General features: G+C 45.7%; 1 protein-coding gene across 2 annotated transcripts; it reads left to right on the forward strand.

Annotated features, from left to right (window-relative positions):
• Nucleotides 1–14,515: 14,515 nt before the first annotated feature.
• LOC116336526 (activin receptor type-2B-like) lies at nucleotides 14,516–59,881 on the forward strand. Of its 2 annotated transcripts, XR_004200705.2 has the most exons (12): nucleotides 14,516–14,874; nucleotides 44,750–44,957; nucleotides 50,479–50,585; nucleotides 51,573–51,721; nucleotides 53,537–53,680; nucleotides 53,758–53,901; nucleotides 53,978–54,126; nucleotides 54,600–54,714; nucleotides 54,800–54,938; nucleotides 55,233–55,363; nucleotides 55,970–56,449; nucleotides 56,560–59,881. XR_004200705.2 is itself a non-coding variant. In XM_031760431.2 (11 exons), the coding sequence occupies exons 1-11, from the start codon at nucleotides 14,823–14,825 to the stop codon at nucleotides 56,189–56,191; spliced, it is 1,560 nt and encodes a 519-aa protein (XP_031616291.1). In that variant the 5' UTR covers nucleotides 14,516–14,822; the 3' UTR covers nucleotides 56,192–59,881. The 2 variants fall into 2 exon arrangements, 1 of the variants encoding a protein (XP_031616291.1); XM_031760431.2 differs by having other exon boundaries at nucleotides 55,970–59,881.
• The last annotated feature ends 938 nt before the right edge of the window (nucleotides 59,882–60,819 follow it).

Here is a 60,819-nt window from a genome sequence, read left to right on the forward strand (position 1 = left end):
GCATCACTCTGAGACAGGATATTTCTAATTTTAGAGATGTTGCGCAAATGGAAGAAAGCAGTCTTACATATTTGTTTAATATGTGCATTGAAGGACATGTCCTGGTCAAAAATGACTCAAGGTTCCTCACAGTGTTACTGGAGGCCAAGGTAATGCCATCCAGAGTAAGAATCTGCTTAGATACCATATTTCTAAGATTTTCAGGGCCGAGTACAATAACCTCAGTTTTATCTGAATTAAGAAGCAGAAAGTTAGCGGCCATCCAGGTCTTTATGTCTTTAAGACATTCCTGCAGTTTAACTAATTGGTGTGTGTTATCTGGCTTCATGGATAGATAGAGCTGCGTGTCATCTGCATAGCAGTGAAAATTTATGCTATGTCTTCTAATGATGCTGCCTAAGGGAAGCATGTATAATGTAAACAGAATTGGTCCTAGCACTGAACCCTGTGGAACACCATAACTGACCTTAGTGTGTGAAGAGGACTCTCCATTTACTTGAACAAATTGGAGTCTATTAGATAGATATGATACAAACCACTGCAGTGCAGTACCTGTAATACCTACAGCATGTTCTAATCGCTCTAATAGGATATTATGGTCAACAGTATCGAACGCAGCACTGAGGTCTAGCAGGACAAGCACAGAGATGAGTCCACTGTCAGAGGCCATAAGAAGATCATTTGTAACCTTCACTAAAGCTGTTTCTGTGCTGTGATGAGCTCTGAAACCTGACTGAAACTCTTCAAATAAGCCATTCCTCTGCAGATGATCTGTTAGCTGTTTGACAACTACTCTTTCAAGGATGTTTGATATGAAAGGAAGGTTGGAGATTGGCCTATAATTAGCTAAGACTGCTGGGTCTAGAGATGCTTTTGAGTAAAGGTTTAACTACAGCCAGCTTGAAGGCCTGTGGGTACATAGCCGATTATTAGAGATAGGTTAATCATATTTAAGATTGAAGAATTAATTAATGGCAGGACTTCTTTGAGCAGTTTTGTAGGAATGGGGTCTAAAAGACACGTTGATGGTTTGGAGGAATTAATTATTGAAGTTAACTCAGAAAGATCAATTGGAGAAAAGAGTTTAACTTAACATCAATGGTACTAAAAGTAGCTGTAGATAATATTACATCTGTGGGATGATTATTGGTAATTTTTTCTCTAATGATTAAAATGTTATTTGTGAAGAAGTTCATGAAGTCATTACTAGTTAACGTTAAAGGGATTGTTGGCTCAGTAGAGCTCTGACTGTTTGTCAGCCTGGCTACAGTGCTGAAGAGAAACCTGGGGTTGTTCTTATTTTCTTCAATCAGTGACGAATAGTAAGATGTTCTGGCTTTGCGGAGGGCTTTCTTATAAAGCAGCAAACTATTTCTCCAGGCTAAATGATGATCCTCTAAATTTGTGACACGCCATTTCCTCTCCAGCTTACGAGTTATCTGCTTTAGGCTACGTGTTTGAGAATTATACCACGGAGTCAGGTACTTGGATTTGAGACCTTAGTTTTCACAGGAGCTACAGTATCCAGAGTCGCATGCGTAGTGAGGAGGTAAAATTACTAACAAGATAATCGACCTCTGTTGGAGTAGCGTTCAGATAGCTGCTCTGCTCTGTGTTGGTACAGGGCATTGAAGATGATAACAGTGGGTGGATTATATTCTTAAACTTAGTTACAGCACTTTCAGAAAGACATCTACTTTGATAAAGTCTGCTCTCCACTGCTGTGTAATCAATTATTGTAAATGTAAATGTTATCAGGAAATGATCAGACAGCAGAGGGTTTTCAGGAAACACTGTTAAATGTTCAGTTTCTATGCCATATGTTAAAACAAGATCTAGAGTGTGATTAAAGTGGTGGGTGGGTTCTTTTACATTTTGAGAGAAGCCAATTGAGTCTAATAACAGATTAAATGCCATGTTGAGGCTGTCATTTTAGCATCTACATGGATGTTAAAATCACCCACAATAATTATTTTATCTGAGCTGAGCACTAAATCAGATAAAAAGTCTGAGAAATCAGAGAGAAACTCTCTGTAAGGCCCAGGTGGACGATAGATGATAACAAGTAAGACTGGTTTCTGAGTTTTACAGCTGGGGTGGACGAGGCTCAGCATCAGGCTTTCAAATGAATTAAAAGACTGTCTTGGTCTTTCGTTAATTAATAGACTGGTGTGAAAAATTGCTGCCACACCGCCCCTCGGCCTGTGCTTCGGGATTTCTGGTAGTTAGAATGACTCGGGGTGTTGATTCATTTAAACTAACATACTCATCCGGCTGCAACCAGGTTTCTGTAAGGCAGAGTAAATCGATTTGTTGATCAATTATTAAGTCATGTACTAACAGAGACTTGGAGGAGAGAGACCTAATATTTAATAATCCACATTTCACTGTTTTACTCTTTGGTTCAGATGTGGATACTGTATTGTTCTTTCTTTGTGATTTTTATGTTTAAGTTGTTTATTGCTGGTTTTAGTTTGTTTTTTGTCTTTTTGGGAGCTGACACAGTCTCAATGGAGATGGGTTTTTGGGGGTAGCAGGAGGAGAGAAGCTGCAGAGAGGCGTGTAAGACTGCAACTCTGCTTCCTGGTCCCAACTCTGGATAGTCATATTTTGGGGGGTTTAATAAATTGGTCCATATTTCTAGAAATGAGAGCTGCTCCATCCAAAGTGGGATGGATGCCGTCTCTCCTAACAAGACCAGGTTTCCTCCAGAAGGTTTGCCAATTATCTATGAAGCTCACATCGTTTCTGGGACACCACTCAGACAGCCAGCAATTTAAGGAGAACATGCGGCTAAACAGTCAGAGCTCTACTGAGCCAACCATCCCTTTAACGTTAACTAGTAATGACTTCATGAACTTCTTCACAAATAAAATTTTTATCATTAGAGAAAAAATTACCAATAATCATCCCACAGATGTAATATTATCTACAGCTACTTTTAGTACCATCAATGTTAAGTTAGACTCTTTTTCTCCAATTGATCTTTCTGAGTTAACTTCAATAATTAATTCCTCCAAACCATCAACGTGTCTTTTAGACCCCATTCCTACAAAACTGCTCAAAGAAGTCCTGCCATTAATTAATTCTTCGATCTTAAATATGATCAACCTATCTCTAATAATCGGCTATGTACCACAGGCCTTCAAGCTGGCTGTAGTTAAACCTTTACTTAAAAAGCCATCTCTAGACCCAGCTGTCTTAGCTAATTATAGGCCAATCTCCAACCTTCCTTTCATATCAAACATCCTTGAAAGAGTAGTTGTCAAACAGCTAACAGATCATCTGCAGAGGAATGGCTTATTTGAAGCGTTTCAGTCAGGTTTCAGAGCTCATCACAGCACAGAAACAGCTTTAGTGAAGGTTACAAATGATCTTCTTATGGCCTCTGACAGTGGACTCATCTCTGTGCTTGTCCTGCTAGACCTCAGTGCAGCGTTCGATACTGTCGACCATAATATCCTATTAGAGTGATTAGAACATGCTGTAGGTATTACAGGTACTGCACTGCAGTGGTTTGTATCATATCTATCTAATAGACTCCAATTTGTACATGTAAATGGAGAGTCCTCTTCACACACTAAGGTCAATTATGGTGTTCCACAGGGTTCAGTGCTAGGACCAATTCTATTTACATTATACATGCTTCCCTTAGGCAACATCATTAGAAGACATAGCATAAATTTTCACTGCTATGCAGATGACACGCAGCTCTATCTATCCATGAAGCCAGGTAACACACACCAATTAGTTAAACTGCAGGAATGTCTTAAAGACATAAAGACCTGGATGGCCGCTAACTTTCTGCTTCTTAATTCAGATAAAACTGAGGTTATTGTACTCGGCCCTGAAAATCTTAGAAATATGGTATCTAAGCAGATTCTTACTCTGGATGGCATCACCTTGGCCTCCAGTAACACTGTGAGAAACCTTGGAGTCATTTTTGACCAGGACATGTCCTTCAACGCACATATTAAACAAATATGTAAGACTGCTTTCTTCCATTTGCGCAACATCTCTAAAGTTAGAAATATCCTGTCTCAGAGTGATGCTGAAAAACTAGTTCATGCATTTATTACTTCCAGGCTGGACTACTGTAATTCACTATTATCAGGAAGTCCTAAAAACTCCCTGAAAAGCCTTCAGCTAATCCAAAATGCTGCAGCAAGAGTACTGACAGGGACTAGAAAGAGAGAGCATATTTCTCCTGTTTTGGCTTCCCTTCATTGGCTTCCTGTTAAATCCAGAATTGAATTCAAAATCCTGCTCCTCACATACAAGGTCTTAAATAATCAGGCCCCATCTTATCTTAATGACCTTGTAGTACCATATCACCCCATTAGAGCACTTTGCTCTTGCACTGCAGGCCTACTTGTTGTTCCTAGAGTATTTAAAAGTAGAATGGGAGGCAGAGCCTTCAGTTTTCAGGCCCCTCTTCTGTGGAACCAACTTCCAGTTTGGATTCAGGAGACAGACACTATCTCTACTTTCAAGATTAGGCTTAAAACTTTCCTTTTGCTAAAGCATATAGTTAGGGCTGGACCAGGTGACCCTGAATCCTCCCTTAGTTATGCTGCAATAGACGTGAGGCTGCCGGGGATTCCCATGATGCATTGAGTTTTTCCTTCCAGTCACCTTTCTCACTCACTATGTGCTAATAGACCTCTCTGCATCGAATCATATCTGTTATTAATCTCTGTCTCTCTTCCACAGCATGTCTTTCATCCTGTTTTCCTTCTTTCACCCCAACCGGTCGCAGCAGATGGCCGCCCTCCCTGAGCCTGGTTCTGCCGGAGGTTTCTTCCTGTTAAAGGGAGTTTTTCCTTCCCACTGTCGCCAAAGTGCTTGCTCATAGGGGGTCATATGATTGTTGGGTTTTTCTCTGTATTTATAAAGCGCCTTGAGGCGACTTTTGTTGTGATTTGGCGCTATATAAATAAAATTGAATTGAATTGAATTGAAACATGTCACTCCTGGTCTGATTGGGGAGGGGACCAGAGAAAACTACAGAGTCCGACATTGTTTTGGCAAAGTTACACACCGATTCAATATTGATTTTAGTGACCTCCGATTGGCGTAACCGGGTGTCATTACTGCCGACGTGAATTATGATCTTACTGTATTTACGTTTACCCTTAGCCAGCAGTTTTAAATTTCCTTCAATGTCGCCTGCTCTGGCCCCTGGAAGACAATTGACTATGGTTGCCGGTGTCTCTAGCTTCACATGTCTGAGAACAGAATCACCAATTACCAGAATTTGACCCCGGCGGGTGTGTCGCCGAGTGGGAAAAAGCAGTTGAACACATGAACAGGTTGGTGGTGTACCTGGGGCTTCTGTTTAAGACTATGCTTCCTCCTCACCGTCACCCAGCCGCCTCTTTCCCCAGCTGCTTGGGGTCTGCGGGGAACAGCTAGCGGGGCCTCACGCTATCTTCGGCTGCACCAGCTACAGGGGCCTGGCTAGCTACGGGTGAATGAAGGGTGCGGCCGAGTCTCCAATTCAGTAATCCTGGCCTCCAGAGCTGCAAATATGCTACATTTGTTACAGGTATCATTACTGCTAAAGGAGGCCGAGGAGTAACTAAACATCTGACACAATGAGCAGGAAAGTGCAGGAGGGACAGGTGAAGTAGCCATGGTGCTAACGAGTCGGCTACGAGCTAAGCTAAGCTAGCGAAACAGTAAAGAGACAGTGAGTGAATACTTTGGCTATAAATTAGGTAGTGAGTACACAGAAAGGGTGATTCAGATGAAGCACGTTAAGATTATACTATGAAAAAGGGATGTATCAAAAGATTTAAATTAAATTGCTAAGCAGAAAAGCTACTCAGAGACACCACTGTGTTTGAGCAGGAACATAACACAATCTATTGTGTTATGGATCTTGAGCTATAGAAAGAACAGGCTTACAAAACACATATACCATGTTATTCACTATTGTCCTTTATCCATTTATATTCTTTTTATTAAGCTTTGAGTAGTGGCATTTGATTAGAACAGTTATTCAACATATTACCTGTGTGGTTTCAGTTAGGTTATTGCACACATGAAGAGTTGGCCTCTGTCCTTACAGACAGAGTGAATGCTGAGGTCGAGTCACACACGCACACACAAGCAGTAGTTAAACCCATGTGTAGGGGAGAGTTCAAATATTTAGAAAACAGTTTGCAAGGCCTTGTAGCTGTTTGATTGTGCTTGCAGGAGAGACTGTTTGTTCCAGGGGATAAGCAGAGTGGAAGATTATTGGGAAGGATCTGGCCTCGGGAAGAAGAAGATGTTCTTTCAATGTGTTAAAAGTTGTCAACATTGATTGTATTGTACCTACTTTACGCATGAGGGGGCGTTCCAATACCCTGATGTTCATAAAAACTATTGTTGTGTGGTTTTCGGAGAGAGATCGATGCTGTCTGCGTGCAGTATTCATCTCCCACACGTGTGCATTAAAATCATCGTTTTGACTTGACCCGGCCGGACCAGTGTTGTTATTTTGGTTTTCCTCTTGTATCCATCCCCAATATTTTGAACCCGTAACACTTTTTAACCATTCCAAAACCACTCCCCTAAACCCGTACCTCTTCAGTTTTTTTAATAGAATTTCATGATTAACAGTATCAAACGCCTTCTTTAGATCTAAGAAAATGACGAGCACAAACCTCTTATTATCCATACATTCCGTTATCTTTTCCATTAAATCTATCAATGCCAAAGCTGTTGATCTGTTGCCTCTGAACCCATACTGACTATCTGTCAGTAATTCATATTTTTCCACAAAACTGTCAAATCATTTTATGAAAAGTTTTTCCAGTATCTTAGAGAACTGGGAGAGTATTGACACTGGTCTATAGTTTGTAAAATGATGCCTTTCACCTGTTTTGTAAATGGGAATAACTTTATCAACTTTCATTTTTGTGGAAAAAAACCCTTTTTGAAACGACAAGTTGAATATGTATTTTAATGCTATTACTATACCATCAATAACTGTCTTTACTGTTACCATATCAATATCATTCCAGTCTGTACTGGTTTTGTTCTTTAGTCCTCTATCCATCCATCCATCTTCATCCGCTTTATCCGAGGCCGGGTCGCGGAGGCAGCAGCCTAAGCAGAGAAGCCCAGACCTCCCTCTCCCCAGCCACCTCCTCCAGCTTATCCGGGGGAATACCAAGGCGTTCCCAGGCCAGCCGAGAGATATAATCTCTCCAGCGTGTCCTGGGTCTGCCCTGGGCCTCCTCCCGGTGGGACATGCCGGAACACCTCACCCAGGAGGCGCCCAGGAGGCATCCTTGTCAGATGCCCGAACCACCTCAACTGGCTCCTTTCGATGTGGAGGAGCAGCAGCTCTACTCTGAGCCCCTCCCGGATGGCCGAACTTCTCACCCTATCTCTAAGGGAGAGGCCAGCCACCCTTCGGAGGAAGCTCATTTCTGCCGCTTGTATCCGCGATCTCGTTCTTTCGGTCACTACCCACAGCTCGTGGCCATAGGTGAGGGTAGTCCTGTTATGACATAGTTAGTCCTCTAACTATGTCATAAATCTCTTTCTCTTCCACTGCTCTTAAAAACATTGAGCTTCTATTCCTTTCAATATTTTCCCCAGTGTCCCTTTCTATTCCATCCACCTTTATTTCTTCTGCCAGTTTTGGCCCTATGTTTACGAAGAATTTATTAAAGCCATTTACTATCTCTTCCATGTTATTAATACTTCTTGTCCCTTCTATAAAGTACCCAGGGTAATCATTATTCCTTGATTCATTTGTTATTATACTGTTTAATACATTCCATATATCTCTTGTGTTATCTTTATTGTGTTCTAACCTTCCACTCAAAGCGCTTTACGTATTGGTTGGATCATAACCGTCCCCCGGTGTCTCAGTGGCCGAAGCGGCAGCGCACCTCTCTGAAATGACTTTATTGATGGGTCGAGGAGTTTGATATCCCCAGCCTGGGGGTCGCACCATGAGTAGGGGAGAATGTCATTTTACCCACACTGGCTGCTGTGTGGAGACACCACTTTAATTTTCTTGGTGGTCCTCACTCCAGTATGACCGTCTCACGGTGAGGTGGAGCCTGTGTAAATCTGACTTTGATTCTGATTTTCCTTTTTTGGATTAAACTGTTAGGATGCCTGGGTCATTGACCCAGGGCTTTTGAGTTTATTATATTATTTATCATTTCTGGGTTTCCTTGAGTTCTGCCTTTTGGTTTATGTCTCGGTGTGATCCTTAGTTGCTGTCTCCCCTGTCTGCTGTATCCCCATGTCCAGTCAGTGTCTGTCTGCCCTGGTCCCATGTCTCTGTTCCCTCTGGTGTAGTGCCTGCATGTGAGTCTGTGTCTTTTGTTCGGTCTGTGTTATGTGCTTCCTGTTTTACTTTGAAGGTCTCTGTCTTATCTCAGTGTGTTCAGTTTACGGTTCCTTGTCTCGTCAGTTCTGATTTGCCCCAGCTGTGTTTCCCTCCTGTTACTCATTCCCTGATTGCTCCCTCTATGTATTTAAGCCCTGTGTTTCAGTTTGTCATTGTCGCGATCTACCGTTTATTTTGCTGTGTGTTCCGTCTGCCTGTTTCATGTAAGTTTATTTTGTATTTTTGGGGTTTTTGTTACTTTTTGCCATCCAGCATTAAAGCTGAGTTTTTGAAATACACTTTTGCCTCCGAGCGTCTGCACATTGGGTCCTCCTTACCACCACTCCTGCCCGCACACAGCCTACACCTAACATAAACAAATACAAATTAAAGCCTTCAAGCCTGCAGCTCCCCCCCCCACCCCCCATCCTCACTGTTACAAAAGCACCAGTTTACTTAAGAATAACCTTTTTTACTATGTTTAACACATTTTCACACACAGGTCCCCATAAACAGTTATCTAAAAAGGATGCATTTGTTTTCTCTTAAAGTAAACTTTTGTCAAAGTGCAGGGTCTGTCACCCAGTGTTTTGTGTATTTTAGTTTTATTCTTGGATTATTGTATGCTCTTCGTCTCCTACAGTATCTGCTTTTGGGTCCTGTTTCCAAACATATCGGTGTACCCCGCTGTGCCAGAACAGCCTGACGCAAGATGGACCCAGTGGATGTTGCTCGTGACAAAGGTACATGTGGAGGTGCATGTCTGGCACCTCGGACATACAGACAAAGTTGTTGGGGCCCAAGCCTCTTCCTGCACGCCCAGTGCCCGCCAAGTCACCACAGGATTCACAGTTATGTTTACACCAGCACCATCCCTGCCTTGCACGTGGTCGGCTTCCTGAACTACCAAAGGATGGACTTTTGTGTTGCTGATCTCTGGGTCGGCCTCCTGAACTGTTTTATTGCCACCATGGCTTTCTGTACAGTCGGCCTCCAGAACTCTGTGTGGACTGTTCCTGAGCTCCGATGTTTTGTTATTGTTCTTCATGTTTCCTGATTAATTTTGAACGAGTGTGGTGTGTTTTTGTCATTGTCATTAGTTTCACTTCCCTGTCACGTCGTTGTTTCATTTCACTCAGCTGTTTCCCTGTGTGTTCCCACTTCCCCTGATCACCTCCTCTGTGTATTTAAGTCCCCACATAGCAAGCAGGTCTGGCCTGGATCTGGTATCAAGCCGGCACTGCTGGCTGACTTCTGGCATGATAAGACGTATGTCACCCAGATGTGGGCCAGGCCTGGCGTAGATGGCACTGTCTATGTTCCTATTTTCCTATTTTAGTTAGAAGATCCAAATGCCATGTTGCAATACTATACTGCTATGGTGGCCAACATTTCAAATGCAGGTTTGACAGGTTTGTGAGAGTACACTTTATCCAAAACCTAGTGACGGTTTACTCATGTTTACCACCGGGTGGCTGTAGCTCAGGTGGTACAGCAGGTCACCTACTGATCAGAAGGTTAGTGGTTCGATCCTTGTCTCCTCCAATCTACATGTCAGGAGTATGAATATGTATGAATGCAGTTAAGCAGCACACAGTTTAGAGAAAGTGTGTGGTTGGGTGAATGTGGCATGTTGTATAGAGCACTTGAAGCAATCTGGCAGAGTACAAAAGCGCTATAAAAGAATCAGTCCATTCACTGTCTGAACGGAGTTTTGTGGTGTTACTTTTACACTATTATGTTCCGGCACATGTTGTTATTACATGGCTTGATTAAGGTGCACATTAGGCTGACATCTGGGGCCAGAGCTGAAACTGTTCTGGGCCAGCACAGGGCCAGCAGTGTGTCTGCAACTGGCCCGTGGCTGCACACAACTTACACATGGGCCACATACAGCAAAGAATGACGGCCCTTTGGTGGCCCAGATCTGGTTAGCCAGAGGTGGCCCACACATGGTTTCCCTTTAGCCCGAACAACTGCACGTCAATTTCACAGGATATAACAGTCCGTCACTGGTCTCTCAATCTCCCTTTAGCAGGCCGTGAACTTCTCCAAGATCTTATCGGTGCTGCGTTCAATGAGCCCATTTTGAGAAGTCACGATTCGTCCCATCGTTTCAATCCCAGCGGGCAGCCTTGTGGGGGTTTGAACAGCCAATTCCACTTTCTTTCATCTTCAATAAGCCAGGACCAAGCCAGCTCCGATCATCAAGAACCCCATTATCATGATTCCGAAAAGGTAGATGTCTTCAATTTCCTCGATTGACAGTCCCGCCAGGCACACGACCCTCCAGTTATGCCACCCGTCCATCATGTATCTGGCAGGGAACGTCCCTCCAGGACACTCAGGCTCACCCGAGCCCAGATTTCTCGTTGAGAAGAGGGTGTCAGACTGTGAGACTCTTCCAGGGAGAAGTAGAAAAGTAGACGAGACTAGACATGGACACGAGGAGCCAAGCAGGAAAGATAAGGGAGAGGGAGAAATGTGCGACGGCCTTCGTGAAGAGCCAAACGAGATCTGAAACATTTCAGTGTGACAAAAGATCATGAAAGGGACAATCACGTCTATACACCACTGTTTGTACAACTGTGAGACTCTGCAGACTTTTAGGAATGGCTTCCTTAATCTTTCGGGATGACGTTCCCAAACCTCCGCCCTGTGGCCAACAGCTGGGTCTGTGACAGGACGATACATCTGAGTATATGTGAAGCCTATCAGGGCTCTGTGTGTTACAGCCAGACTTATTGGTCCAACACAAAGGCTCTGTGCCTGTTAGAAGGACTACTCCTGGTATAGGAGGACGTGCAGCGTGAGGAGGCGTACAGCGTGAGCAGGGCCTACAGCGTGAGCAGGGCCTACAGCGTGAGGAGGACGTACAGCGTGAGCAGGGCGTACAGCGTGAGGAGGCGTACAGCGTGAGGAGGCGTACAGCGTGAGCAGGGCGTGCAGCGTGAGGAGGCGTACAGCGTGAGGAGGCGTGCAGCGTGAGCAGGGCGTACAGCGTGAGCAGGGCGTACAGCGTGAGGAGGATGTGCAGCGTAAGGGGGCGTACAGCGTGAGGAGGACGTGCAGCGTGAGGAGGACGTGCAGCGTGAGGAGGTGCAGTCATGTACGTCTCTAATTTTAGTTTGCTTTGTTTCACAAGTTTACATGAAGGATTTCTGACAGTTTGATGGAAACGGAGGAGACTTCTTCCTCCTCGCTCTGTCACAAGGCCAGCCGCTGTCTTATACACTCTTACATAAAGCTGTTATATAAGCAGCTGGCGGGCGACCGAGCTATAGTATGAATGAGGAGGGAGAGAGAGAAAGAAAGAGAACATTCACTCGCCTCCTTTCTGCAGTAACCTGATTTCCTCAGAGCACCACTGACCTGCTTCCTGCTTCCTGCTCCGTGTCCACGTCTCACCTGGTTTCAGCTCTCAGTGACACAGGTGACCATGGTGACATCACAGGGCTTCCTCAGCCAGGTGTGCTCCTGCTCTCACTCACCTGGGACTAACCTGCACCCTCTGATTCATCCAGTTTAAAGCAGATGTGACACACAAGCAGCCAGAAACCTGCAGCAGTTACAGCAACTCTCCTCTGTGTGTGTGTGTGGTTTGGTTTTTGTGCAGAAATGGGACCTGAGTTCTTCCCTCCACACGCCTGATCCTGAGGTCCTCGTTTGTTGCTGGTGTTTCAGCGGTGGCGCCCTTCAGTCCGTGAAGCTCGGCTCCTTCCTGTATGATATATGTGACTTACCTGCATGAGCTTACCTGTGGGGTCCTGTGAACAGATCATCCCACAGACTCCACAGCTGTTTGTGGATCTGCTGTGGAAACTGAGACCGGCACAGCTGCTGATCTGCTGTATAGCACATGAGCACCACCTGCTGGTGACCCCTGACAGGTGCAGGTAAGACAGTAAACTTTAGGAACTGCAGTGAGATTTGTATGTTTGCAGTTTTACATGCAGGAGCAGCCACACAGCTGCTCCTCAGCCGTCAGTGCTCAGCGTTAGTCTGGGGTCGGCACAGACCTACGACCCACGAGGATGAATACCTGCAGTGGAAGTACTGCTCTTTAAATGCACTTCAGTGCGTGAAACCAGTTGAGTGTCTGTGGCTTTAACACGCTAGCTTAACGAGCTTTGATCAGCTCTAAGCCTGGTTTAAATGTGAGCACGTCAGTGTTCACAGAGCCTGCATGTGTTAGCGTGTGAGCTGATTCTGACAGCTGAGGTTTCTGTCTCACACAGAAACAGCTCGGCGGTTTAAACTTCCTGCTGACGCCTCACACACGAGTCCTTACATCCCTGGGAGCTGAAGCAGCAGGTGTCAGGAGGATCTGGGCTTTCACCACTTTGACTTCATGAAATGTGTAAAATGATGAAAACCTTCATTTTTCTATTTGTGTCTCTGCAGACAGACAGCGCCTCAGCCGCGCTCTTACTGTGAAAGTGTGAACGTCTGTGTGTGATGTGGGACTGAGCGTCCTGTTTGTTTCTGTGTGTGTGTGTGTCTGTGTGTGTGTGTGTGTGGCCCTCTCATGTTGACATGTTGATGATGATGTATGTACGGCACGGCATGCTCAGAGGTCGGAGCGTTCTCTCTCCTTCTGCCCATCAGCAGCTCGAGGCCGTCCTCACAGGTGAGCTCGCTGCAGCAGCAGGAGCTTCTAAAGGCAGGTGTGTGCGTGGAGCTCAGGGGCGTCCCGGCCGTGGAACGCTGGACCAGATCTTTACCCTCTCAGGGAGACGTGATGTCACTGTGGAGCAGACGTTGTTCGTCGGGCTCCTCTGAGAGCGCCAGGTATGAGTCCTGATATCACCTGCTCTCTGCTGGACTCCACGGCTGAACCCGAAGGTGCAGCTAAGAGGTTGTAGGTGAGTGATGACCTCCAGCTCACGCTGGTCTGAGGCCGTGATGAGTAACAGGAAGCTCCCGGTTTACCGGCTCGTCTACGCTCACTCACAACCACGAGCTCTGAGACAGTGACATCACAGAGACGAGGTCCTCTGAGAGGTCTGTGCTGGGAGACGGCTCTGTGACCTGGGGCAGAGGTCACATGACAGGAAGTCTGAGCTTAGCACGGAACTCACTGAGACGCCGCCCTGCTGTTTCAGTCCTCTCCAGAGTGGAGCGGGTGGAGGTGCTGTGATCAGGGAGCAGCGTGGAGCAGGCGGCTGCAGAGGCAGCACAGAGGTGGCGAGGATGGTGGAGCCTTCTTTGTTGTTTGCAGGCACACACTCACATCAGCCTGTTACCCATCATGCCTCTGTCCCCACTGTCAGCGTGGACTCTGTGTTTATGGAGGCCGAGCCTCCTTTGTGCTCACACATCCGGGCTCTCTCTCTCTCTCTCTCTCTCCAGGAGCCATTTTGGACTCAGTTCAACTTGGCTGCATCAAACCTGTCAATCCCGCAGCGACAAAGACTCCACTTCCGGTTAGGATCATTAAAATAAAACTCTCTCCCAATCCTGCTGCACGTTTGCTGCGTGATCGTCAGCGAAGAAGAACCTGGGCAGGTGACGTCACAGCAGGGGGTCGGAGTCTCAGCGATGGAGACGGCTCAGAGACCTCCGGGCTGAGCATCGTCTGTGTGAGTCCGGAGGACGCCATCATCACTGCAACTGCAGCTAAACAGAAAGTAAGAACACACCTGCCTGCACTCACCTGCTCTCTGCACGAAGACAGAGTGTGTGTGTGTGTGTGTGTGTGTGTGTGTGTGTGTGTGTGTGTGTTTACATATCTTTGTGACGACAGAAAATTGGCATGCTACTATACTTGTGGGGACCAACAGTTGGGCTCAGGGTTAGGCTGTTAAATAGATGTCCTCACTAAGATATGAAAACGTGTGTGTGTGTGTGTGTGTGTGTGTGTGTGTGTGTGTGTGTGTGTGTGTGTGTGTGTGTGTGTGTGTGTGTGAGTGAGAGAGAGAGAGATGAAGCTGTGGTTCGATTCCTGAGTGCTGAACTTTTTGAAGGTCACGTGACAAACCTGATGGGCCTGCAGGTAAATCGGGACCATGGTCCTGCAGTTGGAGCCTCCGGTCCTTAAACAGGTGAGTGCTGGCTCAGGTGTGAATGCCAGAGGACTCAGCGAGAGTGTGACGCTTGTACATTCAGTGGGGACGTGCACGTTCATGACCGAGCAGCTGCACAGGCTCAGAGACCGCTTTTATTTTGAAAGCGGAAGTAGGTAGGGTCTGCGGGTGGGGGTCGCTGCAGCTTCACCAGACTTCTGTAGCCCGTCCAGAGCGAAAAGGACGGAGAGAGAGGCGGGCAGAGGAGAGCGGGGCTGCGGGCTATGCACGCGCTGCTGCTGGTTCGGGACCGAGACTGACCCCCCTACACCCACACCCACCCACCGGGCCGGGCCGCCGCTGTCCGCCCTGCACGGCTCCAGAACCGCGAGGAGATCTGCGAGGACCCGCTGGATTATACACACACACACACACACACACACACGCAGCCTTTAAACCTGGAGGACCCAGAGAACATGTGGCTGTCCTGGCTCACCTGCGCGCTCGTGCTGGGAACTCTGTGTGCAGGTAAGCACAGCTGTGTGTGTGTGTGTGTGTGTGTGTGTGTGTGTGTGTGTGTGTGTGTGTGTGTGTGTGTGTATGAGAGAGAGAGACTCGGCAGTGTTTCTGCAGCACATGGCGAGGAGCGCGAGCAGGACTCAGGCTGGACCGAGGACTCCAGGACCGCCCAGGACCCCGGTGTCCTCGGTGTGTGTGTGTGTGTGTGTGTCTCCTCTGCTTTGTTTTCGGTGGCAGAGTCCCGGTCTGCCGGTGTGATGCGTTCACGGTCAGGTGTGTTTGGCTGTGTTTCCGGGTGGCTTGGCCGCTGCGCACGCGCGCATGCAGGCGGCCCTGTATTGTGTGCTCGTGCACGGTGGCGGATCAATAATCGATCAGAGGTGACGTCAGTCTCCTCTCATTCATTTTTCCATGTTTGATGTTTGGCGCGCGCTTTGCTGCCGTGCACGCGGTCGTTACTACGCCACGTCGTGGATGAATGAAACCGCTCCGTCACGTGGGCCCGTAGTAGTGGGGCGGAGGCGCGTGACACCTCCTCAGATCCACTTGTGTGTGTGTGTGTGTGTGTGTGTGTGTTCGCGCGCACGCTGGAGTGAGAGCTTGATCAGCTGACCTCTGACCTCCTCCTGGTTCCAGCAGTGCTGTGAATCACTTGTCTCTGTGCACATCTGTCCAGCTGTGCTGCCTCTTAGTTCCTGTCTGTTCTAAACTGGAGCATCCAGCTCCTACAGCAAAGGTGAACTTTGCCCCCTGTCAAAGCCCAGACAGCTGATTGGTCAGTATGATGGAGCTGATGGAGTAACACCTGAAAGTTCAACAAGCAGGCGGAGTTTAACACTGCCAGGTAAAAACAATATAACCATTAAATATATTTAACTGAGATCTGCTGCTTCAGCTACAGACAGTCTCCTCCTACACCTGTGTGACTCAGGCAACTTCCTGTCAGACAGTCTGTAGTCCGAAACCCCGAGGACAGCTGCTGGGTCACAGCAGCTTTCACTCCTGAGTAACTCCACGAATGATTGAGAAGAGACGTGTATTAGAAGGAGCTCATAGTTTCTGTCTGGGCTTGTGCTGGTGTTAGCTCCTGTTAGCTCCTGTTAGCCACTATTCTCTCCTGTTAGCCCCTGTTAGTTCCTGTTAGCCAATGTTCTCTCCTGTTAGCTCCTGTTAGCCACTATTCTCAACTGTTAGCTCCTGTTAGCCACTGTTCTCTCCTGTTAGCCACTGTTAGCTCCTGTTAGCTCCTGTTAGCTCTTGTTGTTGTTAAAGACCAATGCTGCAGTGGCCTCGCAGCAGGACCGTCCAGGTTTGGACCTGGGTTCAGCCTGTTTGTGTGTTCTGCCTCGTCTCAGGAGGATGAATAAAGGTTGGTGTTGTTTTAACGTGGCCGCTCAGCTGCTTTTTTTTGTATTGTGTTTAAAGAAGCCGAGCAGGCTGTTAGTGGTGAAAGTGCTCCGAGTTACGGGTCACTGAAGTGCACAGACTCAGTGCTCAGGTCTGTGACTGCTGCTCTGATTAACTGTCCCGTGCTATCATCACCGTCCTCATGGTTCGTTCGCTGTAAGGCCACATCGGTCTGTGTGTGTCTCAAAAGCTGAATCGTGCATAATATATTATGATGTTATTATGTTGCCTAGTAACCACTAGGGGTGCAACGGATCAAAAATCTCACGGTTCGGATCGGATCACGGTTTTAAAGTCACGGATCGGATCAATTTTCGGATCAGCAAAATAGAAAAAAAAAGACAAAAATTCTACTACGCCGTTTACTTATTTAAGTATTTTTGCCTATTAAAAACATTCAACTGAAGACTCATTCCACGCACTTATATAAAAACAAATTAAGGTGCAATATGGACATTATGGACCATGCTGGGCAGCCTCTGCATCATCTGCACATGGCCATAAACAACCAGAGGAGTCTGTTCAGTGACAGGTTGCTTCTCCCAAAGTCAAGTCCTTTGTCCCACACACCATCAAACTGTTTAACTCCTCGCTGGAGGAAAGCGGGGACAGAGGAGGGGGAACAAGTAAGCTGTAGTGCCTTTTCACTGTGCAATAGTTTTTGTTAATATCCAACGGTGCAATAGACTCACAATACTTGAAATGTGCCGTTCCCTTGTATCCTTATTCCTATTTATTCTATTTATCCCTTTTGTATACTCTGTATTTATATATGTGTAAACATTGTATATTTCTGCTCACATTCTGCAACTTCTGTGGGTGCTGTGCTACTGAAACTGAATTTCCGGAGGAACCCACCGAGAAATAAATAAAGTTTCATCTAATCTAATGTAATCTATAGGGCAGTGCAGGGCTTTGTATCTACCTCTCCGCTGTGATATAACGGGCGGTCACGGTCACGTGGCTTTCCGTTGCCCTGGAACTCCACCCATTTGTAGTTGGAGCAACAGAAGATGCCTGGGACAGTTCAGCCATAACTTTAAACTTCTCCTGCTCATACATGCTTGGAAGGATCTTGTCACTGAAGTGGACGCGCATAGCGAGATATCATAGCGTGGGTCAAGCACGTTCATCACAGTTTAAACCTTGTTTTGCACAACAGGCGACGGCCTCCCGTCTGCAGCTAAACACCCCATTAGCTTTTAGCTTTAGCCCGGTCGGACTGGGCAGCAAAGGGCTGCTTAAATGCATAAACTCCTCTGCTCCGCTACTTGGACCGCTAGCGCTACCGCTTGACAGACTGACGACGCGCACCATACACATACTTTTTTTCTTTTTGAATCTTCGGATCACGTGCGTACCGAACCGTGGAGTGGGATCGGTTCGGATTTCGGATAAACCGTGATCCGTTGCACCCCTAGTAACCACATAACAACATGTGACCCATTTTTACTCCGTAAACGTCGTCCACCACCCCATCTTTAGAGTGTTCGCTAGCTGGAATCATGGAGGCAGATGATGAAGATGTGGTTCAGGGCATTGATAACGTATCAGGACGGGATCAAATATATTGATGCTGATTGTTCAGGTGAGCAGGTCCAGATACTCAGTTCAGCAACAGCTCAGAAGAATAGAATAGAATAGAATAGCTCTTTATTGTCACAAGAACAATTTAAGGCAGTTTGGTATCTCTCCATGTGTGTGAAGTACACGACAGTGTAAGTATTTACACAATAACACAGACAAATTTACATTTACACAAGAAAAAAGATATGTACAAGTTATACATACACCTGCATACATACATATACGCACATATATGCGTACGTACATATGTACACACATTTCCACATACATGCTTACATATATACATACACATACTGTACATGCCATCTGAGGAGCAGGTGCATTGTGATCAGTGATATTGCACATTCATGGGGGGGAGGGAGGGGGGTGCTGTTGCGTCCAGAATAATTACGGTTAAACAGTTTAATACAGTTTTGAAGGAATCTTCAAGAAGATATAAAGGGAGAGGGGTTTTCTTTGGATTCTCGGTTTCCGATCAATAATTGCTGGGATTTAGTGTTCCCCTCCGTGGGGTCATTTAAAAGGCCTGAAAAAGCTGCCTGATGGGATGGAAGCAGACGTGTTCTGCAGGTTATCAAACATCTGATCAGAGCAGGCGGACGGGTCAGCTGACCTGCTCGTGGATTCATGCAGCGACAGCAGAGAGTTGAAAGTGTCTGTGACCATCCTGTGGTCATACGATGTAAGTGGCCAATAACATCGTGTGATTGGGTGAAATGACAGAGATGGAGAGGAGGGTGGAGCTGTGGAGGCAGCGTGTAAAACTTCAGCATCATCAGCTCAGGTTGGAGCTCTGGCTTCATTCTGCAGTAAAGCTCAGGCTGAGCGAGGCCGTCATGACAACACTGCAGAGCTGCTGTGTTCAGTCTGGCGTTGTCTTCCCTCTTGGTGTGAACGCCATGGTCACAGCCGGGCCTGGACCACAGCGTTTGCTCCACATCCTGATGGTGCTGCTGCAGCTTTCTTCATCGTTTCTGTGTGGCTGTCGATACCTGTGCTGTTTATTTGTTGTGTATGCACACTGTGCTGCTGTAACACACAACACACACAGCAGCACACGCCCTTCCTGTAGCCGTGCATGCACAGCAGGTACCTCACATGTACAGAGGTGTGCACGGGTCAGCAGCGTGCCGTGACATGAACACTCCGTGTTCTCCGATACTCCAGAACTAATCAGCAGGCTGAACATTGTCATGTGATTGTAGTTACGCTCGATGTGTCTGCGTGAGATGAAACAATCACAGGGAGAAACTCATCATCTAACTACGCTCCGTGTCCACACTATTGTTTTCAGTTGTTTCTGAACAGTTGTGCGTCCACACTGAAGCGCTTACGTTCCAGTCCTGCGCACGCATGAAACAGAAGACGATTCGGCCTGCCTCATTTCTGTCTCCCGTTTATTTACTTTCCGGCTCGTTGAAACGTCTCTTTGAAAAGCAGCGAGTTTTTTAAATGGATTAACAATGAGGTGGAGTTGTTGCTGCGAGTAACACGAAAGTACAAAGTTGCAAAAGCGAGTGAGAATCAAAGAATTTGAAGAAAAGCTATCTGAAGCATGTGCAGACTGATGTTAATCTTTAATAGGGCTGTCAAACAAAACAACTGCTGTGTAACGCCCTCCACTATCTTAGTTTAATTGGTCACATGACTGCATCACATGACTGAAATGCATCATCATCTCCAAAAGACTGCGGTTATGCTGTCCACACAGCGACGCAAAAACGGCGTTTTCAAATGTATCACTTTGGAGAGCGTTTTCAAAACGCTGCGTTTGCCTTGACCGGAAGCGTCTCAGTGTGGACGCGCCTCACAAACGGACGCTGAGCTGTGAGAATAAAGTCGCAGAGCTGCTCATCACTGCAGGCCTGTGAGGAGGAGCGTCGGGTTCACCTTCAGCCTGATGCTGAGCGGCGGCTCGCTCACAGTGGTGTGTGCTTTTGTGTTGTTGTTGTTTTGTGTTACCGGGTGAAACAGAGCCCAGCGTCGGGGCGTGCTCAGTGCTCCGGCTCCCTGCAGGGCCTGAACACCGAGGGGGGCTGATGAAGAGATGCATGATGGGGGATGGGCTCTCCTGGCTGCTGGCAGGAGTTAAAGGCCCAGTGTCTGTTTTTGTTCTCCTCGCAGCTCCCTCAGCTTAATGACACGGGGTCAGGAGGAGATGGGAGAGGGGGAGGTGCTGGGAGCTGTGAGGCTGCTTTAGTTTGTAGAAGGGTGGTAGCAGTCAGCATGAATGAGGAGCTTCCTGTGAGGACGGCAGGGCTTCCTGTGAGGACGGCCGGGCTTCCTGTGAGGACGGCGCTCTCTCTGAGGCTCTGAGGAAGTCTTGGGTCAGAGTGAAACCTCTCAGCAGGAATCCTCGTGAGTGTCGCTGTGCAGGCTGAACCCACGTGGTGCTGATATGGTGAATCCGAGCTCAGCGGCACTCTGCGAGAGGTGAAGGCAGCACAGTAATTATTCACGAGGACATGTTTGAGCAGACTCAGGGACGTCTCTGTCTCCCGTCCATCAGAGAGCTGTAAGCAGCGACTCTGAGGTGTGCCCGAGCTGCTCACACGTGTTCACATCCAGGTCCATGCTGGGCTCAGGTCTGAGTCCAGTCCAGATGAGCCCACAGGCTAACACTTCCACAGACATGAGGCTGTGCAGAGTCACACACCTGATTCAGAGCGGAGCTGTGGAAAAGCTGTCTCATCTTCACACTGTGAGAGTCCCTGAGTGGGCGGGACCTTCCACCTGCCGGTACAGGTACGCTTTGGTTAATGCTTCAAACACCTGAACAGAAAAGCTGTGACAGTCTCAGCTCAAACCCGTGAGTCTGACCTCTGACCTCTCAGTGACCTGCTGGAGGCACCGCCTCCTCCTGCTGCTTCAGACTTCTTTACTGTCATATCTGCTGTGACTGATGCTCGCTCTGCTGTGGGGTGGGTGGGGGTGGGTGGGGTGTGCAGGTGCAGCTGCTGTCCCGCCTCCAGTTTCCCAGGCGTGGACATTAGTGACCACAGACGGGCACCATCACCTGCTTCTCTCTGCTCCGCCTTTTATTCCCAGCAGATGGGCACCCCTCGCCAGCTCTGCCTCTCTGGGACGTCTCTTCCTGTTAAAGGGGCGTTCTTCCTCCCACTGTCACCAGCTGAGCTCAGCCTGCAGTCTTTGAACCCGTGCTGTACAAACAGGAAGTAACACGTCAGTGAGGACGGCGCTCGCAGCTCCACGCTTCCATCCATGATGATGTCACAGAGCTGTGACCTCCTGCTGTCCACCGCACAGCACAGTGACCTTCAGCCTGACTCTGACACTGCCTGACCTCACAGGGCGCCAAGCAGGGCCAATTGGCCAATCACGAGCAGCGGACGTCAGATTACCTGTGCACTCTTAGTACACACTGTGTGTGTGTGTGTGTGTGTGTGTGTGTGTGTGTGTGTGTGTGTGTGTGTGTTTACATATCTTTGTGACGACAGAAAATTGGCATGCTACTATACTTGTGGGGACCAACAGTTGGGCTCAGGGTTAGGCTGTGGGGAGGGATCTTGGTCTAGCCTGCGCTGTGGGGCCCAAAGCACACAGATCAACAATGGGGTCCAGGACACTTTATCTAACATGGTGAGCGAGGACGTGTCCCATATGAGTCAGACTAACCAATCAGAGCGCGGCGCCCTCGTGGCCCGTGGTGTGGAGTCACGTCAGTGGAAACCAGTGTGTCATCTGCTTTGTGTTGGAGGGCTGTAAAGTTTGGAGCCTTGTTGTGACAGATGGGGGGTCATTGAAAAACTGATTACTCCCTGGGGACAGACGGCCCCTCCCCCCTCGCTCAGGGGATGACCCTCTCTCTCTCTCTCTCCCGTGAGAACATGGAGGAGGGGTGGTGGTGGAAGGTGGGGGAGAGGGTCCCGTCTCCTCCCAGAGGTGACGGAGACTGTTGGCGTCGTGCAGACAACATCTAAGCTCACATTCAGGCTAGAGCTGGGCGATATAAGATTTTTTCATATCACGATATGTTTTTTTCATTTCAGGCGATAACGATATATATCACGATATAAGCCAAATAACTATATTTGTAAGATTTAAATGTGCCGTTGCTCACAAGTAAAATGTGAAATAATTAGCAGCTTGTTTTAATTAAAATATTTATTTCCCATAATAAGTTCAACAGGGAAGATGTACTTAAGGAACATGAGACTTCAGTTTCAGATAAATAAAGGCAAATATTGCAAACTACACAAAAGGCAGCCGCTAAAGCGTTTAAGTTTCAAAATAGAACAAACAAAACAGACTAAATTGTCAATTCCACTTAGAAACAAAATATTAATTCTAAAAATAAATCTTAGGTCGTTTTACAGAAGAACAGACAAAATTGACTAACTTTTGTCAATATCAAATAAACTGAGAACTAAAAGGAAATTCTCAATCTCTCCTTGTTGTATAGCTTAGCTTTTCAAACAGTTTTAACAGTTACTTTAGTCTGACAAAAGCCGAATGACGAATCAGCGCTTTCAGTCAGAGATTGAGCATGCACCGCTTTATTGTATTTCAGACTTGCTTTCGGCACAATTTACAGTGCGCGCTACTCTGTTTTTGTCAGACTTGAAATAGCGAAATACCTTCACACTACGGAACTTCTGTGGCCCTTCTGTTCGACAAGCTCTCCGGCATTGGAACCATCATCTTTTTTCTTGGTAACCTTCGCTCACGCTCTCGGTTGATTTTTCTCTAGTCGGCAAACTCATTTCCTTCATTACCCGGGCTGCACGGCTGCAAAACAAATACACATAATGCGGCTTGGCGCTTGTGCTGTTCGTAACAAGTCACGTGACGTGACGCTGCGGCTGTGATTGGTTCGGCTCTGCGCTACTTAATTTGGATTGGCTGTTCTTTTTTTTTTCTTTCTTTTTTTTAAGAGGATAAGAGAGATGAGGCCTATCGCAATAGTTTAATTTTTCTATCGAGAAAAAGTTATTTCGCAATACATATCGTTATCGTTCTATCGCCCAGCTCTAATTCAGGCTCTGGTGCAGGTCGTCCTCCCAGATCACATGGTTTTTCACCAGTGACCGCTCTGTGACAGTACGACTGTCTGTGGTCAACACTCGACAACAAAGTGCATCAAGCCAGAATTCATGAAACCATGGAGATTAAAACGGTGCTCTGTTGTGCTTATAACATGTGGAAGTAGTCAAACTGTGATGAGCTCGTGTTACAGAAACAGACCAGTGACTGACGTGGAACCGTCACTGCTGTTCATGTCACGTTCTTTGGCGTGTGGAGACGCTCACATGCAGCTTAAGAGTCGTTTTGAGTTTTCAGCTGCTGGCATGAATTTGTGGTGCTGCCAGGTTCCAGGTGGGAGGGGCCGATAAATGATGCATTTGCAGAGCGTGGGAGAAATAAACTCCATGGCAGAGTCGATGGTTACGATAAAGCCATTTTGACCATCGTAAGTGGAAAACCTGACGATACAACCCAGAGTATATTGGATATACCGCCCACCCCGAGTCTGGGTTGGCCAGACTGGATGGCTCCATCGGCTCTCTGTGATGGACCGAGACGACCAGTTCCTGTGTCTTTTGGGATCAAACGACGCGTCGACTATTAAATTAGTCGTCGACGATTTTGATAGTCGACGTAGTCGTGACTAGTCGAGTAATCGTGGCAGCCCTACTACACACCTCTGTTAGCGTTTGGAGTGGTTTTCCACAAAGTGGCACCAAGTTGGAAACAGCTGAACCAACCAGCTGCTGGAGGGAATGATACTGGGAATGATACCAGGTGGTTTCAGTTGGTTTGTGAGCAGGTCCCTCAGAGCAGGATTGGTGCTCTTTGTCTGTTTTACGAGTCGATTTGAGCTTCTGGTTGTTTCTTCAGTTGTTCGTTCTCCCGTAACTTTAGTTTGATTTCCTGCTGTATCGACCAAATTTTAATTCAGTTTAATTCAAAGTACTTGATCCACCGTCAGGGATCGTTTTGAAAACCACATGAACATGAAGTAAAAAGCTCTACAGAAGTCCAGCTTCGTGTGTGTTTGAGGACGCTGACGTGGTGAACGAGTCAGCTGATGTTCACTCCAGCTGTAGCTCCATCCTCTGCTTCTGTCTGATCTTTATGTCCTCGCAGTTTGTTCTGTGTAGATCGCTCGTTAGACCAGCGTCCATCTGTCCGCTCGCTCTCGTGGGAACGCCGTGCACATACGCTCATTGCACTGGAGTATGAACTAAGGACACAGGAAGCACAGCTATATTAGCAGAAGTCAGAGATGGCCTCATAGCACTTGTAAAAGCAGTCTGTGGTCAGCAGGAGGCGTGTCCTCACCGTGTTTGGGTCATTTAGGTCTTAAACTGGACTGAAGGGCAGGACGCCTAAATACAAGGTTCTTACCCAGCACAGGGCCTGGACTGTCTGTGGGAACCAGTTACCCCAAAGATCTGTGTGTGTGTGTGTGTGTGTGTGTGTGTGTGTGTGTGTGTGTGTGTGTGTGTGCTGTTGCATGTATATGCTTGTTTGCACGTGAGAGCGTGACCTCTGACCCCTGGTGTCTGGAGCTCACAAAGGCTCTAATAGCTGCTATGAGCTCACTTTGCATTAGAAAGCGGCGCGCTCACACAGTCGATCCATTCGCAGTTGGCTCACGTCCGCATGCGTGTCATCAGGAGACGCCGGGGTCAGAGGTCACACACTTTGACACGTATGCAGCACACAAATGTTAATGTGCATGACGGTGCAGCTGGAAGGCCGAGGGTTCGAGTCCGTGCTGCAGGCACTCGTTTCTCACACACCTAACAATGCTGCAGCTGTCGCTGATCCCGCTTCATGACGTGAACATCGACACGCTCGCCATAACGTCTGCGCCGCTGTCACCAAGGTCATGAGAACATGGCGAGGATGGGCGGCGTTATTACTGCTCTGCTGTTAGCGTCTTCGTCCATCGTTTCTCATCTGTGACCATAAACCTGCTGTCACCTGACATCAGAATGGCGTGTGTGCTGAAAGGTTAGGCGGTCTGTGAGGCCAGATTTTTGTGCGACATCAGCAAGAGCGCTCAAAGTCCTGGGTTTGACTAACGGTGGGAAAATGAACCCTGATGTTTGTGTTCAGGTCAAAGTTCAAACTTCAGCTTGATTTTATTGCTTAGATGTGATTTAGCTTCAATACATGAAGCATGGAGAGCGACAGATGGATGATGTGACAGGAGAACAAGTGCAGCAGCTCAGTGGTTGTTTCAAAGGTGTGTGTGTGTGTGTGTGTGTGTGTGTGTGTGTGTGTGTGTGTGTTAGATTATACGTGTTATTGTATCTCTCACAGGCCACCATAGCACCAGCTGGTATGAGAGAAAGCTAGCATCATTTATTTGTATTGTTATACAGACGGGACTCAAAAACAGAACAGTCATAAATCAAAAACACATTCAGGTTTTTATTCTGCTGTGGAAGTTTGTACCAGAAAGCCTCTAAATAATTCATACGGTCCTTTATTACTTTGTTACCTGGGTAAAGAGAGCCAGCACATGTTCCATGTTTCACTTTTCTTTATATCCAGTAGAGGGTGCTGTTCAAGTTCAACATCAGCCTCCTGTGGTGGTGTTGTTGTTAACTGATTGGTGAGCTAAAATAGATGTGGACATTAGGATGATGATGAGGACCGGGGATGGTGACGTGTTAGTGAGGGTCCTCACAGAGACAGGAGGACAAACGTGTGTGTGTGAACTTTGTTTAACTCGCTGCTCCCCTTTTTAACTGAAGAAGTCATCTGAGTAAATGTCAGATGACACATACACACACACACACACACACACACACACACCGTGACATCAGCACACAGGTCTCCATGGTAACAGAGGTCGACCTGCAGAGTACTGATGAGATAGTCCTTTACTGCAAACATTACTGCTGAAGCCCTTTGTGTACTCGCTGCTATTGCAGTACTCTCAGAGGTGCTGCTTTCTGTCCCATAATGCAGTGCGGCAGGTTTATTCCCGATCACCACAGAAAGATCACTCATCCATCACACGGGATCGCTTCTTTTGTCCCTGCAGCTCCTCTCTTTGTGAGGAGACTGTAGGATTTATGACACAAACACATGAAGGTCCCCCTGCTGCTCTTCACGCTAACATTAAAACTCACAGTTAGAGCTGCTTCAGTGTTAGCGGCAGAGTGGAAACTCCTGCACTGGTCCTCTCCACCGTGTTTGTGCTGTGGGAGCAGTTTTTAATGACATCATGTAACCAATAATCTTTCCAAGATGGCGTGCGTAATCACAGCCAGATTGGCGTCATCGTGGTGCCGTGATGTTTGGTGTTAAACTCTAAATAATTCCAGTTATAGATCTTGCTTGGGCAAACAAATAAACAAAGATTGACTTTTACAAGAGACAAAATGGCAAAGATGAAGAAAGTGGAAGAAGATTTGGAGGAGATTGAGCTTTCACTTAACTCACTGACGACTGAAATTGAAAAGGTAAATAAGCAACAAGGAATACTAATGTCAATGATGGGCCAAATCAAAGAATTAAAAAAACCTGATTAAGGGAAAAAACAAGACAGTGCAGTTTTTGGAAAGAGGGTGGATGATCTAGAACAGCAGGCTCAGCTTGAGGATGCGATTACTACGGGTCTGGAAACCAAACACAGGAGTTCTGCGAGAGTCACCGAGTCTGGGCGGAAAAAGAGGTGAAGACGAGTCCCCAACATGTCGATAAATAAATGTGCGACTGTTAAGGACCTTTTTTCTTTCTTTTTGAGACCAATAGATATTCCTAGAATAATTATGCGTAATGCTCGATGACTGAGATCATAAACTATGTGATTTTGAAGCTGATATTGACCCTGAAAGGAATGTGCTTAATACAATTCATGCCAGGGTGCTGGAAAGGAGAGTTCGTCCGCTAGTTGAACCTCGGATACAGGAGGAACAATGCTGTTTTCGTCCTGGTCGCGGAACACTGGACCAGCTCTTTATCCTCTCAAGGATACTTGAGGGTGCATGGGAGTTTGCCCAACCAGTCTACATGTGTTTTGTGGACTTGGAGAAGGCATTCGACCCGTGTCCTCGGGTGTCCTGTGGGAGGTGTTGCGGGAGTATGGGGTGTCTGGCCCATTGCTACGGGCTATTCGATCCCTATACAACCGTTGCAAGAGCTTGGTTCGCATTGCCGGCAATAAGTCGGACTCGTTTCCGGTGGGTGATGGGCTCCGCCAGGGCTACCCTTTGTCACCGGTTCTGTTCATAATTTTATGGACAGGATTTCTAGGCGCAGCCAAGTGGCGGAGGGCTTTCACTTGGTGGCCTCAGAATCTCATCTCTGCTTTTTCGCGGATGATGTGGTTCTGTTGGCTTCATCAGGTGAAGGCCTCCAGCTCAAGACTGGAAGCGGTTCACAGCTGAGTGTGAAGCAGTGGGAATGAGGATCAGCACCTCCAAATCTGAGGCCATGGTTCTCAGCCGGAAAAGGGTGGAGTGCCCACTCTGGGTCGGGGATGAGTTCCTGCCCCAAGTGGAGGAGTTCAAGTATCTCGGGGCCTTGTTCGCGAGTGATGGGAGAAGGGAGCCGGAGATCGACAGACGGATTGGTGCTGCGGCTGCAGTGATGCGGACGCTGCACCGGTCCGTCGTGGTGAAGAGGGAGCTGAGTGTAAAAGCGAAGCTCTCAATTTACCGGTCGATCTACGTCCCTACCCTCACCTATGGCCACGAGCTGTGGGTAGTGACCGAAAGAACGAGATCGCGGATACGAGCGGCAGAAATGAGTTTCCTCCGAAGGGTAGCTGGGCTCTCCCTTAGAGATAGGGTGAGAAGTTCAGCCATCCGGGAGGGGCTCAGAGTAGAGCCGCTGCTCCTCCACATCGAAAGGAGCCAGTTGAGGTGGTTCGGGCATCTGACAAGGATGCCTCCTGGGCACCTCCTGGGTGAGGTGTTCGGGCATGTCCCACACGGGAGGAGGCCCAGGGGCAGACCCAGGACACGCTGGAGAGATTATATCTCTCGGCTGGCCTGGGAACGCCTTGGTGTTCCCCCGGATAAGCTGGAGGAGGTGGCTGGGGAGAGGGAGGTCTGGGCTTCCCTGCTTAGGCTGCTGCCCCCGCAACCCGGCCTCGGATAAAGCGGATGAAGATGGATGGATGGATGGACAATTCATGTCACATGTGAATATTATACAGAGGAGCAATTCAGGGATAATGTTGATCTAGCTAATACATTTTCACTAATTCATTTTAATTTTGGAAGTCTTTATTGAAGCTTTGCTCCAATTAATGATTTTTTGTATAGTTTGAGAGGCAAGTTCCAAATATTTGCTTTATCTGAAACACGGTTAGATGAGAATAGGGGTTCTGTATCAATGGATACGATTTATACTTTGTAAATAGAACTAAGAAGAAGGCAGGAGGGGTGGCACTTTTTGTTAACTGAAATGTAAACAAGTTGAATATATGTCTGTGGCTATTGAAGACTGTGACAGTGGAATGGGATATAGAAACAAGAAGTAACACAATTGTTATGTGTATATTTAGGAAACCGGGGTCACAGATTGAGTTATTTACAGAGGTAGTAGAAGATTTACTGAGTAAGGTTAAGGGAAATGAGCCTTTATATTTGTGTGGTGATTACAATACTGATCTTTGGAAAGAGGCAAATGATAAGGCCGCATCAGATTTTTTTGAAGTATTATTATTATTATTTATCCTTTAATTATGAAGCCGAGTAGAATAACGGATAAATCAGAAACACTAATTAATCATATTTTTATTAATAGCTTGGAGAGTAACATTATGAGTGGCCTCATCATAAACGATAGAAGTGATCACTTGAAACCTTGGATAGCTAAGGGTCTTGCAAATGCGTGTGAAAAGAGAAATAAATTATACAGTGATTATATAAAACACAGAACTAAGAATGTGCAAATGAAATATAAAGTTTATAAAAATAAGCTGGTATTAATATTGACGAAAGCCAAGAAAGACTACTATAATAAACTTTTTCAAGAAAACAAAAACAATATGAAGAGCATTTGGAAAAGATTTTTAAAGAAGTACTGGTTCACAAGAACACACCCTCAGATCTGCCTATTTATTTTATTAAGAGTAATCAAGTTGTTGATGACAAGATCGAAGTGGCAAATGAATTTAATTCCTGTTTTGTTGGACCTACTTTAGCAAATCTAATTAGAAAAATATGATGATTCAGAATATGAGGAAGTCTGGAAAGGAGAAACAGAGTGGTTAAATCAATATTCTTAGCTGATATTACTATAAAAGAAATAGTAGCAATTGTAGCAAACTTTAAAAATAAGACATCTACTGACTGTGATGGTATAGACATGGTTATAATTAAAAGACATTAGATTGTATAATTATTCCTCTTCGCTAGATTTTTAATCTCACGTTACATTCAAGAGTATTTTCCGATCGAATGAAAGTGGCAAAAGTGATACCCTTATATAAATCAGGAGATAAGCATAGTTTTAACAACTATAGGCCAGTGTCTCTTTTGTCACAGTTTTAAAAGTGCTTGAAAAACTTTTTGTGCAAAGACTTGATAGTTTTATCGAAGAAAAAGAAATAATAAATGAAAATCAATTTGGATTTCGTAAAAGTAGATCAACGGCATTAGCATTGTTGACTTTCATTGATATTTCATCTGCAACCCATAATAATAACCGTTGGGGTATTCGTTGATTTAAAAAAAGCTTTTAATATCCTGCAACTATTTTGATTTATAAATTGTATAATGATGGTGTGAGAGGAGTGGCACTGAATTAGTTAAGGAGTTATTTAGAAAATCGGTCACAATATGTACATTATCTCGGCAATACCTCTGAAAGATTGAAGATTGTATGTGGCGTTCCTCAAGGTTCTATTTTGGGACTTTTTAATTTATATGTCAATGATATCTGTGATTTATTAAAAAGTTTCGATTTTATTTTATTTGCAGATAACACAAATTTTTATTGCTCAGGAGGTGATTTGATGTAAATAAATTATCTTTGAATCTGACTAAAACGAAATTCATGATATTTGGCAATCGTGTAAAGGAGGAAGAAGTTATTATGTCCATTAATGGAGAATTGATTGAAAGAGTTACTGAATTTCGCTTTTTGGGTGTAATAGTAGATGGAAATTTGACGTGGAAATCACATATTGAGTATATTAGAAAGAAGATGGTCAAAAACATTTATATTTTGGGAAATGTAAGAGATTTATTAGACTACAAAACAATGCGCATCTTATACTTTTCATTGTTTTTCTCATACTTTAGTTATTGTGTGTAAGTTTGGGGGAATACATATGTGAATACCATAAACCCTCTAAACTTATTACAGAAGAAAGTGATACGAATGATTCATAATGTTAAATATACAAATAAATTGTTTATAAAATCGAAGCTATTGAAATTAGGAGATTTAGTGAAACTACGGACATTATTAATTATGTTTAAGGCTAAAAATAACACTTTGCCTTTCAAGTTACAAAGTTTATTTTCAATGTGTTCAGAGGGAGAAGACAGCAGAAGGAAATTTTATTTTAAGCATCAGCTAGGTAGGACTCAATAAATTAGTCTTATTAATCTTTCTGGGTCACAAAATAAACTTTTAACATATTTTCAGGCAAGAAAGTAGCTGTGTAAACTTCAAATATCTGCTTGGTTTATCAAGACATCGCATATTTGCAGAAGTGCGCCGACGTTTTCGGAGATTACCCACCCGCTCGATAGCTAGCCGGGGGGTTCAATGGTCACTCCAGCCGGCGAGAGCAGCGGACTCCCGGCTTCATCGTTTTCAGACCCCCGCTCTTTCGCTACTCAGGTTAAACATGATATATAAGTCACTCGGATAACTTAAAAATGCAATTGTTTGCCTATTTTCGGTGTTTTATTTGTTCCGGAGTAAATCGGTTTGGCTGAGATCAAAGTTATTAGATTAAATAAAACTTTATTAATCCATCGGGTGGGTTCCTCCGGGATTTTCACACAGCTGAATAAACGTCAAACAGAAAACTGATTAAACAGAAGTGTGAGACGGTCGAGAATTTACGCCAGTGTCCTGTTATATTTTAGATAGCAAGGAGCAGACGGCTGAGTTTATTAAACTCCACCGACACAGCAGTGACGCAAATCTGAAGGCTAGACCGTCCCATTTCACAGCCTCGCACTTCCGGCCTTCTCGGTCTTTGAAGGACCCGGCCCACGTAGACCGCGAAGGCCGGGTCCTCCGAAGGATGCAGCCGACATTTTGGGACACAGCTAATGACTGTAGAAAACATGGACGACGCGACAGCTCTCCAAAAATGAAGCCAAAACGTCTCTATCGCCCCCTGGTGTCTGGCTGCAGTATAGGTCATAAACCCCGCCTCCTCCATGTTAGCGGATGGGACTGGGGTCAGACTAAAATAAATTTATTCTCCTCAGATAATTTTTTTCCAGAGATTCTTTCTTTTGTTATCAATAGTTCTCATCATGCTGATTGATGTCCAAGGGGTCTCCTTTCCCATAAGTTTGATTCTAATTCCTACCGCGGCGATGTTAAATTGGGGTGAAACGTCATCATAACAGCTTTGACTGGCAGCTGCAGTCACGGAGAAACTTGCGTATCTGTGTTCGGGAATAGCAGATAGAGCGTAGGCTCTGAGAGGAGGGCCAGCGTTTACGCTACGAAAACACGACCGAGTGTTTTAACCTGACAGCCTGAGGTGTTCTTCAGTAAACTGGACTACCCGACAGAAGGACCCGAGGCCCCGCTGCACTTTTTCGGTAAGTTAATCGTGTTTGTAAGCTAATCCGTAACTACTGTCCTTAGCTATGTCCTGAGACCTAGCTAGCTAAGATGAGCACTCGGCTGTCGGGAAACTTGTTTTGTATAGTTTGTTTAGCTAACCCGTGGAGGTGAATGAATTTACCCTTACTAAAGAAATCAAGAGAAACGTTCCGGGCTGCTCAGTCACTAATTACCGTTACTGTACTTTTATTACAAGTATTATACTGTAAAAGCAACAGGCTGCACCCTGCTGCAGCTCCTGTGCAGAGCTGAATATTAAACAGGCACGTGCAGAGGGGAGGGAGGCGGGAGGGGGGGGGAGGCGGAAGGGGCTTGAGCACCCGCCCCTTTCCTGATGGGTGCCCAAAGTGCCCTTTTGTTGAGGCAATTTTTAAAAAAAAAATTAATTATTTTTTTTTTTTAAATGTGTGTGTGCGTGTGGAGTCCTGTCTGTGCCCCTCAACAATAATATTTAACTATTAATCACAGTTTTGCTAAATAAAAGGATCTGGCTTGCATCAGTCACATGATCACCGTTAACCAATGATCGCCCTTGTGGGCAGAACGCGCTGGTTACGAGCCGGGAACGAGCTCACAAAGAGCACGCGCATTTTTTGCGGTCCGGAGCTGTAGGAGAAACACAAATTAACTCAGAGACACAGACTGATGCGACAAAACCAGTAAGTAGGTGTACAGCGCACACTGTAGTCTACAGCACACAGGAGTATTAGCTTATCACGTACACGTTGGTAAGTTGTCTTGTGGCAACTGACGAACTGAAACAAATGAGCGTGCTGTGTGTGCAACAGCGCAACAAACTTTACCTGTCCTTTTATTAACTGCACATGTAGTGCTGGTCATAGCTGCTGGCTCACTGGGTAAGGCTGTCATGGGTCTGTAGCTCTGTCACCGTTTTAGGGAACATATTTAGTTTTAAAGTAAGTTACAGGGCTTTTCCTGCCTTTCTGGAGGGCTTATATTTCACTTAAAACGATCTAATATGCATGTCCACATAATAATGGATTATTATAATTATAATATTTAAAAAACACGCTGTATTTTAAAGAATATACAATAAGAAACAGATTATATTAGATTTATATTTTAAATAAGACAAAATGCTGATTTTACAGCAGCAAAATTATTGTATCTCTACAGTTTAAAAATGTAATAAGCTTTCTGCCTGCACAGAGTGGATAGTGAAACAAATGGAATCATCATAAATACATTATTATAAATTTGTTACTTTTTTCCCCTCATTGCTTTATTATTGTAGCTGTAGTAATAAATAATAAGGGAAGGATTCTGGATCAGCACCATGATGGAAACTTGTGCCCACAGTATATACAGTATTCTGAAGAAGGTCTAAAATGTCACTGTGTGTGCATGTGTGTGTTTTATGTATATGGATTTTTGAATTATTACTCATAATATAACATTGTCCAGACATGGCTGGTAAGGACATGAGGAGGAAACAGTGGGAGCTGTGTGAGGCTACTATAGGCAGTGGATCCCTCAGCAGCTGGATTACAAAGAGAACAGGTAACATTAACACATGTACCAGTTGTTGGAGAGATATTCCAGTATAAAAATAATAATAAGCACAACTGGAATGTTTTGCTTCTATAACATTTTTCTGTCATCATTTTATTATAGATTAAGTGTAAGAGTTGTTAAGTGTGGATAATTAAATAATAGTTTATTGCAATAGCAAGTTGTGCCTTGTTCTCAGATGGACAGCAAGTGGAGAGTGATAGATGAGATGAGGGGATGGAAGGAGGGAGAGAGGCAAAGAGTGATTCACAGGCAGGGTCTAGTTTATTTCTCAGTTTTTTGTTGCCTTATGGTTCCAAGTGCTGTCACCAATCTTTGCATTTTGTTATTATCTCATGACACTTGTTTAATCAGCTACCATCACTCACAGTCTTATGTTAAAATCTCAAAGGACAGCATTATATGTTTGATATTAACAGTAACTCTGGGCCTCTGTAGAGTGTGCAGATGATCTCATCGCTGTCTAAAAATGGATAACAAACATAAGAAGTGCTGAATCCTTCAATAACACAGACTATTAGAGTAACAGGTGTGTAGCATCGCTAACTAGCTAGCAACAAGCCTCCAACACAGTGCGTATGCTAGCGGCTAATCTAACTAACGAATTAACAACAAAGTGATTTTAGAACTATAAGATGATAAGCTGTGTGTCTTTTTTTATAACAGTGACATGGTTGTATTTACCTTAATTAAACGAGTCGTCAGTCGCGGTAAACCAGCAAAAAAACTGGAGCAGCCGGGCTACGTAAAAAGTGTAGGGGGGCGTGTTTGCGGTCACGTCCAGCGGGTGTGTGGGCGGGAGCGTTACACAGTCGCTCCACCTCAAGTCACTACTGCGCAGACTCTGGCCGTTTCTCAATATGTGTACTTGTGCGTACTTGCGTTCTCGTGTGCTCGTGATACGTCATCAGTCGGAGACCAAGTACTGTTCCAATTCGAAGTACGCATCAAACCGAAAACGCGAAAAAGTCCTGGATGTGTTCTCGCTCCACCCGTTTTATCGAGCATGCATCGGTGGTGACTTGTGTGGACTTGGTACAGCTAAATATCCCAGAATGCATTTCGTCCGAAACTCAGACAAAGGCCGTTTCTCAATTCTCAAATGCGTGATGCGTGCTCGCGTTCTCGGCGAGTCCGCACTCCCGTGCGTTCTCGGCCAGTACGTACTCGCCGAGAATGCGAGTACGTTCTCACGTACTTTAGAATTGAGAAACGGCCTCTGGCTCCAAATTTGCAAGATGGCAGCCTCCACAAGCGGGATATTTTGGCTTCATTCTTGCACAATGGGAGGAGGCGGAGTCGCGTCATCCATGTTTTCTACAGTCAATGGTAGGACTACACAAAGATTAATGAGTCCAACGGTCAGGGGTATACGACTGTGGAAGTTTCTTCATTGTAACCTAAAGAATTGTACAAATTTTTTTTTTTTCCAACAATATCTTTATTGCATTTCAAAAGTACATACAGAAATTGGAGTACTTCCACAGCAAAGGAGACATCCAGGGCAACTAAGTTATTGTACAACAGTCACTCGCCCTCCCTTGCAAATCAGACATCTATAAGATGTTAGAGAGCAACAGTTAAGTGGAGGTACAAACTATATGACCCGTAAATAATAACTCAGTCAAACAAAGGAAAAGAAAAAGAAAACACAACCCCAAAAAAAGAAGAAAGAAAAAGGAAAAAAAAACAAAAAAAAAAACATATAATAATAATAATAATAATAATAATAAGCTTCTCTATTTCCAAGGGTTGCTCAACACCAACTCGGTTACACTATTGTGCATGGTTCAAAGTTACAGACTCAAATGTATAAGTCACACAGCATTAAAGATCAAGTATAAAAGAGATTAATTTAGGAAACTGCAGAGGACCATCAACATTTACACCCCATCTGCCCCATCCACCATACTACCAAGATCCATATTTCCCATATATTGCATAAAGGGACCCCATATGTTTTGAAAAAGTGGTAGTTTCCCCTTGATAATGTAAGTAATTTTTTCCATAGGCAAAGTTGTGGACAATTCCTTAATCCAGTTAATATATTTTGGTTTACTGGTCTTCCTCCATGAGAGTGCTATGACTCTTTTTGCCAGCAGTAGACATAGGTCCAGGGCGGTAATTACCTTTCTAGACATAAGATGTCCATCAGGATATAACCCTAAAATAAAAAGTTTAGGGTCAAGAGCTAGTTGTGTACCCAATATAATATCCAGAGCTTGTTTAATCTCTTTCCAAAACCGTTGTACTTTATTGCATTCCCAGACACAGTGGAAAAACGTCCCTTTCTCCTCACCGCACCTGAAACACAAGTCTGGGGTATCACCATTATACTTATTAAGCTTTTCTGGAGTCACATACGTCCTCATTAGCCAATTATATTGCAATACTTTGAGACGAGTACTGGTAGTTTGTGTTTGCGCTTCAGCACATGCCGTCTCCCAGTCTTGGAGGGTAAGTCCTCCGTAAATCTTCCCTCCAAGCATTAAGTTTTCCTAAAGAAGATTCAGGGGACCCTCTACTAACATATTATATAATTTGGAGATTATTCCTTTTCCAAAGCAATCTCTTTTCATTTCTGTTTCCAAAATGGAAAACGGAGGGATTGACAAACACTGATTTTGAGATGATCTAATAAAGTTTCTCACTTGTAGATATTTAAATCGATGTTTGCATGGGATATCATACTTGGAAATCAACTCCTCAAATGACATCAAAATCTCACCCTCTGATCCCATGAGATCCCCTATTGTCTTTAAGCCTTTGTCAGCCCACTTCCTAAAACCAGGGTCTGCTCTGCCTGGAGGGAAAAATTGATTACCCCATATTGGGCTAAAAGCGTGCGAAGGAGGTGGGTTCACCCAGGTATTTTTAACCTGATACCAGACCATAATCATATTTCTGACTATAGGATTTTTGTCTTTTTTCAACATTTTGACTTTCGCTGAGTATAGATACTGGGGAAGGGAAGAGGTACTGAACTGTTTTCCATATTTGTCCAAGGCGGGGGATTTATCTGTAAAATAATACATCATAGTCCTCAATTGGGCTGCCCAATAGTACCAAAGTGGATTGGGACATTTGAGGCCTCCTCTGTCATACTGGTAAGTACAAGAGTGATAAAGCGGAGCCTTGGTCGTCTATCATTCCACAAAAACGATACAAAAATTGTCTTCAGGTGTAAAAATAGGTTAGCAGGGGGTGACAATGGGATGTTCTGGAACAGGTACAAAAGTTTGGGCATTATGTTTAATTTGAGAACATTAATTCTCGCTGTAAGTGACAAGGGCAAGGGCTTCCATCTGTTAGGAGGCCTGGGTCGTTGACCCAGGGTTTTTGAGTTTGTTATATTAGTTATAATTTCTAGTCTTTGGTTTCTTTGAGTTCTGTCTTATGGTTTGTGTCTCTGTCATCTCTAGTTGCTCTGTCTCCCCTGTCAGCTGTATCCCCTTGTCTAGTTCGCGTCTCTGTGTATCCTTAGTTGCTATATTCCCGTGTCCAGTCAGTCTGTGTCTGTAAGTTCAGTCTGTGTTGTGTTTCCTGTTTTACTTTGAAGGTCTGTCTTTTCTCAGTGTGTTCAGTTTATGCTTCTTTGTCTCGTTAGTCCTGATTTGCCCCAGCTGTGTTTCCCTCCTGTTGCCCGTTCCCTGATTACTCCCTCTGCGTATTTAAGCCCTGTGTTTTCCTGTGCTCTCTGTGGCGTTCTACCGTTTACTTAGCTGTGTGTTCTGTTAGTCCTCTGGTTTAAGTTTATTTTGATTTTTTCCAGTCATGTTATGTTACCCCTTTTTGAGTTCAGTATTAAAGCTGTTTTGAGTTCACCTTTGGTCTCCGGAGTCTGCACCTTGGGTCCTATTCCTGTCTGCACACAGCCTACACCTAACACCATCTATCTAGGGATGAGGTGATTGAGTCTACCATAGGGGTGTAGTTAACCCCAACAATATCTCTCAAACATGGCACTATCTTAATCCCCAGATAAGTAAAACAGTCTACCATTTTGAATTGGAAGGGATTTCCAGCACCCTCTCTCTCTCCTGAGTTAAGTATCATTAGTGAAGATTTTTCTTTGTTCACTTTATATCCTGATATCCGTCCAAATATGTGTAGTAGATCCAACAAGGCTGGGATAGACTCCTTCAGCTTTTCCAAGAAAAGAATAACATCATCTGCAAACAAAGCAATTCTGTGTTCCTGTTGGTTTACCGATAGGCCAGTTATGCTCTTATGGGACCGCACTGCAATGGCAAACGGTTCAATTGCTAAAATAAACAATAAAGGAGACAAAGGGCACCCTTGCCTACAGCCCTGTTTAATTTCAAACGGCTTAGATATAATTCCATTTGTCAGTATTTCAGCATAAGGCTCATTATATAAAAGTCTAATACACCGACAGAAATTATCCCCACAGCCAAATCTTTTTAATATTTCAAATAGATAGGGCCACTCAACTCTATCAAAGGCCTTTTCGGCATCTAATGATAGTAGAGCAGTGTCCGGTTTTCCTCCTGACTATGAAGAATATCCAACACTCTCCTCACATTATGAAATCCCTGTCTGCCCATAATAAACCCATTCTGATCACAGGTAATTAGATCAGGTAAAGATCTCTCCAGTCTTCGAGCCAAAATTTTGCAAAGTATCTTTAGATCCACATTAAGAAGACTTATTGGTCTTAGGTTACCACATTTATTGCATGGTTTACCAGGTTTGGGCAATAAAGTTATCAGGGCCCCTCTTAATGAAACCGGAAGGATTCCTTTTCAAATGAATCCGAAAACATGTCAAAAGAGGGGACAGCAGTTTAGTTTTAAATTCCTGTAAATTTCTATCGGCAGCCCATCTGGGCCTGGGGCTTTACCTGTTTTCAAATGGTCTATTGCTGTAGATATCTCCTCCTTTGTTATAGGTGTATCAAGATCTGCGCTCATTAGTCCTGAAATGCTGGGCAACTGAAGGGTATCCAAGAAGAGATCTTGCTCTTGTCCCATGTGTGTTATGTCTGAGTTATATAATTTTCAAAAAAAAAACCTTAAAAGTTTCATTAATTCCTAGAGGGTCGACAATAACCTGTCCGTCACTGTTTTCAACTGAGGCAATGTTTTCTCATTCTGTAATTGGCGGAGGCGCCAGGCTAATAATTTCCGGGCTTTTCCCTTGATCATAGAGTGTCTGTTTAAGACTTAAAAGATGTGAGGCTGCCTTAGAAGCAGAAAGTTCATTATACTGTGTTCTTAGTAACAGAAGCTTTTGATGGACTCTTGGACAAAAACTTTGAAAATATTCTCCTCAAGCACCTCAATCTCTGCCTCCAACTTTTTGTTTTCTGATAAGTTTGCTTTGCTCTATAACTTGTGAAGCTAATAATCTGACCCCTTATGTAGGCCTTAAAAGCTTCCCATCTTGAGCAGGGTGATGTTTCATCCCTATTAGTATCAAAAAATATGTTTATTTGGTTATCTATGAAAGATGTAAATTCTGAGTCTAGGAGCCACTTTTGTTTAAATCTCCACCTAGGGGATCTCTCTTCAGTCTCAGATCTTCATATATTAACGAGTTTGGCGAGTGGTCAGATATTAAAAAATATTATCGTAGTGACAGTCCTTTATTTTATAGCTCAAATTGGCAGAAACTAAAAAGTAATCAATACGCGAGTATGATTTATGTGTATGTGAATAGCAGGAGTATTTTAAGACCTTAGGGTTCATATCCCTCCAAATATCCCTCAGATCGAGTTCTTTCATAAAATGTTGAATAGTTTGCCTACTTTTAGGGTGAGAGAGATCAATACCTGAGCTCCTATCCAACTCTGGGTTCAACGTACAATTAAAGTCCCCTGCCATAATGAGGCTACCAGACAGACATGATACTGTGTAAAAAAGGTTATGAAAAAACTGGGTCGTCAATGTTTGGAGCATAGATATTTATCAGGATTATTTTTTCCGTAATAAGTGTGCCCTGTAAAATAACATATCTCCCAGCCTTGTCTTTAATAACCTTTGTCACCTGAAATGGTATAGATTTGTGGATCAAGATCATAACACCTCTTGCCTGAGAAGTGAAGGGCGCAGAATATATACTGCCTTGCCACCTCCTCCTAATCTTCGCCTCTTGACTAGACAACAGGTGCGTTTCCTGCAGCAGCATGATATCAGAGTGCATAGAGTTCAGTCTAGACATTACCTGTTTTACCTTCTCCAGTTTTTGTAGCCCTCTGCAGTTCCAAGAAGAAATTTTAATTCTTATCCCACCAGACATAACATATAACACTGAATGAGCTTCCCAACACATCTGAGATATTAAAGGACAGAGAAACAAATAATACCTGAATGTCAAAAACTACATCCATGACAATGAATACTGAACATGCCCCTTTAACTTGAACTTGGGCACCCATTTCCCTCCCCCTATACATATTGGCACCTGTCTAACAGCTAAGGGTTGTTCCACCCAAAAGCGAGGATCAACCGACCGTGCCTAAACACTGTCCCCTTACCCCACCCCGCTATGCAACCAAAAAACTCGTTATTGAATACGATAAGAAAATCAGGGTATTAATAGTGGCTGTGAGCCTCTGGACCAATGAACAAATAAGTACAACAAACTGGTCTTTCTCTCTCTCCCTCTCACTTCTTTCTAAACTTAAAGCTCAGTAATCATCCCTCCATGCCAGCACACTGTAATATGACCATGATTACATCATCTCACCCCGGTTCACTTTCCGACCTCAGAGCCTTCACAAAGTTCTCCGCTTCACCTGGCAGGTTGAAGATGCGGGACTGTCCGTTATGTGTCACTATCAGTCGCGCAGGAGGGATCATGCCGTACCGGATACCCATGGAGCGAAGCTGTTGTCTCACGGCGTCAAACTCTTTCTGTCTTTTGTGCACTCCAGTCGCTAGGTCCTCATAAAATCTCACCGGGTGATTCTTGAAAAGAATCTGTCCCTTTGCCCTGGCAGCTCTTATCACGGTCATTTTATCCTTGTAGTTTAGAAACTTCATGATCATAGTCCTTGGTGCAGCGGTATTTGACATATTCTTCTGGCCGACCCGATGCGCTCTCTCCAGCGTCAGAGCAGTTCGTAGCGGCGCCAAGTTCAGAGCCTCTGGTAGCCAGTTTTCCAAGAAAGCGCACGCGTCTTCTCCTTCTGCGTCCTCGGGCAGGTTAACAAGTCTCAAGTTAGATCGTCGCGATCTGGTCTCCAGATCCAGCACTTTGTCCTCGAGGTTTTTGTTGTTATTTTCAAGAGTCCGTACCTTTGCTTCCAAGGTGGTAATGCTATCTTCTGCTACAGATATCCGGGCCTCCGCCTCGCTGACCCGCTTGACACACTCATTAACATCCTTCCTCACGGTCTCTATTGCTGACAAAATACCATCAAGTTTGGAGGAAAAGTCGGATTTCAAGCTTGCAATAGCCGCCAGTATTACGTCTGAGCCTTCGGCCGTCTCTTCCCTCTCAGTCGGCTCATCATTTCCTTCCTCCATCGCCCGACTAGCGTTGATACCAGTCTCGCTATCTTCACGGCTAACACTAGCTTCACAGCTAGCCTCAGAGTTCAACTTAGAAGTGAAGTTAGATAATTTCGATTGAGTCGGTCTACTAATGTTTTTCCCGGGTTTCCTTTGCGAGAGAGGCATCACAGCTGTCCTAGGTGTCGTTCAATGTCTAACAAACGAGTATTATTCAGGATTTTACAGAAAGATAGCGGAGCAGGAGTGGGCACGTCCTTTCAGCCAGCCGCCATTACCGGAACCCGAATTGTACAAATTTACATTGTTTTAAAAAGTGTTACATGTCTAAAACGATAATTCAATATGAAGAATATGAATGAAATTGGAGTTAATTGAAGAAGGGATTCTTTTTTTTCTTCCCTCTCCCACTTTCGCCTTATTTTATTCTATTTACTTATTTTTTTTCACCTTGTTATTATGTGAAGTGGTATATTGCTGTAAATTTGTTGTTTGGTCTGCGTTGGGATCTGGAGATGTTCCTTGGTTTGTGGTGCCCACTTGTAATATAAGTTGGATCGCAGATAGGGGGCAGGGTTTAATAAGAATATTTTCTTCTTCCTGCTCCTTTTCACGCGTGGTGAGAATTCAGAGTGGGTGGGGTCATGGTGGCTACGACTATCTTTTATTTACAGTGTGTTTAGGGCAGGCTGAGAATGAAGCTGTGACTGACTGTGGCATCATGCAGTATCAGCAGTATGACCACAGAGACTCCATTGAAGATGCAGTTACAGCTCTTCACTCACAGCTGTGCAGCACAGGAAGAGTGTGTGTGTGTATGTGTTTATTGTTTGGGGGGGAGTACACAAGTAATCTGACACTGAGGACAAGACCAGGCGTCGTTCTTTTAGGTCAGGGATCAGCAACCTTTCACACCCAAAGAGCCACTTGGACCCGGTTTCCACGCAAAAGAAAACACTGGGAGCCGCAAATACTTTTTGACATCTAAAATGAAGATAACACTGTATATATTGTTTTTTACCTTTATGCTTTGTGTGAACAACTAAGGTGTGTTTCTTATGAAATCCATGAAGTGCTACAGAGAAAATTACATTTTATTTATGTAATTAACACATTTTGAGCTCTTAAAGAAATATAACCAAAGCAAAGACACCCAGCTGAACTAAAATGATCCATGTAGCAAACAAAAGCTGTTGTGAGCCGCCCTCATATCGCCTTTGTGCTGTTGGAGCCTTGACCTGACTTTTAAAAAATAATTGGAAAAAAACCCCACTATGCTCCTAAAAAATGAAAAATAGATATTTGCAAAATTCTGCCTAAATATGTGTCTGTGAAGGTTCTATTTTACCTAGTTAATGTGTGCGGCGGGGCGTGGTCTGCAGCGCCGCTGCAGGGGAGGCGGACGCACCTGAGCGGCACCCGCAATCAGGCCTCGCCGCCTTAACGTCTGCGCTATCTGTGCTGTTGTGTTGGTGTGTGTCGGGCTGTGAGCTGCAAAGCTACAGCCGGCTGTATGCGTACATACGTGTGTGAAAAGTGGTCAATAAAGAGATGCTGAAAAGCGCGTTCATGGAAACATCGTCGGGTCTGCCGTGATTTGTTTACAATGAGACTTCTGCTCCTGAACCTCTGCGCACAGCGTCTGCAAATCAGGGCTGTACGAAGTCACCTCATCTTTACAGGACTGTAAGCTGTCATCTGTGAGGCGTGAACGGTGTTTGTCTTTAACATAGTTCATGGTGGAGAACAGCTGCTGACATAATGTGGATCCCAAGATCCATAATTGACCTACCTGGGGTTGAAAGTCTCGATAAATGCACGGCGTTTCTGCGGGTATACCGGCTTCTGCGAGTGTGACGCTTATTTGAGCGATGAAAAAATAATAGAATATAATTTTATTTTTATACTTCAATATCACAATAATCTTCCAATTTAGAACTACGAGTTAAAAAAGAACGTAAATAAAATACACTTCAGCTAAATGCTTCTAATTTATTTTCCCAAACCGCCCGGAGCCGCAGTATAAGGACTAAAGAGCCGCAGGTTGCCGACCCCTGTTTTAGGTGAACACCGTCTCCACGACAACACTGCTTCGTAAACTAAAATGACTACAATATAAAATCATTTTCCCAGAGTCGACCACTGATGATAAAACAAAGAGGATAAAGGTCTGATTTGTCTACAGTTATGAAAGCAGCTGACTTCCATTAACATCGACACAATGACCTGACGTCTTTACTGTGGTTTAAATACTTCATGTACTTTGTCTCAGTGTAAAATACAATAATTACTGTTTGATGAGGTTAGAGTCAGCCTTACTGCAGTTTTTATATTTACAGCTAATCTGTTATCAATATGAGTTTTATTTTGAAAGGGCCTGAGGATAAAGAAGTGACTTCATCGTGTGCGTGCGTGTGTGTGTGTGTGCACCACTCCTATGGTGATGATCTCTTCTGGTGCGACCTCAGGTCAAAGGTCAGCTGTCAGCCTGCAGAGCACAGTGAAACACGTACAAGTGAACCAATGAAGGAAGCATGTGCGTGACTCATCAGAGTGACACGGCTCAGAGGAGGAGGCTGAGGTTTAGGCAGGAGAAGCTCGACAGCAGGTGATGTTGACGCTGTTAGCGACGACGGGGCTCTAACACGAGCAGCTCAGCTCTGCAGGAAAGCTTTCACAGCACGCGCTGGCTGTACCTCTGTACAGGCGTCTGCCAGTTACTGTTGGTACTAGTGTATAATAGCAGGGTTCTGAGGGCCGTCTGTGAGCGTCTGTGGGCTTTGTTTGGTTTTGGGGTTCAGGTCAGATTCAGGTTTCAGGTCCTCACAGATGCAGGTAGGTAAGCGTACAGCTGGGGCTGCCTGAACACACCTCGGCTCCTGTGTGCGTCTGAAGCTGCTGGAGGAGTGTGGTTCACGAGGGGGATGAAGGTTTAGGGAAGAGGAGCAGAGGAGATGGTTGGAGCGCTCAGCGGGACACCTGCTGCGGTTTGTGGCTTCATGCTGTGAGCGCAGGAAATGTTTGATTTATCCTCCAATCACAACTAAGAACATGAGTTGATGGTGTGATCTGGGCTTCCTCTCTGATCGAGCTCTGTGACTGTAACGGCTGAGCGCTTGTAACGGCCCTAGCTGGCCCTCCTGATACTGCCCTTGTGTGGGCGTGGAGTTTTTCTCCGCCTCCTCTCTTGCTCCACCCCTCTGTCTCTCTCTTGCTTCTTCTCTCTCCCCAGGACACAGCTGCTGCTCATTGGCCTCATTTACCACCTGGGCCCAGTCAGCAATCACCTCTCTGAGGTTATATAAGCTGGGGATGGACTGGATGTGGGAGGGTGGCTTTCTCTGGTGTCTCCGCGTTGCGTGTTAGGTGTGTGATTGTCCTGCCTACGGTGTGTAGTGGTAGGAGCAGTGGGAGAGGCTTCTGGTGGTTTTCCTCTGTGCTGGTCAGTGTGTGTTTCCAGCCTAGGTGTGGAAAAGGCCTGCTGTGTGAGTGTGACCAGCCCCACCGTGCGTGGCTCTTTGTGAGTAGCTCTTAACCAAGTAGTGGTTTTGCTTAGGTGACGGCGGCCTCCATTACTTTGTTTGGCCTGCCTGGTTATTGTTAATAGCAGCGTTGCTGTCTTTTTCTGTTGAAGCCTTATAGTTGTTTTCTTTGTTGAGGTGGTCACCATTCTCCTTGTGTTGATCTGTCTGAGTTATCATTAAAGCAGCGGTGCTGTCTCTTTCTGTTGTTACTATTCATATGATTATTGAGTTAATTGATTATAATAAAGATTCATTTTGTGTTAAATACCTCTGCCTGGCGTTCTTTTCATTTCAACCCGGATCCAACTGTTACTGTCCCCTACTCTCTTCGCCTAGCTTTCATGTGGGGACGTAACAGCGCTGCTGTGATGGAGGAGCCTCCCTCGGCTCTCCTGTAGTCCTCGGCTGTTTGCACAGCAGCTCTGGTTCACGTCCTGTCCTCGTGCAGGACCTCAGCAGCTCTCTGACTCCAGTCCACAGACAGACGTGAGACGAGTGTGGAGGACTCAGCTGGGGGACGCTCTGTGACACGTCATAGATTAAAGCCTGTTCTCTGTGTGTGTGTGTGTGTGTGTGTGTGTGTGTGTGTGTGTGCTGCAGGGCTGAGCCACGGGACTGCCGACACCAGGGAGTGTGTGTACTACAACGTGAACTACGAGATCGAGAAGACGAACCAGAGCGGCGTGGAGCGCTGCGAGGACGAGCAGGACAAACGCTCGCACTGCTATGCCTCCTGGAGGAACAACTCGGGCTCGATCGAGCTGGTAAAGAAGGGATGCTGGCTGGACGACTTCAACTGCTACGACCGGTACACACACACACACACACACACACACACACACACACACACACACACACACACACACACACACACACACACACACACACACACACACACCTTGCCTTCAAACAACATAAATGGTGTCTGAGCTCCTCCAGTCAATCATTACACAGCAGACACCAACCACAGTGGGATCCATGCTGTCACATTTACCTTCTTGCGCTGAGCTGATCCAGGATCTGCTTTGATCCAAATCACAGCCACAGTCACCTGAATGTTTTATGTTGTCAGGCAGACCCTACAGTGATACAGACTCCATGATGTTTGTTCAAACTGTGGCTGAAAACTGAAGTCCTGTAAATACATGTAAACAAATCTATGACAGTCAGTCTGTTCTGTGTCGGGGCCACATCCAGTTTCCTGTCCTGTGATGCGCTGCGTTCCTGTTTCTGGGCAGCGTTCCATTCAGAGCAGCTGCTCACAGGGTCGTGATCATAACCCCTGAACTCCTCTGTGGGATTTAAAACAGGGGAACATGCTGGGGGGGGGCTGCGTCCTCATACCTGGGTGTACTGTGTGCTGCAGACCACGCAGTGACGAGGGTGGAACGCCATTGTATCCCAGATGGTGTTGGGGAGTAGCAGAATACATGTAAAATACAAAATATGAGTAACTGTATTCCGTTAGAGTTACTGTTTAAAACTGTGGTATTCAGAATACAGTTACTTTGTTGAAAATGGATGACACAGGGGTCTTTTCCTGTTTCATATGTTAGGCTATGCCCTCTCTATTTCAGGTAATTCCACGCCGGTGGAAACCCAAACAAAACACGCATCAAGAGGCTCTAATCCCTGTGTCTCAATCTTGTGGCCCATATCACCTCTACTTGCTGCCGCATAATGTCATAACGCCTCTCTCTGTCTCTCGCTAGCAAAGTTGACCCAGACAACAAAGTAAAGCTAGTTTTCGGCTATGAGCCCGACATGAACGTGACGTATTAGCCAGAGGTCCCTTTACTATAGTTCGGAGCTGCAGACCTGTTTTATATACGCGCGGAATAGTTTTCTATACGAGATCGCTGCAAAAAGTGCAGCCTTACCTAATGTCCACCTACTGTTACTCATTTATATTAAGATTTACACATCTAGTTGGTATTGGTATGGCGAGTAACCTTCAGTAATAGGAATAAATCACACAGCAATAGTACATTCATGTACTAATACTGATACTGTGAAGCATCAGCACGAAGCCCTGCAGCAGCTCTGACCAGTTTAATCTCTTAGCTCCACCTGAGCTGGACGTCTGCACCGTGTTTGTGCTGCTGTAGCCTTTAATGACATCATGTGACCAATAACATGGCTGCTGTCAGGTTACTGTAGCAACAGAGGGTCCAGGAAGGCGGAGCTCAAGTTTAATAAGTGAAGTCTGAGGATTTTGATTGGCGTGATTAGCAGGCATCTGTGTGTGTGCGTGCTAGCTAGCATTAGCTGTTGAAATGTAAATGTTATCATTTCCTGATAACATTTACAATAATTGATTACACAGCAGTGGAGAGTAGACTTTATCACAGTAGATGTCTTTCTGAAAGCGCTGTAACTAAGTTTAAGAATATAATCCACCCACTGTTATCATCTTCAATGCCCTGTACCAACACAGAGCAGAGCAGCTATCTGAACGCTACTCCAACAGAGGTCGATTATCTTGTTAATAATTTTACCTCCTCACTACGTACGACTCTGGATACTGTAGCTCCTGTGAAAACTAAGGCCTCAAATCCGAAGTACCTGACTCTGTGGTATAATTCTCAAACACGTAGCCTAAAGCAGATAACTCGTAAGCTGGAGAGGAAATGGCGTGTCACAAATTTAGAGGATCATCATTTAGCCTGGAGAAATAGTTTGCTGCTTTATAAGAAAGCCCTCCATAAAGCCAGAACATCTTACTATTCGTCACTGATTGAAGAAAATAAGAACAACCCCAGGTTTCTCTTCAGCACTGTAGCCAGGCTGACAAACAGTCAGAGCTCTACTGAGCCAACCATCCCTTTAACGTTAACTAGTAATGACTTCATGAACTTCTTCACAAATAACATTTTAATCATTAGAGAAAAAATTACCAATAATCATCCCACAGATGTAATATTATCTACAGCTACTCTTAGTACCATCGATGTTAAGTTAGACTCTTTTCTCCAATTGATCTTTCTGAGTTAACTTCAATAATTAATTCCTCCAAACCATCAACGTGTCTTTTAGACCCCATTCCTACAAAACTGCTCAAAGAAGTCCTGCCATTAATTAATGCTTCAATCTTAAATATGATCAACCTATCTCTAATAATCAGCTATGTACCACAGGCCTTCAAGCTGGCTGTAGTTAAACCTTTACTTAAAAAGCATCTCTAGACCCAGCTGTCTTAGCTAATTATAGGCCAATCTCCAACCTTCCTTTCATATCAAACATCCTTGAAAGAGTAGTTGTCAAACAGCTAACAGATCATCTGCAGAGGAATGGCTTATTTGAAGAGTTTCAGTCAGGTTTCAGAGGTCATCACAGCACAGAAACAGCTTTAGTGAAGGTTACAAATGATCTTCTTATGGCCTCTGACAGTGGACTCATCTCTGTGCTTGTCCTGCTAGACCTCAGTGCTGCGTTCGATACTGTCGACCATAATATCCTATTAGAGCGATTAGAACATGCTGTAGGTATTACAGGTACTGCACTGCAGTGGTTTGTATCATATCTATCTAATAGACTCCAATTTGTACATGTAAATGGAGAGTCCTCTTCACACACTAAGGTCAATTATGGTGTTCCACAGGGTTCAGTGCTAGGACCAATTCTATTTACATTACACATGCTTCCCTTAGGCAGCATCATTAGAAGACATAGCATAAATTTTCACTGCTATGCAGATGACACGCAGCTCTATCTGTCCATGAAGCCAGGTAACACACACCATTTAGTTAAACTGCAGGAATGTCTTAAAGACATAAAGACCTGGATGGCCGCTAACTTTCTGCTTCTTAATTCAGATCAAACTGAGGTTATTGTACTCGGCCCTGAAAATCTTAGAAATATGGTATCTAAGCAGATTCTTACTCTGGATGGCATTACCTTGGCCTCCAGTGATGCTGTGAGGAACCTTGGAGTCATTTTTGACCAGGACATGTCCTTCAACGCACATATTAAACAAATATGTAAGACTGCTTTCTTCCATTTGTGCAACATCTCTAAAATTAGAAATATCCTGTCTCAGAGTGATGCTGAAAAACTAGTTCATGCATTTATTACTTCCAGGCTGGACTACTGTAATTCATTATTATCAGGATGTCCTAAAAACTCCCTGAAAAGCCTTCAGCTGATCCAAAATGCTGCAGCAAGAGTCCTGACAGGGACTAGAAAGAGAGAGCAGGTTTCTCCTGTTTTTGCTTCCCTTCATTGGCTTCCTGTTAAATCCAGAATTGAATTCAAAATCCTGCTCCTCACATACAAGGTCTTAAATAATCAGGCACCATCTTATCTTAATGACCTTGTAGTACCATATCACCCTATTAGAGCACTTCGCTCTCACACTGCAGGCCTACTTGTTAAGATAAGATGACCTTTATTATTCCCACACATGGGAAATTTGTTTTGTCACAGGACGAAGTGGACAGTGCGAAAGTTAGAATACAATAAGAATAAAATACTATATACAGTAGAATAAATAGAATAAAATACACAATAGGATAAAAATAGAATACAGATGCTTTATACAACTGAGTAAAAATACAACTTTGTTGGAAAAAGAGTATTGCACTTAGTCTTATTGTGTGGTTTGATCAGTTAAAGTCTTTGTTGTGGAGTCTGACAGCAGTGGGGAGGAAAGACCTGCGAAATCTCTCCGTCCCACACCGTGGGTGCCGCAGTCTCCCACTGAAGGAGCTGCTCAGTGCTGTCACAGTCTCATGCATGGGGTGGGAGATGTTGTCCAACAGGGATGACAGCTTAGCCACCATTCTCCTGTCACTCACCACCTCCACTGGGTCCAGAGGGGATCCTAGAACAGAGCTGGCCCTTCGGATCAGCCTGTTCAGTCTCTTCCTGTCCCCGGCAGAGATGCTGCCGCCCCAGCAGACCACACCATAAAAGATGGCTGAGGCCACCACAGAGTCATAGAAGGTCTTCAGGAGTGGGCCCTCCACTCCAAACGACCTGAGTCTCCGCAGCAGGTACAGTCTGCTCTGCCCTTTCCTGTAGAGGGCGTCTGAGTTATGAGTCCAGTCCAGTTTGTTGTTCAGATGAACACCAAGGTACCTGTAGCTGTCCACAGCCTCGATGTCCATACCTTGGATGTTCAGTGGTTGCAGTGGAGGATGTTTGTGCCTGCGGAAGTCTACCACCAGCTCCTTGGTTTTACTGGTGTTGTTGTGGAGGTAGTTCAGCTGGCACCAGTCCACAAAGCCTTGAGTCAGTCCTCTGTACTCCTTGTCGTCCCCATCAGTGATGAGGCCGACTATTGCAGAGTCATCAGAGAACTTCTGCAGGAAGCACTGGGTGGAGTTGTGGGAGAAGTCTGCAGTGTAGATGGTGAAGAGGAACGGAGCCAGAACCGTTCCCTGTGGGGCCCCTGTACTGCAGACGACCCTGTCCGACACACAGCCCTGAGTCCTCACATACTGTGGTCAGTAGGTGAGGTAGTCCTAAAAGTTCCTAGAGTATTTAAAAGTAGAATGGGAGGCAGAGCCTTCAGTTTTCAGGCCCCTCTTCTGTGGAACCAGCTTCCAGTTTGGATTCGGGAGACAGACACTATCTCTACTTTCAAGATTAGGCTTCAAACTTTCCTTTTTGCTAAAGCATATAGTTAGGGCTGGACCAGGTGACCCTGAATCCTCCCTTAGTTATGCTGCAATAGACGTAGGCTGCCGGGGATTCCCATGATGCATTGGGTTTTTCCTTTCCAGTCACCTTTCTCACTCACTATGTGTTAATAGACCTCTCTGCATCGAATCATATCTGTTATTAATCTCTGTCTCTCTTCCACAGCATGTCTTTATCCTGTCTTCCTTCTCTCACCCCAACCAATCACAGCAGATGGCCCCGCCCCTCCCTGAGCCTGGTTCTGTCGGAGGTTTCTTCCTGTTAAAAGGGAGTTTTTCCTTCCCACTGTCGCCAAAATGCTTGCTCATAGGGGTCATATGATTATTGGGTTTTTCTCTGTATCTATTATTGTAGGATCTACTGTACAATATAAAGCGCCTTGAGGCGCCTGTTGTTGTGATTTGGTGCTATATAAATAAAACTGAATTTAATTGTATTGAATACAGCGTCAGCCTAAATGCTAAAGTTATGGCTTGAAACCACAGCCAGTTGGTGGTGTCATGGGTGGAGCGCAGCCTGAAGCGTCCTCCACCCTCAGGTGAAGCGTTCCTCAGGCCTCTGCTCTGCTACCAGGGTCATAAGTGCCCACCCTCAGACGTCGAGTCTGATGCGCGGCGTGCTCGACGTACGTGGTGTTGGTGCCAGAGTGTTACCGTGTGTGAGGTCATTTCCTGTCTCTCTCTCAGGCAGGAGTGTGTGGCCACCGAGGAGAGCCCGCAGGTCTTCTTCTGCTGCTGTGAAGGAAACTTCTGCAACGAGCGTTTCACCCACCTGCCGGACATCACAGTGCCACGTGAGTGCCATCTGATTGGTCCGTTAGCACGTGTCACATGTGTCTTTTCCTCGTTTGTGTTTGTGCTTCATGAGGTCGTGACTTAAACAAGAGGTGTCATGGCCGCCGCCTCCATCTTTTATATACAGGGCGTTTATCAATATGCGTACTTGTGCGTACTTGCGTTCTCGTGTACTCGTGATACGTCATCAGTCGGAGACCAAGTACTGTTCAATTGGCACGCATCAAGCCGAGAACGCGAAAAAGTCCCGGATGTGTTCTCGATCCGCCCGTTTTATCGAGCATGCATCGGTGTAGACTTGGGACAGCTATATATCCCAGAATGCATTTCGTCCAAAACTCAACAGCGGACTCCCGGCACATCGTTTTCACCCCACCCCCAAACCGCTCGCGGACTTCTCACTACTCAGGTTAAAGAAACTCCAGCAGCTGTCTATAGTATTGAGTGTCCACTAGAATAGAAATAAAAGCGTTCTAACATCTCACCTGCTTGTTTTTATTAAGGTATGTACACGTATGTACATGTACACTATTTTTATTAATAGAGGTTTCACTACTGAGGTTAAAAATGATATATAAGTCACTTAGATCACTTCTAAATGTTAATGTTTGGTTTATTTCAGTGTTTTATTTGTTCCTGAGTAAACCGGTTTGGCTGTGATTACGGTTAAGCTTCATAACATGTTACTCACAGTTAAATTAGGAGGGACGGCAGTAAAACTCCGGACCTGTGACATCATCACGCACGCAGGTGTTCCAATTGTACATATCGCGAGTCCGTGCTCGCGTTCTCGGCGGGTACGTACTCACCGAGAACGCAAGTACGTACTCGCGTACTTGGGCATTGATAAACGGCCACAGTCTTTATATACTGAAACCCGTCCGCAGGTTTCCTCACACCAGACTGTCAGGGACGTTTCCGTGGTAACACAGTGATGATAAAGTACTTTTAAATGTAAATGCAGTCTTTCTGTGTGTGTGTGTCAGTGATCAAGGCCCCGCCCCCCAGCATTGGTGTTTTAAACGTGATGATTTACTGCCTGCTGCCCGTCACCATGCTGTCTGTCGCTCTGCTCACCGCCGTCTGGATGTACCAACACCGCAGACCTCCGTATGGACACGTGGACGTCACCGAGGTGAGCCTCACACACTCACGCTTCCCTTTTGATGAAACGAGTAGAAGTACTCGGTTACTTTTACCTGCAGACCGAAGCTGATGACGTCAGTTTGACCATCTGCTGGTCGTCTGCAGGCACTGCAGCAGGAAACATCCCAAACGAGGGTTTGTCACCACGTTGTGGTTCCTCATACAGCCAATCGGTCTGATAGGGCGAGAGGGGGGGTACACCTGAACAGGTGGCTGGTGTATGGACAACACTCTCACCTGTAGTTCAGTTTTTGTTTATACAGCCCCAAATCACAACAACAGTCTCCTCAAGGTGCTTTATATTGTCAGGTAGACCCTACAATAATAGATACAGAGAAAACCCCAACAATCATATGACCCCCTATGAACAAGCACTTTGGCGACAGTGGGAAGGAAAAACTCCCTTTTAACAGGAAGAAACCTCCAGCAGAACCAGGCTCAGGGAGGGGCGGGGCCATCTGCTGTGATTGGTTGGGGAGAGAGAAGGAAGACAGGATAAAGACATACTGTGGAAGAGAGACAGAGATTAATAACAGATATGATTCAGTGCAGAGAGGTCTGTTAACACATAGTGAGTGAAGAAGAAACAGCCAGTGCATCATGGGAATCCCCCAGCAGCCTACACCTATTGCAGCATAACTAAGGGAGGATTCAGGGTCAGGGGTCACATTAATCCTGATGTAGGAGGGGCTTCCCTCATGTTGCTGTCATTGGCTGTATCCCAATTCAGGGTCTGCAGCCTCAACGGTCCTCAAGGGCCGCGTACTCAAAGACCGCTAAGGCCGGAAGTGGGAGGCTTGTGAAATGGGACGGTCTAGCCTCCGTCGCACTGCCCAGGTTGCCTAGCAACCATGATCCTAACAGCTGGAAACGTTTCAAACAGCTTTGTTTGACAGAAATGAAGGAGAACATATTTTGTTTGTTTGTTTCTACATGACCTTTGTGTGATTTAATAAGTATCTGAGGCTGAGACCACAGGACTGTAAAACATGATAGTTGGGCTTCATTCCTGTACTGAACAGTCATTTTAAGATTAGCTAGTAAATAACAATTAGCTAATGTTGTTCATGAGACTAAAGTCATATCACTTTGGTAATGTAAATATAATATGGACAATATTATAGTTATTATATTAATCATTATTAGTTATTACAGCAGTGAGTTTGAACTCTGGGTCAAAGATTCAAGTTGCAGTTATTTATATTTCCTGTGCCGTCATATTCAGGACTGCAAACCGAGCAGCATCACTGACTTTCAGCTTGTGTTTGTGGATATATGACTGACTTTAATTATCCATAAAATCATCACATTCTCTGTAAGATTAAGGTCGAATATTGAACGGCGTATATTTTAAAGTAAAGGCTTTAAAACCAAGTTAGTACAAACATCACTAATGTCACATAACTTTGCCGACATGTGGCCAACAGTAATCTTTTAATGTTCATCGTTATTAAACATTTGCACATAAATAAGTGACATCATATTCAGTACTTACTTTTAAAAGTTTACTCTTCCGCCGTTTTTTTCGGCAAAATTATCCACACCGACTGCCGCGCTATGAATTGTGGGATATGTTGGGCCACGAAGTCTACACCGCCACATCCTTAAAATTCAGGGAAATGAAGGACGCATTTGACGGCCGCATTTCGAGCAGCCTTTGAATTGGGACAGCCTTCGTCGCGTCACGGTGACGTAATCGGCCTTAAAATGCGGCCTTTAAGGCTGCAGACCCTGAATTGGGATACAGCCTATAAATGTGTCACGTTGATGCTCTCCCCCCCTCCCCCACTCTCCTCTCCTTCAGGATCCTGGTCCGCCTCCTGCCTCCCCCCTACCGGGGCTGAAGCCTCTGCAGCTGCTGGAGGTGAAAGCCAGGGGGCGCTTCGGCTGTGTCTGGAAGGCTCAGATGATGAACGAACACATGGCTGTGAAGATCTTCCCCATCCAGGTACCGATGTTTGCTCTGAGCGTCAGAGTTGCCATCCTAACTCCCAACCCTTCCTCACCACCTCCTCCTCCTCGCAGAATAAGGACTCCTGGGAGAACGAGAGGGACGTGTTCATGACGCCGGGCATGAGGCACGCGAACATCCTGAGGTTCATCGCCGCAGAGAAACGAGGGAGCTACCCCGAGGCCGAGCTGTGGCTCATCACAGAGTTCCACGAGAGGGTGAGGAAGGGGGGCCGAGGAGGGGTCAGAAACTCCCGGGGGTGTGGGGTCAATCTCCTGATGTTTGTCTCTGCAGGGTTCCCTGTCGGACTTCCTGAAGGGAAACGTGATCGGCTGGTCTGAGCTGTGCCACATAGCCGAGACGACGGCGCGCGGCCTGGCGTACCTCCACGAAGACGTCCCCCGACAGAAGGGAGAGGGTCCCAAACCGGCCATCGCCCACAGGTCTGCCCACAAACCCCCACCCCTCACATCAGACAGGAAACCCTAGTCTGCAGTGACGAGCTGCTGCCACACGGTGGAGCTGTGAGTCAGCATTAGAGGACGTCACAGTTCACGCTGCTCGTTTTTACTTCAGGATCTCAGAGATCGCTTATGTTCACATGCTCGACACGCAGCAGCTGCTCACGCGCTGCTTTCAGCTCCACAGTGAACACATACAGAGACTCACAGTATCAGCACGCAGCAGCAGGTTGGCAGGAAGTACTGCAGTAGAGCTCAGTGTGTGCTGAGGCTGGGTCGCAACCTGCACAGCCTGATGAAAGCTACTACATGTACTGCAGGCAGTGCTGTAGGCAGCAGCTAAAAGCATCATGGGAGCTATAGTTGAATAACACAGTAGATCGATGAGGAGCAGGACTGTGGGCGGGGTCAGACAGGTAACGGCGGCCATGTTTGATCGTTTCTCGCTCTCTCAGGGATTTGAAGAGTAAGAACATCATGCTGCGCTCGGACCTCACGGCGGTGATCGGAGACTTCGGCCTCGCCGTTTGCTTCGAGCCGGGGAAACCGCCGGGAGAGACGCACGGACAGGTAAACTGCCCCGACCGCAGGCGGCCGAGGAGACGAGCGTCGCCGCGTCGCTCATGCTCACTCGTGTGTATGTCTGTGTGTGCAGGTGGGCACCAGGCGCTACATGGCCCCCGAGGTCTTAGAAGGAGCCATCAACTTCCAGAGAGACGCCTTCCTCCGGATCGACATGTACTCCATGGGCCTGGTACTGTGGGAGCTGGTGTCCCGCTGCAAGGCTGCAGACGGTAACACACACACACACAGGCTAACCACACCTTAACAGCACAGCGAGGGTTTACCTGACGTCTCAGGAGCGGATGTTGGCTCCGCCCATCTTTTAATATGTGCAAGCAAGCAATTTATTTATATAGCACTTTCAGATCAGCCCCCAGCTGAACACAAAGTGCTGTACACTTGACATGCCAAAAATAATACATTGAACATGTTCAAAACTAAGAAGAAAAATAATAATAATAATAATAATAATAATAAAAAAACATATAAAAAAAATAAAAAATAAGATGATGTGGTGTGTTCAGGTCCGGTGGATGAGTACATGCTGCCGTTCGAGGAGGAGGTTGGTCAGCATCCATCACTGGAGGACCTGCAGGAAGTCGTGGTCCACAAGAAGATGAGACCGACCATCAGAGAGCCGTGGCTCAAACACAGCGTGAGTCTGAACCTCGGTCCATGAAACATCAGGGGGCCAGATCTGGATCCCTGAGGGACACCTTCTATCATCAGCCCCTTTATTTTCAGGTGTTTTGTACTGTAAGACTGAGCAGTATTAGAGGGAAACGTTTCCCTGTGGAGGTAAAAAGACTTGCTTGTCTTAGAAGTTGTACTTAAGCACAGATGTGTTAGTGTATATGTAAATATAAAGAATGGTATCATCAGTATAAAAGTGTCCTGTCCTCTGCTGAGCTGTGAAGTTTTCATGTAAACATGAGTGGGCCTAACATGGATCCTTGAGGGACACCTTCTGTAAATCATGTGGACCTGCAGGACTCAGAGCGTCACTTCAGAGCAGCTGTCTGGAGGTGTTTTCAGGTGAAGACGCCACAGTTATGTGACAGAGCTGTAGGGATCCGCATTAGCGGGGCTGTTGTGTAACGTGCGTGCACATTTATGCTGATGATGTCATCCTTTACAATAACAGCGCCCCTGTTTGACGAAGGCCTCGTTGTGTTGCAGTCCACTACGTCACCTTCTTCTTCTCTCCATCACAGTGCTTCCTTTGCTAACCCCGCCTCCCCCCATGTGCTGCTCTCTGCAGGGTCTAGCTCAGATCTGTGAGTCGGTCGAGGAGTGCTGGGATCACGACGCCGAGGCTCGCCTGTCGGCCGGCTGCGTGGAGGAGAGAATCGCCCAGATCCGCCGCCTCACCGCCACCATCGCCCCACCTACCTCTGAGAACAACACCCTGCTGGGTTCCTCTGTCGCACCAGTTCCCATGGTAACTAACGTGGACCTGCCGCCCAAAGAGTTCAGTATATGATGTGAAAGAAACGACGTGCACACACCACGCCATCGCTCCTCAGTGGAATTTCGGACGTGAGAGCAGCTGCTAATTTATTCTCTGGACTTCTTTTGGACTCTTTGTGATTCCCTCTCGTCCTTCGGGACGGAGTACCAGCACACCTCGCTGTTCCTAAGTTTTCCTCTCAGTGGGACTCATTCGTGTCTTTTTAACCAGGCGTGTGTTTTATGAGAAAACGCATTCAGGGTCCGACTCAGTGAATGCTTCGATCTCCAGGTACCTCAGCGACCGTTTTTATTCGCTCATTTTTTACCGTTTTCCTCGCTCATTCCTGCCTCTTCTGTCTTCTACTCACATCTGGATCTTATCTACCTACCTGCCAACAGCGTCGCCTAGCAACCACCTGTCACCAGGCAACTACAATGCTGCAAAACCCACAGAGGAGCCCGAGACTGTTACACAGCAAACACCCACCCACAGTGACCGCTTTTCTACTTTACCTGGACTTTAGTTTTTATCGGTCTCCTGCGACAACACGTCGTTGTTCGCATCTTTAAATCCAACGGGTTGCATCCAAAACCGACGGAAACAGGAAGTGATGTCAGATGGGAAAAGGCGAAATGGGCCTGTTTGTTTCCAGTGTGGCGGTTTCTGTTCTCTCGTGTTTCGTGTCTCAGTCTTCTCGCCTGGGGGTGAAGGCTGAGACTGTGATTGGTTTGCCTCGCATTGCAGAGGGCTGACTGCGCTCAACCACAGCGTTTTGGTTGGTTTGGAAATAATTTCTCAGGTAATCATGACTACAGGTGTGTGTGTGGGGGTGGGGGTGGGGGGTGATGGGACGCTGGCTAAGGGTTTCCTGAGGGTGGGGCCAGAGTCAGATGTGGCTGATGAGAGCCTTCAGTGGGAGGTGCTTACCTGGGGGTGCTCTAAGCCTGTTGGCTGTAAAGGTGCCCAAACAAACAAGGGAACAGGTGTTACCCTAAAGGTGCAAGACCTCATAATGCATGCATTCAGGTCTGTGTGTGTGTGTGTGTGTGTGTGTGTGTGTGTGTGTGTGTGTGTGTAAACTGTCACATGCACATGATGTGACAGGTTTGAGTTTACACCTATTTCCTGCCTGTGTTACCTGAGAGATCGGTGACCTTTGACCTGCAGCAGCACCACCTTCAGGTTAAACCCTTCAAACTGAGCATCCGACATGTGAGTGCTGCATGATTTATTCTACACGTGTGGAAGGAGGGCTTCTTCCTGTCCCTGCCTTTCACAATAAAAGCCCTGGACATGCACACTGTGTGACTTTGAGATTTCATTCAAACTGTGAGGTCAAACAGCTGATTTCTGTTTATGAACGTCTCAGGCCCCACTGACTCACATCCAGGTGTCCAGATCCACAGACTGATCCTAAGAAGCTGCTGCAGAGGTCAAAGGTCACCTGTGTCCTTCTAATGCCCCCGTTCTTCCCTTCTGTGATGCCATACATGTAACATGAATGTCTACGATGCTGCTGCTGACTCTGATGATGATGATGCATATATTTCTGTAGATTCTTTTTATTGTTAGTTTTATTTTAGTTACATTGACCACATGCAAATCTGTGTTTGTACAGAGTTTGGGGGGGGGGGGGTTAATGATCAGCACTGATCAATGAGAGACGACAGTAGAGCTCCTGAAGCACAGACCACCTCAACACAGCAGAAATACCTCAGACTTTTCTACGAGCTGGATTTTTACATTTTGATGTTTGTGATTTTTTTTGGTTTACTTTGTGTTTTTGTTGTTTCCATTAAACCCGCGGAGCTGCCGGGCCGTGCCGACTCGCAGCTCGCTGCTGTTTCACACTAAACGACCTACACCTGGACTTCCTCTCATCCTTCCTCCTCTCTTTTCAGGTTTCCTTCTTTCCTTTCCTCTACTACCTCCTTTCTGTTTCCTTCCTGACTCCTCATCCACACCTTGTTATCTCCCTGCTGTAACAGGTCACATGGTTTAACACCTCCTCCCCGATTCAGTGACTCTAAAGTAAGGTGCAGTCCTTCAGGCAGCGCTCCACCTGCAGTCTGACCTCCATCAGGGCTAACCCCGCCTCAGTCTCTGACTCCAGGTGTTTCAGGAACTGGTTACCTCATTAAAGTCTCACAGGTGGAAACGCTGTGCTGCGCCCGCGGTCACAGCGACCTGTTTGTGCTCAGCATGGTTAGCGACTGCTGCTGCACGGTGCATTCATTCTTTTATTTTGCCGTCCTGAGAATTCATCTCTGTAAATAATTTAGGGCACTCGTTCGACCCGTGTGCTGCAGTCACACTCGGGTAGTTTGGATCTCCGGCTGTTCCCCAGCAGCTGCCGCCTCCATGAGAACTGATGCAAGTTCCTGTGAGGCAGGACAGTGCATCACCGCTTCCAAAAATGCCCCCAAACCCTGAACTTCCTGTCGTCTGCTGACATCACCGGCTGTTCAGGGCCTCAGTCAGCTGATCTGACTCGTTTAGGCGGCTCCACAGTACATGACTGCACACGGAAACGCCTGGCCAGGTCATTTCATCAGAGTTAGCTTGTGCTGCTAGCACTGACCTGGCTAACATCACACACACTCAGACCTCCCTCAGAGCTGTGAGGGAAGGTTATGGTCTCCGAGTCCTTGGAGCTCGATGCTAAAGAGAGCGAGTCACATGACTCCTTCCTCCAGCTTGTCCTGAGGAGGTGTGTGAAGATGGCCGCCTCCTTTTTGGTATTTTGGCCTGTGCCAAAGAAACGGTCAAGGTCAGAGACACGAGTTCCCTCACAGTCCTCTGTCTCTGCCATCGAAGACAGACGTTTTTAAATGGTGACGAGCAGAAAGGAATTCTGGGTGTTTATCCACAGGACAGCCCTGTGAGTGTAGGACTGAATGCTTGCTGTGCTGACTGTGACGGCGAGCAGAGCTGTGATTGAGTCTAAGCTTCGTTTAAACGTGACGAAGGCGGGAAAAGAGCAGAGGTACTGTCACTGGTCTTGGGACCCGCCCCCTCTGTCGACTTTGCTGCCAATCGATGGACGCGTTGCTCCAACATCTGACATTTGGGGGGGGGGGATTGTCATGTCAACAGTGACCAGTAGCTAGCCCTGCTTTACATGGCAGTTAGGATTAGCAAAGCTAGCTGTGCGTTATCAGGCTGCTGCTTCACCGTGTCAGCTGTGATCTGATTGGCTAACGGCTCTGCTGCCACTTTAAATTTTTTTTCAATTTTCAGCTGAAGTGAAACAGCCGACCCATAATGCACAGCTCCAAATGTTACAACATCTGGAGCTGCAGCTGGAGTCTTACACTCACAGAAGGTCATGAGCAACGTTCACTTCCTGTGGCACGGGCCAACAGAGGCGTCCAGCTCCACCAACGCCATCTGCTCCACCCGTGGGAGGAGCGAGCTGTGAGTCTCTAAACAGGAAGAGAAGCGACTGATCTTCATCGGCGTGACTGTAGGAAGAGCAGTTTAACATGTAGAAATACACGTGTACATACATATGAACAGGAAAGAGGAAGTGACACCTAACAAAATAAAAGCCTCTTCCTGGTTCCGGTCCTTCCTTCAGTAGTAGCGACTGATGGAGGTTCCTGGTTTTATTGTGGTGCTTTATAAAGAGAACCTCCACCTGCTCCGTCTGCCTGGAGACAGACAAGAAATGACGTGTGTGTGTGTGTGTGTGTGTGTGTGTGTGTGTGTGTGTGTGTGTGTGTGTGTGTGTGTGTGTGTGTGTGTGTGTGTGTGTGTGTGTGTGTGTGTGTGTGTGTGTGTGTGTGTGTGTGTGTGTGTGTGTGTGTGTGTGTGTGTGTCGTGTGTGTGTGTGTGTGTGTGTGTGTGTCGTCGCTGTATGAATGTATCTGAGCCTCAGTGCGGCGACTGAGGCTCATTCCAATAAAGTGTAGAAAATGAAACTTTTTGTAAATGAAACAATAAAAATGTGACAGTATTTTAAACAGACTGCTGGATTTCTTTATAAGGTGGAGCAGGAAGAAGAGCACCAACTGGCTGTGGTTTCAAGCCATAACTTTAGCATTTAGGCTGACACTGTATTCAATTCAATTCAATTCAGTTTTATTTATATAGCACCAAATCACAACAACAGGCGCCTCAAGACACTTTATATTGTACAATAGACCCTACAATAATACATACAGAGAAAAACCCAATAATCATATGACCCCCTATGAGCAAGCACTTTGGCGACAGTGGGAAGGAAAAACTCCCTTTTAACAGGAAGAAACCTCCAACAGAACCAGGCTCAGGGAGGGGCGGGGCCATCTGCTGTGATTGGTTGGGGTGAGAGAAGGAAGACAGGATAAAGACATGCTGTGGAAGAGAGCATATTTGTTTAATATGTGTAATGTATTACACATATTACACCTGTAATACCTACAGCGTGCTCTAATCACTCTAATAGGATATTATGATCAACAGTATCGAACGCTGCACTGAGGTCTAGCAGGACAAGCACAGAGATGAGTCCACTGTCAGAGGCCATAAGAAGATCATTTGTAACCTTCACTTGTTGTGTTTGTGGATATATGACTGACTTTAATTATCCATAAAATCATCACATTCTCTGTAAGATTAAGGTCGACTACTGAACGGCCTATATTTTAAAGTAAAGGCTTTAAAACTAAGTAAAC

The sequence above is a fragment of the Oreochromis aureus genome, linkage group 9, assembly GCF_013358895.1.
Source record: "Oreochromis aureus strain Israel breed Guangdong linkage group 9, ZZ_aureus, whole genome shotgun sequence".
NCBI lineage: Eukaryota > Metazoa > Chordata > Actinopteri > Cichliformes > Cichlidae > Oreochromis > Oreochromis aureus.

Bases quoted from the DNA above. Each gene is read 5' to 3' on its own strand.
- LOC116336526 (XM_031760431.2), top strand. From the start codon at position 14,823: ATGTGGCTGTCCTGGCTCACCTGCGCGCTCGTGCTGGGAACTCTGTGT. The intron at 44,958-50,478 runs GTACACACACAC...TCTCTCTCTCAG, and splicing joins GACTTCAACTGCTACGACCG to GCAGGAGTGTGTGGCCACCG. The intron at 53,681-53,757 runs GTACCGATGTTT...TCCTCCTCGCAG, and splicing joins TGAAGATCTTCCCCATCCAG to AATAAGGACTCCTGGGAGAA.